We start from the raw sequence: 72089 nt of genomic DNA, 5'->3' as shown, positions 1-72089 counted from the left end.
GGGACACTATTCCTCCAACTGACACCAATGATGGGGCACTATTCCTCCCACTGATACCAATGATGGGGCACTATTCCTCCCACTGACACTAATGGTGGGGCACTATTACCTCCCACTTGATCTCTTGTATCATGCCCACAGCCTCTGAGATCTCCTGTATCATGTTTGAAACCTCTGATCATCTCTTGTCTTATGTCATGTCTGCAGTCTCTGAGGGAGTCTGGAGAGGAGTCAAGAGTGGGGTCATGGGAGAAGTCAGATGTGTGTGGACTATGGAGAGGAGACTATAGGATAAAACCAGAGCCACCAATCTGGAGCCAACTGAATGAGCCCTGCAAGGTGCACCTGAGAGGAGGTCAGTGACAGCTCCGCCAGGCCAGTAACCCCACTAATGTAAGGGGGGAGAAGAAGAGGAGCTGGAAATGCTGCGGGGGGAGGGGTGAATGGGGGTTCTAGGGGGCCACACAGGGGGCCCAGGCAGCAGAAGGAGGGTAACCTTGATAGGAGGGGCAACAGGGGCAGCATTTACTGGAACTGATACCTTGTATTTTCCCCCTATAGCAGCTGAATGCTGGCAGGAGGGAGAGGAAGAGAAGCCGGAAGTGCTGCGAGAGGTAGGGGGACCAGGGAAGGACACAGGGGTCCCAGGCAACAAAAGGAGGGGGAACCTTGATAGGAGGGGCAACAGGGGCAGCATTTAATAGAGCTGATTCCCTGTATTCTCCTCCTATATCAGCTGAAATCCGGTGGGAGGGAGAGGAAGAGAATCCGCCAGTGCTGTGAGAGGTAGAGGGACCAGGGAAGCACACAGGGGGGACCCAGGCAGGAGAAGGAGGGGGAACCATGATAGGGGGGCAGCAGGGGTGGCATTTACTGGAACTGATCCTCTGTGTCTTGCTCCTATAGCAGCTAAATGCTGGCAGGAGGGAGAGGAGGAGAAGCCGGCTTTCAGCTGCTGTAGAAGGAAAATACAGGGGATTGGTTCCAGTAAATGGCGACCCCCGCTCCTATCCAGGTTCCTGGAGGTCAGCAAAGAAACGACACAATCTACCCGTCCCGTCAGCTGCCTGCGATCGGTTGCCGACACCCGATCTAAAGCATATTGTAAGGTCAGATTGTAACGTGTGGTGAGCTTAATGGGGGAGGTCAAGTGATTGCAGTCAATACAAATGCTTGCAGGAGAATCTACAATTCTAATCTGTGTGTGTCTTACAAATAATGAAATACGGTACAGCAAACAACATTACAACCATGACCCAATATATGTGCAATGAGTATTCTAAAGTCTCATTTCAATGACTGACATATCTGCATAATATAAAGCGGATCTTCACTGCATCTGAGCACCACAAACCAAAAACCCTATTTAATTAATTTCGTATATTCAAAGCAAACTCCCCCATCCACCAATCCATCCATCCATGTCTCCATCCATCCTTCCACTCCCCCATCCATCCATCCATCCATTCATCCTTCCATCCATGTCTCCATCCATCCATCCTTCTACTCCCCCATCCATCCATGTCTCCATCCATGTCTCCATCCATGTCTCCATCCATGTCTCCATCCATCCATGTCTCCATCCATGTCTCCATCCATCCATGTCTCCATCCATGTCTCCATCCATCCATGTCTCCATCCATGTCTCCATCCATCCATGTCTCCATCCATGTCTCCATCCATCCATGTCTCCATCCATGTCTCCATCCATCCATGTCTCCATCCATCCATGTCTCCATCCATCCATGTCTCCATCCATCCATGTCTCCATCCATGTCTCCATCCATGTCTCCATCCATCCATGTCTCCATCCATGTCTCCATCCATCCATGTCTCCATCCATGTCTCCATCCATCCATGTCTCCATCCATCCATGTCTCCATCCATGTCTCCATCCATGTCTCCATCCATCCATGTCTCCATCCATCCATCCTTCCACACCTCCATCCATCCATGTCTCCATCCATCCATCCTTCCACACCTCCATCCATCCATGTCTCCATCCATCCATCCTTACACACCTCCATCCATCCATCCATCCATCCATGTCTCCATCCATCCATCCATCCATGTGTCCATCCATCCTTCCACACCCCCATCCATCCATCCATGTCTCCATCCATCCATCCATGTCTCCATCCATCCTTCCACTCCCCATCCACCAATCCATCCATCCATGTCTCCATCCATCCATCCATCCATCCATGTCTCCATCCATCCATCCATCCATCCATCCATCCTTCCACTCCCCCATCCATCCATCCATCCATCCATCCATCCATCCATCCATTCATCCTTCCATCCATGTGTCCATCCATCCTTCCACTCCCCCATCCATCCATCCATCCATTCATCCTTCCATCCATGTCTCCATCCATCCATTCATCCTTCCATCCATTCATCCATTCATCCTTCCATCCATCCATCCATTCATCCTTCCATCCATGTCTCCATCCATCCTTCCACTCCCCCATCCATCCATCCATCCATTCATCCTTCCATCCATGTCTCCATCCATCCATCCTTCCACTCCCCATCCATCCATGTCTCCATCCATCCATGTCTCCATCCATCCATCCTTCCACACCTCCATCCATCCATGTCTCCATCCATCCACACCTCCATCCATCCATGTCTCCATCCATCCATCCATCCATCCATGTGTCCATCCATCCTTCCACACCCCCATCCATCCATCCATGTCTCCATCCATCCATCCATGTCTCCATCCATCCTTCCACTCCCCATCCACCAATCCATCCATCCATGTCTCCATCCATCCATCCATCCATCCATGTCTCCATCCATCCATCCATCCATCCTTCCACTCCCCCATCCATCCATCCATTCATCCTTCCATCCATGTCTCCATCCATCCATCCATTCATCCTTCCATCCATGTCTCCATCCATCCTTCCACTCCCCCATCCATCCATGTCTCCATCCATCCATCCATCCTTCCACACCTCCATCCATTCATGTCTCCATCCATCCTTCCATCCTTCCATGTCTCCATCCATCCTTCCACTCCCCCATCCTTCCATGTCTCCATCCATCCTTCCACACCTCCATCCATCCATGTCTCCATCCATCCATCCATCCATCCATCCTTCCACTCCCCCCATCCATTCATGTCTCCATCCATCCATCCATCCATCCATCCATCCATCCATTCATCCATCCTTCCACTCCCCCATCCATTCATGTCTCCATCCATCCATCCATCCATCCATCCATCCATCCATCCATGTCTCTATCCATCCATCCTTCCACTCCCCCATCCATCCATGTCTCCATCCATCCTTCCACTCCCCCCATCCATTCATGTCTCCATCCATCCATCCATGTCTCCATCCATCCATCCATCCATCCATTCATCCATCCTTCCACTCCCCCCATCCATTCATGTCTCCATCCATCCTTCCATCCTTCCATGTCTCCATCCATCCTTCCACTCCCCCATCCTTCCATGTCTCCATCCATCCTTCCACTCCCCCATCCATTCATGTCTCCATCCATCCATCCATCCATCCATCCATCCATCCATCCATCCATGTCTCCATCCATGTCTCCATCCATCCATTCATCCATCCTTCCACTCCCCCCATCCATTCATGTCTCCATCCATCCATCCATCCTTCCATCCTTCCATGTCTCCATCCATCTATCCATGTCTCCATCCATCCATCCATCCTTCCATCCTTCCATGTCTCCATCCATCCATGTCTCCATCCATCCATCCATCCTTCCATCCTTCCATGCCTCCATCCATCCTTCCACTCCCCCATCCTTCCATGTCTCCATCCATCCTTCCACTCCCCCATCCTTCCACTCCCCCCCATCCATCCGAGTCTCAATGTTTTATTTTGTTGAAAAATCACTTTGAAAAAACAACCCCCCCCCCTACAATTTATTGCCATAGCCATCTTGAGAAAGGGCAAACGATTCATGTAGCATTTACTTCCTGGAATCCATCTGCCCTTAGCTCAGACATACAGGCAGCAAGCAGAGTGTGCTTAGCTGAGAAAACCTCTCCTGAAGACTCCTGGGGTGGATGACATCATTTTCCTAGGCAAGAAACCAGGAAGTAACTGAAGAAACGTTAGAAAAAAAAGTTTATAACAAATAAAAATGATCTACTTTCCTATCTATTTACTAATGCCAGCCGCATGAGGATTACAAATAATCAATGTTGGTCGGGAGAGTGAAGTTCCACTTCAGGAAATATGTGCCAAGGTAGCATGTGGGCTGAAAATGCAACTGGAAAATTTACCAGCATTGTGGATCTGGATCCCAGGGCACTATTCACCCCACCACAGTCCGTAATACACACACACTTTTCACAGATTTATTTGTATCATTTATCATTTTCCTTCCACTTCACAATTATGTGACACTTTGTGTTGGTTTATCACATAAAATCCCAATAAAATACATTTACGTTTTTGGTTGTAACATGACAACATGTGGAAAATTTAAAGGGGTATGAATACTTTTTCAAGGCACTGTATAAAGGCGGGGTCTGTCGGATGGTGGAGATGAAGTGGGAGTGATTTGGACACGCCCATCTGGAATGTGGGCATATGCAATACAGGCTGTGGCGGGGTGAATAGTGCCCTGGGACCCAGATCCATAATGTCACAGTTACATTTTTGGTTGTAACGTGATAAAATGTGGAAAATTTCAAGGGGTGTGAATACTTTTTCAACGTAATGTATATATGTGATTCTACTTTTCTTGGGCAGGGGGTGCGCGCGCACCGCCAGCGCACCGGTTACACTGTGATTAGACACAGTGGGCGCCAGCCAATCGCTGACTACCGGCACCCGCTGATCGGCGAGGAGGATGATAGGACCGAGCTCTCTGTATGTAAACAATGCAGAGCTCCGTCCTGTCAGCGGGGATGTGCCGGTTTTGTTTCCCTGAAAAGATCACATCCTTTAGTAAAAGCAGTACACTGTGTACACAAAAACACTAGCTAGACTCACATTTAGCCCTTTGATCGCCCATGATGGCTCCTTCCCTGCCAGTGTCATTAGTACAGTGACAGTGCATATTTTTAGCACTGATAAATTAAATGATGTGTTGCGCTATTATTAACCTTCCAGTCAGACTAACAACCAGTGCACAATGTAATAAATAGATCAATCCGTGGTACATAAAAAATAAAAAATTGCTACAAGGTAAAACACACCTCACTAGGTCCACTCACATAAGCCTAGGAAGTTTCAGCCTGGATGAAAAAGCAATCAGCCGCTTGGGGAGCGGTGGGTCTCTCACCGCTTCCAATGATACTGTTACCAGCCTCAATGCTTGACATCACTGACTCCTCCTCCCTGAAAAAGTCACGTGTCGGGTGACGCAACGCGTAGGAGGAGTCAGTGACGTCAAGCATTGAGGCTGGTAACAGTATCGTTGCAAGCGGCTTGATCTATTTATTATATTGTGCACTGGTTGTTAGTCTGACTGGAAGGTTAATAATAGCGCAACACATCATTTAATTTATTTGTCACTTTATAGTGGTGTCTGAACACTTTTTAGCTTGCAGCTTTTATTATTTGGGTTTCTCCCAGTCACTAATTAGAATCCTATTTTTTGTCAATAATTTAGTTTTCACTCCATATTAGCGCTTTAGTATATTTTTGTATTTTGCATATTTTTTTAGCACTGATCACTGTATTAGTGTCTCTGGTTCCCACGAAGTGTCAAAAGAGTCAGTTTGGTGTCTGATTTGTCCATTGCAATATCGCAGTCCCGCTATAAGTCGCAGATCGCCGTCATTACTAGTATTAAAAAAAAAAATAAAAATTCCAGTATATATCCCATAGTTTGTAGATGCTATAACTTTTGCGCAAACCAATCAATATTCATGTATTGGGAATTTTTTTTCTTTACCAAAAACATGTAGCAGCATTGATATTGGCCCAAATGTATTATTTTTATTTTATTTTTATTTTTTTATTGAATATGTTTTGTAGCAGAAAGTAAAAAAATATTGGTTTATTTTTCAAAATTTTTGGTCTTTTTTCATTTATAGCGCAAAAAAAAAAAAAAAAAACAGTGGTGATCAAAAAGCACCAAAAGAATACCCTATTTTTTTGGGGGGAAAAAAATGATTTGGGTACAGCGTTGCATGATGACCGTGCGGTTTACCAGTTAAAATAACGCAGTGCCAAAAAGCAAAAAATAAAATAAAAAATGGCCTGGTCTTGAAGGGGGGTAAATTTTCAGGAGGTGAAGTGGATATACTTGCCATGAAGTCAGGCTGTGTTATTTTAACTGTTAAACTGCACGGTCGTGCAACGCTGTACCCGAATAAAAAAAAATTCCCCCAAAAAATAGGGCTTTCTTTTGGTGGTTTTTGATCACCGCTGGGTTTTTTAAAACTTTTTTTTTTTTTGCGCTATAAATGAAAAAAAAAAGACCAAACATTTTCAAAAAAAAAACCCCAATATTTTTTACTTTCAGCTACAAAACATATCCAATGAAATTTAAAAAATCAAAAATCAATTTTCATAAATTCGGGCCAATATTTATGCTGCTACATATTTTTGGTAACATAAAAAAATCCCAATAATTTTTACTTTCTGCTACAAAACATATCCAATGAAATTTAAAAAAGAAAAATACATTTTCATAAATTTGGGCCAATATTTATGCTGCTACATACTTTTGGTAAAAAAAAAAAAAAAATCCCAATAAGCGTATGACCTACAATAAGTATACAGCTCAGGAGTTGTGCCTTCACTGGCTGCATGCTTGTTCTGTGTCTGGGGACTTGGTGTGCTGTAGCTGGGGGGGACAGTCGGGGGTATTTATAGAAGGGGTCGGCGGTGGCGGGCTGCATAGATCTCAGTGCAGCGTTTCCTTCTAATCGCTCCGAGTATTTCCCTGATTTAATCAGCAACAATGAGAAATCCGCTCCGTGATGCTTTCAAGGAGAAGAATTGTTTGGAAATGTGTCCTCGATGTATTTATTGAGTGTTTTCCCGGAGCGCTCAGTGAGTTCACAACGTGTTCCTACCAATGTAGACAGAAAAACAAACAGGATTAAAGGAGGACTCCGGGCTCACGCCAACACTGCCTACCAACAACTTACGGCCTGCACAAGGGGGCTTAAAAGGGACCTTCATGCAGACAGTCAGTAACACACAGCTAACCATGGGGTGCTCAACCTGCGGCCCTCCAGCTGTTGCGGAACTACAAGTCCCATCACGCCCCTGCCTTTGGGAGTCATATTTGTAACTGTCAGCCTTGCAATGCTTCGTGGGACTTGTAGTTCCGCAACAGCTGGAGGGCCCGCAGGTTGAGCACACCTCCCAACTTTGGAACTTGAGCACGAGGGGACACTCATGGCCTGTACACGCGATCCGAAAAAAAAAAAAGGACAAAAAAATACCGCTTTCGGCGCGATCGTATGATAATCGGATTGTCAGTACAGAGCTTTTTCGAGAGCCGATCATGACAATTCATCTGATATTATTCGACCGGACAAGCACGAAAAAATTTCCGATACCGGATCATACCATTTTTCGTTTAGTCAGTACAGTTGTCACCCGAAAATACAATACAAACACATTACATTACAGATAGTCTACTGACTGGAATGGTACCAGCTGATTGGAGAAAAGCCAATGTAGCTCCAATATTTAAAAAGGGCCCAAAATACATCCCTGGGATTTACAGACCAGTTAGCCTAACATCAATAGTATGTAAACTCTTGGAGGGGATGATAAGGGACTATATACAAGATTTTAGTAATAAGAACGATATCATTAGCAGAAATCAGCATGGATTCATGAAGAATCGTTCTTGCCAAACCAATCTATTAACCTTCTATGAGGAGGTGAGTTGCCATCTAGATAAAGGAAGGCCCGTAGACGTGGTGTATCTGCATTTTGCAAAAGCATTTGACACAGTTCCCCATAAACGTTTACTGTACAAATAAGGTCCGTTGGCATGGACCATAGGGTGAGTACATGGATTGAAAACTGGCTACAAGGGCGAGTTCAGAGGGTGGTGATAAATGGGGAGTACTCAGAATGGTCAGGGGTGGGTAGTGGGGTTCCCCAGGGTTCTGTCCTGGGACCAATCCTATTTAATTTGTTTATAAACGATCTGGAGGATGGGATAAACAGTTCAATCTCTGTATTTGCAGACGATACTAAGCTAAGCAGGGCAATAACTTCTCCGCAGGACGTGGAAACCTTGCAAGAAGATCTGAACAAATGAATGGGGGAGGGGCGACTACATGGCAAATGAGGTTCAATGTAGAAAAATGTAAAATAATGCATTTGGGTGGCAAAAATATGAATGCAATCTATACACTGGGGGGAGAACCTCTGGGGGAATCTAGGATGGAAAAGGACCTGGGGGTCCTAGTAGATGATAGGCTCAGCAATGGCATGCAATGCCAAGCTGCTGCTAACAAAGCAAACAGAATATTGGCATTAAAAAGGGGATCAACTCCAGAGATAAAACGATAATTCTCCCGCTCTACAAGACTCTGGTCCGGCCGCACCTGGAGTATGCTGTCCAGTTCTGGGCACCAGTCCTCAGGAAGGATGTACTGGAAATGGAGCGAGTACAAAGAAGGGCAACAAAGCTAATAAAGGGTCTGGAGGATCTTAGTTATGAGGAAAGGTTGTGAGCTCTGAACTTATTCTCTCTGGAGAAGAGACGCTTGAGAGGGGATATGATTTCAATTTACAAATACCGGACTGGTGACCCCACAATAGGGAGAAAACTTTTTTGTGAAAGGGAGTTTAACAAGACTTGTGGCCACTCATTAAAATGCAATAGCACTCTGCAAGGACAGTTGTTCCGGGGGTTAGTAAATGAGGTAAAGCTTCAGTTTGCAAACAATACCCAATCACATGCAAGGAAAATAAAAAAAAACAGCAGTTTTGCTTGCACATGATTGGATGATGGAAGTCGGCAGAGCTTCTGCTCATTTATTAAGCTCTGGAGCAACTGCTCTTACAGAGTGCGGCTGCACTTTGCAAAGTGCGCAGTCTATTTGCCTTTAGTAAATAAACCCCCAGTGTCCTTATATAAATCAAACTGTCTGACAGTGGCGGCCCGTCCATTAGGGGCGGCCAGGCACCGCCCCCTCGTTCCACGCCACCCTTCCATGGCCGCGGTGGCCACCCCCTATTCATGCGCCCGGTCCCCGCTGTTGTAACACTGATCCTCAATCTGGCCAATCAGAAACAGGTCTGAGACCCGTTCTCCGATTAGCCGAAAAGAGAAGACTCCCAATTGGCCGCCGAAGAGGAGGGAGAAAACGGAAGCCGCCGATGCCCGTGTCGAGCAGAGGAAGGAAAAGCCATCGCCGCCGCCACTGAGCAAGGGAAGCCGCTGGTGAAGCGCTGCATAGATGAGGTAAATGCACCAGACCCGCCCGCTGACCGACGATGGGGGAAGGGGGTTTACAGTTTGTTGCCCCCCCCCTCCTGAAAAAAATTACCACTGGCCACCACTGCTGTCTGATGTGCAATAAAGTGCAAAGTGCACAGATTATTCACGCAGCGTCCTTATATAAATTAAATCAATGAAGAAAACAGCGTGTCAGTCCATTTTGTGAATATTGAAAACAGTTGAAATGAAACGGTCTCTCCACACTCATCCATCTCTGTGTATATACTCAAAATCCTCGTGCTCCCTCCACCGGTTGTGCCCTCACCTTATAGGCTATATAAATGTGCCTTTGGGAATAATCAATCCTCTGGGGTGCTCCTTCTGATATTCCTCCTTCTTATAAACTGATAAAACAGTTTAGCAATCAGCAATCAGATCTTGCAATAGTGCTTTACCGATTTAAAATGTATTCAAAATCATCATACATCAAATACAAACTCACATTTAAAATGACTAAAACAGGCCTTTGTGTATATGCCAACGGTGCTAGGACGAATGCATCACCTCTCAACCAGCTCTGCAGCCCCGGCCGTCAGTGCTCCCTCCATCCGTTACACACTGAGTATCCCTTCCTGGTTCCACGTTCGTCATCCTCTCAGGCCCCCCCTACTAGTTTCGTCACTCCTCGTGACTTCCTCAGGCTGTTTCCAGCCCATGATAAGACAATAGTGAATATAGAGAGTCTAATTATTGAGCTGGCATCTTCTGCCCAATGAAGGGCTTCTAAGGTCAACTTGGATTGTGGTAGAGCTAAATGAACATAAAATTAAAGCACCACTCTGATATCCAGTCCAAATACAAATTTATTCCAATGACAGATTGTTTGCATACTCGAGGCATTTCAGGAGATGTAACTCTGCCCCCTTCATCAGAGCCTGATGAACCAGAGCCAAAACCAGAACAAAGATTCCATTTAGGTGGACTCCATGACAGTTGATGTCACATTGGAATGAATTCGTATTTGGACGTGGCTATCATGACATGGTTCTATATACACTATATTGTCAAAAATTTTGTGACACCTGCCTTTACACACACATGAACTTTAATGGCATCCCAGTCTTCGTCTGTAGGGTTCAATATTGAGTTGCTCCACCCTTTGCAGCTATAGCAACTCTTCTGGGAAGGCCGTCCACAAGGTTTAGGAGGGTGTCTATGGGAATGTTTGACCATTCTTCCAGAAGCGCATTTGTGAAGTCAGGCACTGATGTTGGACGAGAAGACCTGTCTCGTAGTTTCCACTCTAATTTATCCCAAAGGTGTTCTATCGAGGTCAGGACTCTGTGCAGCCCAGTCAAGTTGCTCCACCCCAAACTCGCTCATCCATGTCTTTTTGGACCTTGCTTTTTGCACTGGTCCATATAATTTGGTGGAGGGGGGATTATGGTGTGGGGGGAGGGGGGATTGTGGTGTGGGGTTGTTTTTCGGGGGTTGGGCTTGGCCTCTTAGTTCCAGTGAAGGGAACTCTTAAGGCGTCAGCATACCAAGACATTTTGGACAATTTCATGTTCCTAACTTTGTGGGAACAGTTTGGGGACGGCCCCTTCCTGTTCCAACATGACTGCCCACCAGTGCACAAAGCAAGGTCCATAAAGACATGGATGAGAGAGTTTGGGGTGGAGGAACTTGACTGGCCTGCACAGACTCCTGACATCAGCCCGATAGAACACCTTTGGGATGAATTAGAGCGGAGACCGCGAGCCAGGCCTTCTCGTCCAACATCAGTGCCGGACCTCACAAATGCTCTTCTGGAAGAATGGTCAAACATCCCCATAGACACCCTCCTAAACCTTGTGGACAGCCTTCCCAGAAGAAGTGAAGCTGTTATGGCTGCAAAGGGCGGAGCCAACTCAATATTGAACCCTCCGGACTAAGACTGGGATGTCATTAAAGTTCATGTGCGTGTAAATGCAGGTGTCCCAATACTTTTGGCAATATCGTGTATTTTTATGTAATCTCTGATGTCCCACAATATTGTTATTTTCTTAAAGGCATGTCAGCAGCAAACATAGAAATTGCAGATCTGCACAAGAGGTAATTGAGATCAAAATCGCAACCCCAACTAAATTGTACTCCATCTCTTTTCAGAATGTCACCAATCCATATCATTTTATTGTCTGTTTGTATGAAAGTCTTAAAGGACACACAAAATTGTTCAGATGTAACCATGTGCTCAGAGCTGACATCGGTGACGCCGGCACCGGAGAATCTCACCGCGTGACACGTCCGTAAAAAACTGGGAACGCTCACAAAGCTCCGGAATACGGGATTCTGAGACTGAGACCGGCGGGTCTATTTATGATTCAAGAGCTGAGATTTCATCAGAGATTACTGGAGGGTGGAGGATGATTTATAAATATTAATAAAGATGCCGGCGGGGGGGGGAGAAGGGACGGGACTGACTGGTTGGTTAGACCCAATAGCGCCAATTCACAAAAACCGCAGGTGTTTTTTTACACGTCTTCAGTTTTTTTTTTTTTTTTGTCTCATTTTCATCTTCTCATCCAAAAGGCTCAGTTGAGAAATATAAATATTGGATTAGTGTAAAATTGAAGCTTTCCATGTGAAATGAAGACATAAGATAGTCATGAACCCAATCACAGAATTCTCCTGCAGCGTTTTAACACGTTACGGTTATTTCAAAAGTTTTCAACATTTTGGAATCTGCAGCTTTCATCAGAATAATCCTTGGCGATCCCACCGTGAAGATCCTTGTTTAGGGACTTCCTGTAATAGGGTGACAACGCTTTGTCCCTGTCTCCCAATTGTGACCCTGTGTTGTCACCCTTCGCATGGAGACTACAACGGGCCTTTTTAAAGTGACATTAAAGTTTTTTTGAAATAATAAACTTGTTATTCGTACCTCCTCTATGTAGTTGGTTTTGCACAGAGCAGCCCCGATCCTCCTCTTCTCGGGTTCCATGCCGGTGCTCCTGGCCCCTCCCTCCTGTTTAGCCCCCCAAAGCTCACTCCTGAGCCTTTGCTCTGTGTGTCTATTCACAACACGATGCACGGCTCGGCCCCTGCTCTCCACTCATTGGCTCACTGGCTGTGATTAACAGTACCGGGAGCCAATGGCTACCGCTGCTGTCTTAGCCAATGGGGAAGAAGAGACCCGGGAGAGCCAAGGCTCTCATGCACATTGCTGGGTCAAGATGGGGCTCAGGTAAGTATTGGGGGAAGGTAAAAAAACTAGAGCCTTAAAAATCACTTGAACACATATTACATGGGCATGGCCCATTGTTGTCATTATCAGAGAAATGCCATGCAGTGACTGCTGGAGTGCAAGAACATGAGGGGACATACGACATAAAGTGGGTTCAGCAAAAATAAGGATTTAAAAAAAAAAGTAACTGTTTATGATACACAGCGCTTTAGCAATGCTGGAAGGGGAAGCAGGGGGAGCTGCTGAGTCACTGTTGGGAGAGAAAAGCATTGGGAGGTGAGGTGTTGAGAGGGAGAAGCAAAGGAAGCTGAGCTGCTGAATCACTGCTGGGAGTGGAAGCAGGGGGAGCTGGGCTGCTGAGTCGCTGCTGGGAGTAGAAGCAGGGGGAGCTGAGCTGATGAATCATTGTTAGGAGGGGGAAGCATAAAATGCTAAGCTGAACAGTCACTGATGGGATAGAGAAGCAAGATGAGCTGAGATGCGAGCTGAGAAAGCAGGACAGCTGGGCTCCAGAGTCACTGTTGAGAGAAGAAAGCAGGAGAACTGGGCTCCTTAGTCACTGTTGAGAGAGGAAAGCAGGAGAGCTGGGCTCCAGAGTCACTGTTGAGAGAAGAAAGCAGGAGAGCTGGGCTCCAGAGTCACAGCGGAGAGAAGAAAGCAGGAGAGCAGGGCTCCAGAGTCACCGCTGAGAGAAGAAAGCAGGAGAGCAGGGCTCCAGAGTCACTGTTGAGAGAAGAAAGCAGGAGAACTGGGCTCCTTAGTCACTGTTGAAAGAAGAAAGCAGGAGAGCTGGGCTCCAGAGTCACTGTTGAGAGAAGAAAGCAGGAGAGCTGGGCTCCAGAGTCACTGTTGAGAGAAGAAAGCAGGAGAGCTGGGCTCCAGAGTCACCGCTGAGAGAAGAAAGCAGGAGAGCAGGGCTCCAGAGTCACTGTTGAGAGAAGAAAGGAGGAGAGCTGGGCTCCAGAGTCACCGCTGAGAGAAGAAAGCAGGAGAGCAGGGCTCCAGAGTCACTGTTGAAAGAAGAAAGGAGGAGAGCTGGGTTTCAGAGTCACCGCTGAGAGAAGAAAGCAGGAGAGCAGGGCTCCAGAGTCACTGCTGAGAGAAGAAAGCAGGAGAACTGGGCTCCTTAGTCACTGCTGAGAGAAGAAAGCAGGAGAGCTGGGCTCCAGAGTCACTGTTGAGAGAAGAAAGCAGGAGAGCTGGGCTCCAGAGTCACTGTTGAGAGAAGAAAGCAGGAGAGCTGGGCTCCAGAGTCACCGCTGAGAGAAGAAAGCAGGAGAGCAGGGCTCCAGAGTCACTGTTGGGAGAATAAAACAGGAGAGCTGGGCTCCTTAGTCACTGTTGAGAGAAGAAAGCAGGAGAGCTGGGCTCCAGAGTCACCGCTGAGAGAAGAAAGCAGGAGAGCTGAGCTCCAGAGTCACCGCTGAGAAAAGAAAGCAGGAGAGCTGGGCTCCAGAGTCACCGCTGAGAGAAGAAAGCAGGAGAGCAGGGCTCCAGAGTCACTGTTGAGAGAAGAAAGCAGGAGAACTTGGCTCCTTAGTCACTGTTGAAGGAAAAAAGCAGGAGAGCTGGGCTCCAGAGTCACTGTTGAGAGAAGAAAGCAGGAGAGCTGGGCTCCAGAGTCACCGCTGAGAGAAGAAAGCAGAAGAGCAGGGCTCCAGAGTCACTGTTGGGAGAATAAAGCAGGAGAGCTGGGCTTCAGAGTCACCGCTGAGAGAAGAAAGCAGGAGAGCAGGGCTCCAGAGTCACTGTTGGGAGAATAAAGCAGGAGAGCTGGGCCCCAGAGTCACTGCTGAGAGAAGAAAGCAGGAGAGCAGGGCTCCTGAGTTACCGCTGAGAGAAGGAAGCAGGAGAGCAGGGCTCCAGAGTCACCGCTGAGAGAAGGAAGCAGGAGAGCTGGGCTCCAGAGTCACCGCTGAGAGAAGAAAGCAGGAGAGCAGGGCTCCAGAGTCACTGTTGGGAGAATAAAGCAGGAGAGCAGGGCTCCTTAGTCACTGTTGAGAGAAGAAAGCAGGAGAGCTGGGCTCCAGAGTCACTGTTGAGAGAAGAAAGCAGGAGAGCAGGGCTCCTTAGTCACTGTTGAGAGAAGAAAGCAGGAGAGCTGGGTTCCAGAGTCACTGTTGAGAAAGAAAGCAGGAGAGCAGGGCTCCAGAGTCACTGTTGAGAGAAGAAAGCAGGAGAGCTGGGCTCCAGAGTCACTGTTGAGAGAAGAAAGCAGGAGAGCTGGGTTCCAGAGTCACTGTTGAGAGAAGAAAGCAGGAGAGCAGGGCTCCAGAGTCACCGCTGAGAGAAGAAAGCAGGAGAGCTGGGCTCCAGAGTCACTGTTGAGAGAAGAAAGCAGGAGAGCTGGGCTCCTGAGTCACTGTTGAGAGAAGAAAGCAGGAGAGCTGGGCTCCAGAGTCACTGTTGAGAGAAGAAAGCAGGAGAGCAGAGCTCCAGAGTCACTGTTGAGAGAAGAAAGCAGGAGAGCTGGGCTCCAGAGTCACTGTTGAGAGAAGAAAGCAGGAGAGCTGAGCTCCAGAGTCACTGTTGAGAGAAGGAAGCAGAAGAGCTGGGCTGCTAAGTCACAGCACAGCAGTGGGGAACTGAGCCGTTGAGATGCTTTTGGGAAGAGGAGAAGGGGGAGCTGCTGAAATGCTACTGGGAAGGGGTGCTGTGCTGCTGAAAAACCATCAAGAACCAAAATCAGTTCATCTGCTATGAACTTTATGAACTTTGAGATTAATTTGCCCCACAGTGCCTGCAGCTACAGAGGTCAATTAAAGTGGAGTTCCACCCACTTTTACAACTCTTCAGCATCCCTCACTAAACTGCGCACTGTAAACTAATTGGATATTTTTACATTTTTTTTCTCAGCACCTACTGTATATCTGCTGTATTCATTTTTTACTTCCTCCTCCCTGGCCATGGCCCATCGCATCATTTCCTGTTCGCAATGCCTTCTGGGAAGGGGCGGCAACGTCCTCTGACACTGCCATTGCTATGGAAACCTGACCTGAAACCTATTACACTGCTTGTGCTGCACTGAGCATGTGCGAGATCTGCAAGGATGAGATCCAGGAAGAAATACAGTCTGGCTTCAGATGCCCACACTTAAGATGGCCACGGCCTGCTGTAAGTTTATAAAATAACAAACTACTGCTAAAAACTAACAAAACAGACCTTAATTTACAGACTAACTTTATTAGAACACATTAAGCTTGTGTATTATAGTGGTATTTTTATTTAAAAAGTATAATTTCGGCCAGAACACCACTTTAAGGCTGTTTTTTTTTTGTAATTCTTTATTAAGACATTGTGCATTTACTAAAAGTTTGCCCCAGTACTACAATACACAACAAATGTGAACAGGAACTCCGCAAAAGAACAAGAGGAGCTTGCAAGAGCACAACCAAGCAGTGAAATTTACCTTCTCCCTATGTAAAACATTAAAAAGGCGGCCCCGGGCACTCTTATTTCTCCTTGCGCCCAGAGCCAGATTTAGACCTTGGGGGGGCCCCGGGGGGAACTTCAGGTTTGGGGAGGGGCCCTTATACACAAAGCTGGTTTACAATCTCAATGACAGTCACACATTTTTAACCACTTGCCCACTGCACACTTATACCCCCTTCCTGCCCAGGCCAACTTTCAGCTTTCAGCGCTGTCGCACAATGATGGGCTGATGGGCACTGATGGTCACTCATGAGACAACACTGATGGGCACTGATAAGCGGCACTGATGAAGAGGCACCGATGAGGTGGCACTGATGGTCACTCATGAGGCAACACTGATGGGCACTGATAAGCGGCACTGAGGAAGAGGCACTGTTGAGGTGGAGCTGATGGTCACTGATGAGACAGCACTGATGGTCACTGATGAGGCAGCACTGATGGGAACTGATATTCAGCACTAATGGGCACTGATTTGCTGCACTGATGGACACTGATAATCAGGGCACTGATGATCATTGTCCTGATTATCAGTGTAAATGCCCCTGCCAACACAGGAAAGCCAGTTATCGCTTTCCTTTCCTCAGACACTGACAGCGCTGGTAACCAGCATTTGTTCACATTTGATCAGCTGTGATTGGACACAGCTGATCACATGGTAAAGAGCCAATGTCATTGGCTCTTCATCTCGATCGGTGATGGGCTGTGTCCAAGGGACACAGCACACCTCCCAACTTTTTGTGATGGGAATGAGGGACACCTACTAGTAAAAGCATGTAGGCATAGGACACGCCCCCCTGCCACACCCCCTTAAAGGAGAATTAAAAAAAAGATTAGTTAAACCCACAAGGGCTTTTTTTTACCACTACTATTTTTTTTATATTGGCTTTTCAAATTTACAAATGCAGAAATTTAGATTTTGGATGAAAGGTTTAGCACTGGGGAAACACTTTTTGAAAGATTAAAAAGTGCATTTTATATACAACTATATAGATCAGAGCAAAATGAGGGACAAATGAGGAGGAAAGAGGGACAGAGGGACTTTGCTCCAAATCAGGGACAATCCCTCCAAATCAGGGACAGTTGGGAGCTATGGACAAAGTGCACCACGATCGCCGCGCTGCACGCCCCCGCAGCCGCACATGCACGGCAAGAATGGGGGGGGGGCTGTCATATGACGTCCTTCCAGAACAAGAGCACCCCCAGCCGTCATTTTACTATACAGCGGGCGGGAAATAAAATGCATGACACAACGTCACTCTGAGGTCACACGTGCCCCCCCCACACACGCACACACACATGCACACACACAGTCATATCGCTCTATGTGTGCTTTGCTTGAGCCGCCACCATTTATTGTTGAAAAACAATACAACATTCCAGTCCAGAGTTTTACAGATCATGGTCAGCAAAATAATACTTCCCAAGATACATTTAATAAAAGAAAGTACATTTTTTTTAATTATATGTTTTATATTTTATTATTGTTTATTTTGTTTCATTTTTTATATCATTTATTTATACTGTTTTATATAATTCTTGTATAGGAGGGGGGGACCCCTTCTGGCAATTGCCACTTTTCCCCACTTAATCCAGCCCCCCGCTTGTGCCTGTTCATTCTGTAAAACAATGACAAGATTAATTATCTCCGCCGATTGGAGGCTTTGTTTCTGTTTGTGACGTACGGAGGGCTATATTGTGTCCCATCAAGACATTAAAAAAAAAAAAAAGAAAACAAATGGGATGCTGATGCTGTTGCCGGGCAACGGTGTACGAGGGTCTGCATCTCTCTCCCGCGCGCGCGCGCTCTCATTCCACGTGCGTCTCTCACTATAAATCAGCGGAGAGTTGTCATTTCACTCCAGTTCTGAGCAGAGGCAGAGAATGTAAGTCCGAGCTCTGCCGGGGGTGGGGGGAAGCATGTTCTCCGATAGACACCAGCCAACGAGCACCGACCAAGCTCCGACCTTCCTGGAGGATAGGTGATCGATCTGGTTCTTTGGCGTCGCGGCAGTGAAGCGGAAGTCTGCCTATTTCTACCGCCATGACGGCTTTCTTTTGACTTTTTGAAAATCTTTTTCTAAGAGGAAGAAGGATTATACGGCGTACCGGTTGTGATCCAACGTTTCTTGATTTTTTTACCTTTTTTTGGGGTCTTCGTTGATGGCGCTGGGCGAGGGTATGCTGGACGAGATGCTAAACCTTTCCTGGGAATACGTGAACGGCAGCTTTTTGGGGAATGCGAGCAGAATCAACGAATCTCTGGTGAACCGAACTGAGACCGGGCCGCCGCCGTTCCTCACCGACGCCTGGCTGGTGCCCCTCTTCTTCGCCTTGATCATGTTGGTGGGGCTGATTGGGAACTCTCTGGTCATCTATGTCATCTCGAAGCACAGGCAGATGCGCACGGCGACCAACTTTTACATCGGTGAGTATCTGGAAGGGCTTTGGGCATAAATGTTTTATTAAAGGATGAGTCCACCCGAAAGTGACGTTTTATTTATTTATTTATTTTAGGTACTTCTATAGCGCCATCAATTTATGCAGTGCTTTACATATATATTGCACATTTACATCAGTCCCTGCCCTCAAGGAGCTTACAATCTAGGGTCCCATACACATATTAGGGCCAATTTAGACAGGAGCCAATTGACCTACCAGCATGTCTTTGGAGTGTCAGAGGAAACCGGAGTACCCGGAGGAAACCCACACAGGCGCAGGGAGAACATGCAAACTTTAGGCAGGTTGTACCGTGGTTGTTTTTGCTACATGTGGAGCCTGGTGGGCTAAACCACCCCCTGGTTTCATTTAAGTCTTGGTGGCTCCAGCAGTGAGATCTCCCTCCCAAAGTATATTCCTCTGCTCCTCTTATAATGGGCACAGCGGGTGTACAAACCCAGGAACTTAGCGCAAGGATGGTGGAACTCCTCATAATGGGCACAGCGGGTGTACAGACCTGGGAACTCAGCACAGGGATGGTGGGAACCCCTCATAATGGGCACTGTAGGTGTACAGACCCGGGAATACAGCACAGGGATGGTGGGAACCCCTCATAATGGGCACATCAGGTGCACAGACCTGGGAACTCAGCCCAAGAATGATGGGAACCCCTCATAATGGGCACAGCGGGTGTACAGACCCGGGAACTCAGCACAGGGATGGTGGGAACCCCTCATAATGGGCACAGCAGGTGTACAGACCCGGGAACTCAGCACAGGGATGGTGGGAACCCCTCATAATGGGCACAGTGGGTGTACAGACCCAGGAACTCAGCACAGGGATGGTGGGAACCCCTCATAATGGGCACAGCGGGTGTACAGACCCGGGAACTCAGCACAGGGATGGTGGGAACCCCTCATAATGGGCACAGCGGGTGTACAGACCCGGGAACTCGGCAAAGGGATGGTGGGAACCCCTCATAATGGGCACAGCGGGTGTACAGACCCGGGAACTCAGCACAGGGATGGTGGGAACCCCTCATAATGGGCACAGCGGGTGTACAGACCCGGGAACTCAGCACAAGGATGATGGGAACCCCTCATAATGGGCACATCAGGTGTACAGACCTGGGAACTCAGCCCAAGAATGATGGGAACCCCTCATAATGGGCACAGCGGGTGTACAGACCCGGGAACTCAGCACAGGGATGGTGGGAACCCCTCATAATGGGCACAGCAGGTGTACAGACCTGGGAACTCAGCACAGGGATGGTGGGAACCCCTCATAATGGGCACAGCGGGTGTACAGACCCAGGAACTCAGCACAAGGATGATGGGAACCCCTCATAATGGGCACAGCGGGTGTACAGACCTGGGAACTCAGCACAGGGATAGTGGGAGCTCCTCATAATGGGCACAGCGGGTGTGCAGATCTGGGAACTCAACAGTATCTTTTCAAAGAGATTGTTGGAGGGTTTAAGCCTCTAGCATCATCCAAACAGTGAACTATCAGTTTTGCATAGAGTGGCCCTTTAAGGCACCCACACAAAGGTTCAAAAAGATCTCTAATGCTTATCCCTTTGTTGTTAGATGTGACAAGCTCATTATTGTATCATTGTACTGAGAAATTACAATGACAGGCGTTATTAAACTTAATGTGAAAATGCCAATTTCCTGGCTGTGTCTGACGTCCAGCACTGTGGGCAGTTGATCCAAAGCAAATGCGCAGATAAGGAAAGTCAGAGGAAAGTTGAAGCTCCTGAACTCGTTATGCATTTCTGAAGTCAACTACTTAACATTTAAAACTACTGGATCACCATGACAGCCAGGAAATTAGCATTTTTAGAAAAAAAAGGGCAGCCAAGATATTACTTCATTAGAGGTTTCCTATCAATCCATGGATGAGCAGACAGCTGCAGATAATGATTGCTGTGTGAAGCTCCGCGCTACAATTATCAGCAACGTAATTTTTCTTCAAAGTATTTGGACAGAAAATGATTTTAAGGGATGTTACTGTTTTGCCCGATTGATGGGATGTACCATACAATTCCGATTAGCAGAGCTCTGACCTGGTGAGGGCGCCGTAAGCCAATTCAGAGAAGAATGTATCTCAAATAACATTTGCATGGTAAATACTTGTCGGTGACAACTCAGCTTGTGCATCTTGTGTGTCCCTGGGGTATACAGAGCACTGAATACTATAAGGATGTGAAAAGTGCAGTAACCCATAGCAACCAGATACAGGCATCTCTTGCTGATCTAGATGCAGTTAATTTCCCCTTGTCTGGTTGCTACAGGTTACTGCACATTGTGCTGTCATTGCCCATTGTTCTGATTTGTAAGATGCAACTGCAGGTGACCCCCTTCCATTCAGCCTTACTCAGTGCTTTGTCTCTGCTGTGTGTATCCAATTCATACATTTCCATTCTGTTGGTAATAACAGTACATTGTTCTTTTGGTTCCCTAATCCTTAACCCAATACATAATGAACAAATGTTGCTTAATATGAACCCTAAGATGTAGCCTAACACAAGCACCTAAAGCCCCAGCTTAACCTGAGATCCAAACCCCTAATCGTCCTTCTAACTATAACTTTATACCCTTAACCCTGACTCTAACCATACCCTAAACCCCTATCCCTGACCCCAACCATACCCTAAACCCTATCCCTGACCCCAACCATACCCTAAACCCCTATCCCTGTCCCTAACCATACCCTAAATCCCTATCCCTGACCCCAACCATACCCTAAACCCCTATCCTTGTCCCTAACCGCACCCTAAACCCCTATCCCTGACCCCAACCATAACCTAAACCACCTATCCATGACCCCAATCTCATCCTAAACCCCTGACCCTGACCCCAACCATACCCTAAACCCCTATCCCTGACGCCAACCATACCCTAAACCCCCGACCCTGACCCCAACCATACCCTAAACCCCTATCCCTGACCCCAACCATACCCTAAACCATTATCCCTGACCCCAACCATACCCTAAACCCCTATCCCTCTCCCTAGCCATACCCTAAACCTCTGACCCTAACCATACCCTAAACCCCTATCCCTGTCCCTAACCATACCCTAAATCCCTATCCCTGACCCCAACCATACCCTAAACCCCTATCCCTGACCCCAACCATAACCTAAACCACCTATCCATGACCCCAATCTCACCCTAAACCCCTGACCCTGACCCCAACCATACCCTAAACCCCTATCCCTGACCCCAACCATACCCTAGACCATTATCCCTGACCCCAACCATACCCTAAACCCCTATCCCTCTCCCTAACCATACCCTAAACCTCTGACCCTAACCATACCCTAAACCCCTATCCCTGTCCCTAACCATACCCTAAACCCCTGACCCTAACCATACCCTAAACCCCTATCCCTGTCCCTAACCATACTTTAAACCCCTGACCCTAACCATACCCTAAACTCCTAACACTGGCCCTAAACACAACCTTAAAACCCTGACCCTAACCATACCATAAACCCACATCCCTGACCCCAACCATACCCTAAACCCTATCCCTGTCCCCAACAATACCCTAAACCCCTATCCCTGACCATATCCTAAACCCCTATCCCTGACCCTAACCATACCCTAAACTCCTAACACTGGCCCTAAACACAACCTTAAAACCCTGACCCTAACCATACTATAAGCCCCTATCCCTGACCCCAACTATACCCTGAACCCTATCCCTGTCCCTAACCATACCCTAAACCCCTATCCCTGACCCCAACCATACCCTAAACCACTATCCCTGACCATACCCTAAACTCATATCCCTGACCCCCATCACACCCTAAACCCCTACCCCTGTCCCTAACCCTACCCTAAACCCCTAAATCCATACCCTAAACTCCTAACACTGGCCATAAACACAACCCTAAACCCCTGACCCTAACCATATCTTAAATCCCTATCCCTGACCATACCCTAAACTCCTATCCCTGATCCTAACCATATCCCAAACACCTGACCCTAACCATACCCTAAACCCCTATCCCTGTCCCTAACCATACCCTAAACCCCTGACCCTAACCATACCCTAAACCCCTATCCCTGACCCCAACTATACCCTAAACCCCTATCCCTGACCCCAACTATACCTTAAACCCCTATCCCTGTCCCTAATCATACCCTAAACCCCTGACCCTAACCATACCCTAAACTCCTATACCTTACCCCAACCATACCCTAAACCCCTATCCCTGTCCCTAACCATATCCCAAACCCCTAACCCTAACCATTCTCTAAACCCCTATCCCTAAACATACCCTAAACCCCTATCCCTGTCCCTAACCCTAAACCCCTATCCCTGACTATAAGTGAAAAAAGAATGCACTGATGATTTCTTCATCTAGTTAGGGTGTAGCTGCTATAATTACATTTTATCTCAACACATTTTGGCGCGGAATCTTTTTATATTTTTATCCCTGACCATACCCTAAACTCCTATTCCTGTCCCTAACAATACCCTAAACACCTAAATCCTAACCATACCCTAAACTCCTAGCACTGGCCCTAAACACAACCCTAAATCCCATCTATAGATGAAATAATCTACCATGGTGACCCTCTTGCATATGCTGGGGGGGGGGGGTCCCCCGCAGCAGGGGGAATCCGCACCGCACAGGGTAATTAGGGTGCGCCCAGGCACATCCGGCACACCCTGTGCGCAAGCCTATGACAATAGAGACTTTGGACTTCTAAGGATTTTCCATTTGATGCTCTCTTTGACTTACTACATTTCTGAACTTGGGTGAATGTTCTCTTCTAGGGGAGGGAGTGGAGAACGGGGGTGGGGTGGGGTGGGGGGTCTGCCGAATACAGGAAGTAATTGGCCTCAAGCAAGTGGAACCCGAAATTACTAAAAATAAGACTGAGATCAGATTCAGTTCAGGACATCTGTTTGAATGTAACGCCGCCTGAATTTTTCGTGATCATCTCTCGGGGGTGACATTTTGTCAGCTTTAGAACATTCCGCTGCCCTGTATTTGAAATTTAGCAAAATACAGTGCCAAGCGGAGTACCAAAAAATCCAAATGTCACAGCGAACAAATCTCAGCCGGGGGTTGTCTGGGCTCAGAGCGCCTCTCGGAGATGCGGAATGGTGGCTGTGCTTTGAAGGACGAGTATTCGGGTCTAATGGATGTCAACTGTCATTCCCCCACAGCTACGAACAACAGTTGGGATCGGTTTGGATACGGAGACACGCTAAGTGAATTTGCTTTCATTCCGGGGTGCAGGAGACACTATTAGAACACTAAGTACTGTGAGATGCAGTCAAGCAAAAACAAACAAAGTATACCGCTAACAAGCGGCGGCGGCGGCGGGTCGATGGACTCAGAAGGGGACTCTACAGAAAACAGGTTTATATCATTTAATTGTAGCGATATAATTCTTGCTCTGCGACGTAAATAACAAAACAACCAACATCAACAATCGGTAGAAATGCCCCACCATGACCTGTCAGATCCATTAAGCAGATTCATCGCAAAAAATTTCCACTTATCTGGAATGCAGGAAATATTATTTATAGATCAACAGCACCATAAATACATGTCCTAACGCGTTTCACACAGGCTGCCGCGCTTTATCAAAGAGGATAAAGGCCAAATTATGGAGCATGATTCAGCATGGTTAGAGAATTGGTCAAGGCAGCGGAAATTGCACTTCAATGCTTCTAAATGTAAAATATCGCACTTAGTGAAAGAGAATCTTCTCACAGAGTACAATGTTGGGGGGGGGGGGCAATGCTCATCAACTACAGAAGAATTAAATCTGGGGTGCTCATATCAGAGGATTGTTGCAAAATAAGCAGTGTGGCCAGGCAGAAGCATCACTAGAGGGCAGTGCCAGAACAAGGTCACCTAGCGCCCAGGGCAATCATGCCAAACTGCACCGCAAACCAAGATCCCCCCCCACACAGATATGTGTCAGCAAAAATCCCCCCACACCCCAACAAAAAAATTGGGCAATTATCTGTATGATTACCCCTAAGTATAAATTACCCCTCCTCCCAGTACAAATCAGCCCCCCCCCGCTAAAATCCCCTCTCGCCGCACAAATCTCTGCCCCCTCCATACCCCCAGCACAAATGCCCTCCCTCGAAAAAAAAAAAAAGTCACCCCTTTTAGCACATATCCACCATCCTTTTAATTTTCCCCTCCGAGTACATATACTCTTCTCCCTACTCCAAATCCCATCCTACCACAAACACCCCCCCCCCAATCATCCCTACCAGCACAAATATCCCCCCTCATAGCACAAACACCTCCAAGTCATCTCTAACCCCCTCCCCCCCCAAAAAAAATTCCTTCTAGCACAAATATCCTCCCCCTCTCTACCATATCACTTCTAGCACAAACCGCCAAAATCAGCTCTCCTAGCAAAAATCCTCTTCACCCATCCCCCTCCCAACACAAATACCACTGAATCACCCCCCCCCCCCAATTTCCCCTCCCAGAACAATTCTTACCCCTCCTCCCAACTCCTAAAACAAATACCTTCCCCCCTCAATCTCCTTGCGGTGTCCCCACCTCACCTGCCGCTCCTCCTGCCCACCCCTTGTCCCGGAACCTGCTAGAGGGGTCACCAGCAGGAGGAAGGAGGTCCTGATTCCTCTATATAGATCTTTATATCACTAGAGGGGTCACCAGCAGGAGGAAGGAGGTCCTGATTCCTCTATATAGATCTTTATATCACTAGAGGGGTCACGAGCAGGAGGAAGGAGGTCCTGATTCCTCTATATAGAGCTTTATATCACTAGAGGGGTCACCAGCAGGAGGAAGGAGGTCCTGATTCCTCTATATAGATCTTTATATCACTAGAGGGGTCACGAGCAGGAGGAAGGAGGTCCTGATTCCTCTATATAGATCTTTATATCACTAGAGGGGTCACCAGCAGGAGGAAGGAGGTCCTGATTCCTCTATATAGATCTTTATAGCACTAGAGGGATCACCAGCAGGAGGAAGGAGGTCCTGATTCCTCTATATAGATCTTTATATCACTAGAGGGGTCACCAGCAGGAAGAAGGAGGTCCTGATTCCTCTATATAGATCTTTATATCACTAGAGGGGTCACCAGCAGGAGGAAGGAGGTCCTGATTCCTCTATATAGATCTTTATATCACTAGAGGGATCACCGGCAGGAGGAAGGAGGTCCTCATTCCTCTATATAGATCTTTATATCACTAGAGGGGTCACCGGCAGGAGGAAGGAGTTCCTCATTCCTCTATATAGATCTTTATATCACTAGAGGGGTCACGGGCAGGAGGAAGGGGGTCCTGATTCCTCTATATAGATCTTTATATCACTAGAGGGATCACCAGGAGAAGGAAGGAGGTCCTGATCCCTCTATATAGATCTTTATATCACTAGAGGGATCACCAGGAGAAGGAAGGAGGTCCTGATCCCCCTATATAGATCTTTATATCACTAGAGGGGTCACCAGTGGGATGAAGGAGGTCCTGATTCCTCTATATAGATCTTTATATCACTAGAGGGATCACCAGCAGGAGGAAGGAGGTCCTGATCCCTCTATATAGATCTTTATATCACTAGAGGGATCACCGGCAGGAGGAAGGAGGTCCTGATTCCTCTATATAGATCTTTATATCACTAGAGGGATCACCGGCAGGAGGAAGGAGGTCCTCATTCCTCTATATAGATCTTTATATCACTAGAGGGGTCACCAGCAGGAGGAAGGAGGTCCTGATTCCTCTATATAGATCTTTATATCACTAGAGGGATCACCAGCAGGAGGAAGGAGGTCCTGATCCCTCTATATAGATCTTTATATCACTAGAGGGATCACCAGGAGAAGGAAGGAGGTCCTGATCCCTCTATATAGATCTTTATATCACTAGAGGGGTCACCAGTGGGATGAAGGAGGTCCTGATTCCTCTATATAGATCTTTTATATCAATAGATGGATCACCGGCAGGAGGAAGGAGGTCCTGATTCCTCTATATAGATCTTTATATCACTAGAGGGGTCACCAGCAGGAGGAAGGAGGTCCTGATTCCTCTATATAGATCTTTATATCACTAGAGGGATCACCAGCAGGAGGAAGGAGGTCCTGATTCCTCTATATAGAGCTTTATATCACTAGAGGGGTCACCAGTGGGATGAAGGAGGTCCTGATTCCTCTATATAGATCTTTATATCACTAGAGGGATCACCAGGAGAAGGAAGGAGGTCCTGATCCCTCTATATAGATCTTTATATCACTAGAGGGGTCACCAGTGGGATGAAGGAGGTCCTGATTCCTCTATATAGATCTTTTATATCAATAGATGGATCACCGGCAGGAGGAAGGAGGTCCTGATTCCTCTATATAGATCTTTATATCACTAGAGGGGTCACCAGCAGGAGGAAGGAGGTCCTGATTCCTCTATATAGATCTTTATATCACTAGAGGGATCACCAGCAGGAGGAAGGAGGTCCTGATCCCTCTATATAGATCTTTATATCACTAGAGGGATCACCAGGAGAAGGAAGGAGGTCCTGATCCCTCTATATAGATCTTTATATCACTAGAGGGATCACCAGTGGGATGAAGGAGGTCCTGATTCCTCTATATAGATCTTTTATATCAATAGATGGATCACCGGCAGGAGGAAGGAGGTCCTGATTCCTCTATATAGATCTTTATATCACTAGAGGGGTCACCAGCAGGAGGAAGGAGGTCCTGATTCCTCTATATAGATCTTTATATCACTAGAGGGATCACCAGCAGGAGGAAGGAGGTCCTGATTCCTCTATATAGAGCTTTATATCACTAGAGGGGTCACCAGTGGGATGAAGGAGGTCCTGATTCCTCTATATATATGTATTTGGCAGTAACATTTGTAGGACATATAATGTTGGGCATGGCAAATAATCAGATCTATAAACATAAAGCGAGGGTACAGTTATCTACCCCAAACCTAATACCCGATATCCCCCCTAATATCTTAAAGCCGTATTAAACCCATTACAAAAAATTTCAAATATTGCAGCTTAGCAATTATAAGATGTGGTGGCCTCATTAGTTTCCTTTTCTTTGGCTTATCCCCTTCTGTTTTCACCCGGTGATCTGCCCAGCAACACACCTCCTGTATTAGAGTGACCCCACTCCGGATGAAGGAGCACAGGGGGCACCTTTGGACAGCAGCATTGTCAGTCTGGGAGGAGGGGAGTGTTAGATGGACTAGCAGATTTAAAAACACTAACAAATTGAAGTCAGACTCCAGTTCACACATTATAAGCAGTTACACAAGCAGTTTTTTTTGTTCCCCTTTTGGGATAAAGGTAAATAAAAGCAGATCATTGTAAGCACCCCCTGTCAGTAGTAAATGGTTTGTCTAATCTCTGTAACTGATGCATCTGCTGGAGAGCTTATTCTTTTGAAAAACAACAGACTTATTGGCTGGATCACCAGAGGAAAATAGAAGAAAGAAAGACTAAAAAAGAAAACTAACACAGTCACCACATCTTAGATTTGGTAATCTGCACTATAATAAATATTTGCTTTATGATTTTTATATGTTTTCTTAGCCCCACCCCTAATCTTCAACCTAACCTTCTCAGCAATGGCTGTCAACCTAACTCTCCATTAGCCATGATAATAAAACTGACGCTCCCTATTTACTCGGTGTAACGGCATCTTTTATATTTCACCAAATATTTGGGTATTATATTGTGTTTTTTTGTGCATTAGAATTCATTGAAGTGTATTTTTTCCCAAAATATTGCGTTTGAAAAAACGCTGCGCAATTACCGTGTGACATAAAAAAATTGGAACACCCACCATTTTATTTTATAGGACCTCTGCTAAAAAAAATATATATAATGTTTGGGGGTTCTAAGTCATTTTCAAGCACAAAAAAGGCAGATTTTTTTGCTAGAAAGTGACTTATAAACCCAAAAACTTTATGTTTTTTTTTTTTTTTTTTTTAGCAGAGACCCTGAGGAATAAAATGGTGATTGTTGCAATTTTTTTATGCCACACGGTATTTGCGCAGCGGTTTTGCAAACGCAATCTTTTTTTTGAGAAGATACACTTTAATGAATGAATAAAAAAAATATTTTGTTTGTATAATGTGAAAGTTGATGTTACGCAGAGTAAATAGATTTCTAACATGTCAACCCTTTAAAATTGCGCACGCTCGTGGAATGGCAACATAGGTGTCGCTTTAAATGCCTTTACAGGTTACCAGTTTAGAGTTTTTAGAGGAGGTCTAGAGCTAGGATTATTGCTCTCGCTCTAACATTCGCGGCGACACCTCACATGTGTGGTGCGTATCCCATTTACATATGAGTGCGCGATTTAGGTATGCATTTGCTTCTGCGCGCGAGCACGGGGGGATGGGGGCGCTTTCAATTTTTGGGTTTTTTTTTAATTTATTTTATTTTTTATTTTTACACTGTCAATTTATTTTTTATTTTTATTTTATCACTTCTATTGCTATTACAAGGAATGTAAAACATCCCTATAAAATAAGGATGACAGGTCCTCTTTATGGAGTGATCGAAAAGACCCCAAATCTCTTCTTTACCTTTAACCACTTCTATACCGGGCACTTTCCCCCCTTCCTGCCCAGACCACTTCTCAGCTTTCAGTGCTTTCGCTTTTTACATGACAATTGCGCGATCATACAACACTGTACCCAAACAAAATGTTTATCACTTTGTTCCCACAAATAGAGCTTTCTTTTGGTGGTATTTGATCACCTCTGCGGTTTTTAATTTTTGCTAAACAAATAAAAAAAGACCTAAAATTAAAAAAAAAAAAAAAAATGTTTTTCTTCGTTTCTGTTATAAAATTTTGTAAATAAGTACGTTTTCTCCTTCACTGACGGGCACTGATGAGGTGGCACTGATGGGCACTAATATGCAGCACTGATGGGCACTGATAGGCGGCACTCAGGGGCGGCACTGATACACACCACCCAACATTTTGAGATGGGAATGAGGGACACCTACTAGCAAATGCATGTAGGCATAGGACACGCCCCCTGTCGCACCCCCTTAAAGGAGAATTAACCCCAAAAAAAAGGTTAATTAAATCCACAAGGGCTTTTTTTAACCAGTACTATTCCTTTATATTTCCTTTTAAAATGTACAAATGCAGCAATTTAGAATTTGGATGAAAGGTTAAACACTGGGAAACACTTTTTGAAAGATAAAAAGTGCATTTTATATACAACTATATAGATCAGACCAAAATGAGGGACAAATGAGGAGGAATGAGGACAGGGGGACATTGCTCTGAATCAGGGACAGTCCCTTGAAATCAGGGAAAGTTGGGAGGTATGCTGATATGCAGCACTAATGGGGATTAATAGGCAGAACTCATAGGTGGCACTGATAGGCACTGATAAGCGACACTGCTGGGCACTGAAAGGCTGCACTGATGGGTACTTATAGGTGGCACTGATGGGCACTGATAGGCAGCACTGATAGGTGGCACAGATAGGTGGCACTGATGGACACTGATAGATGGCACTGATGGGCGTCACTGATAAGGAGGCACTGGCAGGCATTAGTGATGGGCACTGATTGGCATCATTTGTGGGCACAGATTGGCATCCCTGGTGGCCATGGGTGGCATACCTGGTGGTCATCAGTGGTGGGCATCCCTGGTGGTCCTGGTGGCATCCCTGGTGGTCCTATGTGGGCATCTTCGGGGGGGGGGGCTGCGCTGATAATCAATCAGAACCACCGCCCAGCCGTCATTTTGCTATAGGCCGGGTGGGAAGGGGTTAAAAACAAAAGATAAAAAAAAAGGACTTAATTAATCTTCTGCTTAAAAAAAATGATTTACTTCCAGCCAGGACCGAAAGTAAAGTCATGACTAGGGATGAGCTTCGTGTTCGAGTCGAACCCATGTTCGACTCGAACATCGGCTGTTCGATCGTTCGCCGAATTGCGAACGTTATGGGCCGTTCGCGCTAAATTCGTGTGGCGCGTCATGGCCCATAATTCACTGCGGCAACGCAGTGCATTGCTGGCTGATGATTGGCCAAGCATGCACTATTACCCGCATGCTTGGCCAATCACAGCGCCGTCAGTAGAGAGAGCTGTAATTGGCCAAAGCCAGGGTGGCTTTGGCCAATTATGGCTCAGGGGATTTAGTACACACCCCACACTATATAAAGCCGCCTGTACGGCGGCCCTGTGTAGTGTGTGTTCCGGTGTGCTGAGAGATAGAGAGAGAGAGAGACAGTGTCATTTGATTTGAGTTAGATAGATTAGGCAGAACAGTCAGTCAGTTAGCTGCACTTACAGTGTATTGTGTATATATATGCATCCCAGGTGTTGCATATATATATATATATATATATACACTGTATTCAGTTTAGCTAGATCCGTTCCTGTTATCTTCTATCTAGACTATTTACATTTAATGCAGTGCGTCCTGCTCACAGTGTTCAGCTAGATCCGTTCCTGCTATTTACATTTAGTGCAGTGCGTCCTGCTCACAGTGTTCAGCTAGATCCGTTCCTGTTATCTTCTAGACTATTTACATTTAGTGCAGTGCGTCCTGCTCACAGTGTTCAGCTAGATCCGTTCCTGTTATCTTCTAGACTATTTACATTTAGTGCAGTGCGTCCTGCTCACAGTGTTCAGCTAGATCCGTTCCTGTTATCTTCTAGACTATTTACATTTAGTACAGTGCGTCCTGCTCACAGTGTTCAGCTAGATCCGTTCCTGTTAAATTCCTACTGACAGGCAGGCTTGTCTGGTTACAGTATATAAAGCTACCTGAAGAAAATTACAGGTGTTCTATTTGATCCTATTAGTACCACGGTCAGGCAGCTAGACTATTTACATTTAGTACAGTGCGTCCTGCTCACAGTGTACAGCTAGATCCGTTCCTGTTATCTTCCTACTGACAGGCAGGCTTGTCTGGTTACAGTATATAAAGCTACTTGAAGAAAATTACAGGTGTTCTATCCCAGCTTAGTGCAGCTACAGGCCATTAGTATGTCTGGAAGGCCAAGAAGGAGAGGCAGACAGTCACAAGCCAATAAGAGAGGGAAAGCAGGCTCTGTGTCTAGTGCTGGTCGTGGAGACGGTGCATCCTCATCAGCACGTGGCCATGGGACACGCTTGGCCTTTTTTTCGGCAGCTGGCCGTGTTGAGCCGCAACATGCGGAAGACTTGGTCGAGTGGATGACCAAGCCGTCCTCATCCTCCTCATCCTCTCTCACCCATGCCCAGGGTGCTTTGTCTGGCAAAGCAGCGGCCTCTTCCCTCAGCTCAATGTCATCAGTGACTCCTTCCCTAGCTCCACCATGTCCTCATGAGGATTCCCTCGAACTGTTTGACCACAGTGTTGGGTACATGCTCCAGGAGGATGCCCAGCGTTTGGAAGGCTCTGATGACGATACTGAGCTCGATGAAGGCAGTAACATGAGCACGGACAGAGGGGGTGCCCAAGAAGGACAGCAATCTGGCAGTCATGCTCCCCCTGCTGCAGCATACTGCCAGGTTTGCTCCAGTGATGAGGAGGGAGGGGATGATGAGGTCACTGACTCAACGTGGGTGCCTGATAGGAGAGAGGAGGAGGAGGAGGAGGAGGAGGAGGAGGAGGCGGCGGCACATCACCAACGAGGCAGGATGCCCTCCAGGGGCCAGCCTAAGGGCAGCACATTGACTGCATCACACCCCAAAGCTCCACATGTGCAGGGCGCTGCAGTCTCTGCGCGTTATTCAAAAAGTTCTTTGGTGTGGGCCTTTTTTGAGACGAGTGCATCAGATCGCACCGCTGCTATTTGCAACATATGTCTCAAGCGTATCTCGCGTGGCCAAAACATCTCCCGCTTGGGTACCACATGCTTGACCAGACATATGTTGACCTGCCATGCAGTTCGTTGGCAAGCGTATCTAAAAGACCCACACCAAAGAACAAAGAGGATCTCTCCTTGCTCCTCATCAGCTGAGATTTCCAACCCCACTAGACCTTCAGTCCTCTCTGAGACCTGCAGTGAGAGGAATGAAGGTGTAGAATTAGGTGTGTCACAGCCAAGTACTTGTGGGCAATCTGCTTTTGGTACACCGACGTCAGATTGTACCAGGCAAATTTCCCTGCCCCAGCTGCTGCACCGCCGAAAGAAGTTTGCTCCCAGCCATCCACATGCCCAGCGGTTGAATGCTAGCTTGGCAAAATTGCTAGCACTTCAACTGCTGCCTTTTCAGTTGGTAAACTCTGCCCCCTTCCGTGAGTTTGTGGAATGTGCGGTTCCTCAGTGGCAGGTACCCAAACGCCACTTTTTCTCACGGAAGGCGATTCCGGCTCTCTACCGGCATGTGGAAGGCAATGTCCATGCCTCGCTGGACAGGGCGGTCAGCGGTAAGGTGCATATTACCGCTGACTCATGGTCCAGCAGGCATGGACAGGGACGTTACCTAAGTTTCACGGCGCATTGGGTGACTCTGCTGGCAGCTGGGAAGGATGCAGGACAAGGTGCAGTAGTGTTGGAGGTTGTTCCGCCACCACGCCTCCAAAATGCTGATTGTGACACACCTCTCTCCTCCACCCCCTCCTCTTCTTCTTCCTCCATGGCCTCTTCCTCGGAACCAGCGGTGCTCCGTAGGCGTTCAAGGGGCTACGCAAGTACGCAGGCCAAAAGATGCCATGCGGTGCTTGAGCTGGTGTGCTTGGGGGACAGGAGCCACACTGGGGCAGAGGTTTTGTCAGCTCTGCAGGGGCAGGTTCAGAGGTGGTTGACGCCACGCCAACTTAAGGCAGGAATGGTGGTTTGCGACAATGGCACCAACCTCCTCTCTGCCCTCCGACAGGGACAAATGACCCATGTGCCCTGTTTGGCTCACGTCCTTAACTTGGTGGTGCAGCGGTTCTTGGGCAGGTACCCGGGCTTACAGGATGTCCTGAGGCAGGCCAGGAAAGTCTGTGTGCATTTCCGCCGGTCATATAATGCCAGTGCTCGGCTGACGGACCTCCAAAAGGAGTTTAACCTGCCCAAGAACCGCCTAATCTGTGACATGCCCACCAGGTGGAACTCAACGTTGGCCATGCTGCAGCGGCTGCACACGCAGCAGAGGGCCATCAATGAGTACCTGTGCGACTATGGCACCAGGACAGGGTCAGGGGAGCTTGGTTTTTTTTCCCCACGCCAGTGGGCCATGATCAGGGATGCATGCACTGTCCTGTCACCATTCGAGGAGGCCACGAGGATGGTGAGCAGTGACAGTGCATGCATCAGTGACACTGTCCCCCTTGTCCACCTGTTGGAGCACACGCTGCGTGGAATAATGGACAGGGCACTTGAGGCAGAACAGAGGCAGGAAGAGGAGGACTTCCTTAGCTCTCAAGGCCCCCTTTATCCAGACAGTGTTCCTGCGTGCCCGCCGATCACACAGGAAGAGGACGAGGAGGAAGAGGAGGAGGAGGAAGATTGTGTCAGTATGGAGGTGGAGCCTGGCACTCAGCATCAGCAGCAGTCTTTAAGGGATCAGTCCCAAGAAACACATGGACTTGTACGTGGCTGGGAGGAGGTGGCTGCGGACCATGTCGTTCTTAGTGACCCAGAGGACTCCAGACCGAATGCCTCAGCAAACCTACGCTGCATGGCCTCCCTGATCCTGCAAAGCCTGCGTAAGGATCCTCGTATTCGTGGTATCAAGGAGAAGGACCAATACTGGCTGGCAACCCTCCTTGATCCACGTTACAAGGGTAAGGTTGCGGACCTTATCTTGCCATCGCAGAGGGAGCAGAGGATGAAACATCTTCAGGAGGCCTTGCAGAAAGGTCTGTGCAACGCGTTCCCAGAGACTGGGAGGTTACAAACTCCTGTTTCTGGACAACGTGTTGCTGAGGCTTCGGTCAGTCAAAGAAGGAGCGGTGGAGAAGGTGGCCGTCTGACCGATGCGTTCAGACAATTTTTTGGTCCGCAGCCCCAAGGTATGATCGGTTCCAGCAACCATCGCCAGCGTCTGTTTTACATGGTGCAGGAATACCTAGGGGCAAGATCAGACTTGGACACCTTTCCCACCGAAAATCCTCTGGGTTACTGGGTCTTGAGGATGGATCACTGGCCAGAGCTTGCACAGTATGCAATTGAGCTACTGGCCTGTCCTGCATCCAGCGTTCTTTCGGAACGCACATTCAGTGCTGCTGGAGGCGTGGTAACCGATCACAGGGTGCGTCTGTCCACCGACTCGGTCGATCGGCTGACCTTCATAAAAATGAATGAGTCTTGGATCACCACCAGCTACCAAGCACCTGATGCTGATGTAACCGAATAATTTTTTTTGAAATCTCAGATCCCTTCAAAGACTGCCTATGCTGATGCTGAGTGACTATCCCTGAGTAATTATCCTCTTCCTCCTCAATCATCACGCTGATAGCTTGTAAGAACATTTTTGGTTCTGGGCGCCACCACCAGTGCCTAAGGCACAATTTTTCAGCCCCTGTTTAACAGGGGCGTGTAATTACAATTTTTGATGTAATACTTTGCAGCAGGGCTCGTTCCTGCATTCCAACTAGAGTGTCTGTGAGGGGTTGCAGTGTTGTGGCACCAGCACCAGTGCCTAAGGCCCAATTTTTCTGCCCCTGTCTAACAGGGGCGTGTAATTAAAATTTTTGATGCAATACTTTGCAGCAGGGCTCGTTCCTGCGTTCCAACTAGAGTGTCTGTGAGGGGTTGCAGTGTTGTGGCACCAGCACCAGTGCCTAAGGCCTAATTTTTCAGCTCCTGTTCAACAGGGGCATGTAATTACAATTCTTGATCTAATATTTCACAGCAGGGCCCTGTGAGGGCTTACAGTGTTGTGGCCACAGCAACACCTAAGGCCCAAATTTCTGCTGAGTATATAGGGCAGGACCCTACTTTCAAACATCTAACTTACAAACGACTCCTACTTGCAAACGGAAGGAGACAACAGGAAGTGAGATGAAATCTACCCCTAGGAAGGGAAATTCTCTCCTGTAAGAGTTAATATGGGAAAACAATTTCTCCTTTCCACTGATGCTTTCCAATCCTTGTTCCACAAAAAAACCCAAATTTTCAAAAAACATTTTTCATTGGGACAAAAAAGTGAGGTGAAATCTTCTGAAGAGGAGGAAAGACAGCAAAACAAATGTCACAGGGGTGATAACCCTTCCCTATGTTTTCCAAAAAGCTTAGAAAAGATTTTTTGGCTGGAGCTAAACACGTTAAAAATGTTCAAAATTACAAACAGATTCTACTTAACAACAAACCTACAGTCCCTGTCTTGTTTGCACCGCCTGTATACTGCTGTTCAGAGTATATAGGGCCTGGTGGCCCCACACCTTTCCTTATTTTAATTTGGGTGCGGGGTTCCCCTTAATATCCATACAAGACCCAAAGGGCCTGGTAATGGACTGGGGGGTACCCATGCCGTTTGTCTCACTGATTTTCATCCATATTGCCATGACCCGACATGACATTAAACCCGCAAGCAGTTTTAAATGAGATTTTTTCCTTTAAAAATGACATTTGGTGCAGGGACTGTTCTAAACATGGGAAACACACGTCACTTTACAGGCATACTATAGACACCCCCCAGGTACGATATTTAAAGGAATATTTCACTTTTTTTTTTTTTACTTTAAGCATCATTAAAATCACTGCTCCCGAAAAAACGGCCGTTTTTAAAAGTTTTTTTTGCATTGATACATGTCCCCTGGGGTAGGACCCGGGTCCCCAAACCCTTTTTAGGACAATACCATGCAAATTAGCCTTTAAAATGAGCACTTTTGATTTCGAACGTTCGAGTCCCATAGACGTCAATGGGGTTCTAACGTTCGTGCGAACTTTCGGTCCGTTCGCGGGTTCTGGTGCGAACCGAACCGGGGGGTGTTCGGCTCATCCCTAGTCATGACGTTGCTTTGGTCCTCCAAGGCCATAGAGGCGATCAAAGAGTATCTACTCTTTGATCGCCTATGGAAGCAGCCAGGCACACCATCTTATCATTTTTTGGGCGAACCGGCAGAAATGATAAGCTCGAGAAAGCAGGGGGAGGAACGTTCCCTTTCCGCCACTTTGGAAAGTGTTCCAGCAGCTCACGAGCGACTCGGTCCACTTTCATGAGAAAACCAGCCGCCGGCTGAAAAAAGCGATACCGGGGGATTATGGCTGATATCTTCATCCATAGTCCCGGTAAACCACTTGCAAACCGCAACGTATAAATACGTATTGCGGTCAGCAAGTGAAAAATTCCAGCCAAAATTGGTTGGTAATGTTTACCAGTAAACTCTGTGACTGCGCTAAAGTGAGAAAGTGGTCTCAGGTCACCCCAATGTGAGTTCTGTGTAATCTACTGCAGGCAGATTTTAGGGGGCTTCTTACAGGGTTGCTGGCAGTGTATTTCCTGAATAGACATGTGCAATTCGTTTCGTTCCAAATTCGTTTTTTAATGAGTTTCGACAAATTAGTTAATTTGGAAATATCCGAATTAACGAAAACCCGTTTAACAAATTTTTCCGAAAATATGAAAATTCGAAAATCCGAAAATTCACAAATCTGAAATAATGACTAACTAATAATAACCTAACTATTAGTAACTATTAAATGATAGGTATTGGAATTTCCTTTCTAATTTGGCTGTTAGTGAATGTAACGAATACGAATTTATCCGAAGTTACGAATTATCCGAAATAACGAATGCCGCATCTAAATGAATGGAATGTAAAGAATTAATAATAAATAACAATAATAATAATAATAAAAACTTTTTATTAGTATTTATTATTAATTAATTCTGTTCCATTCGTTCAGATGCGGCATTCATTATTTCAGATCATCCGTAACTTTGGATAAATTCGTATTCGTTACATTCACTAACAGCCAAATTTGAAAGGAAATTCCAATACCCATCATTTAATAGTTAGTTATTATTAGTTAGATAGTTATTCTTTCGAATTTTCAGGATTTTCTTTCTTATTTTTCGTATTTTGGAATATACAAATTTTTGAATTTACGAATTGCGATCCGAAAAACGAAAAAAAACCCCGCCAAACGAATAAAACTAAAACAAACAAATTTTTCGTCAGTGCGCATGTCTATTCCTGAAGGCTGTGCTTTGTAACTTACTCTATCACTGCTTTGTTCACCACCAATCAGAATCAAACTGTCAAGGCAGGTTCAGTCTGATTGGTGGCTTCAAGGTACCTTTCTGTATGTAAGACACACAAGGGACCTTTCTGTATGTGAGACACACAAGGGGCCTTTCTGTATGTGAGACACACAAGGGGCCTTTCTGTATGTGAGACACACAGGGGACCTTTCTGTATGTGAGACACACAAGGAACCTTTCTGTATGTGAGACACACAAGGAACCTTTCTGTATGTGAGACACACAAGGAACCTTTCTGTATGTGAGACACACAAGGGACCTTTCTGTATGTGAGACACACAAGGAACCTTTCTGTATGTGAGACACACAAGGAACCTTTCTGTATGTGAGACACACAAGGGACCTTTCTGTATGTGAGACACACAAGGGACCTTTCTGTATGTGAGGCACACAAGGGACCTTTCTGTATGTGAGACACACAAGGGACCTTTCTGTATGTGAGACACACAAGAGACCTTTCTGTATGTGAGACACACAAGAAACCTTTCTGTATGTAAGACACACAAGGGACCCTTCTGTATGTGAGACACACAAGGAACCTTTCTGTATGTGAGACACAAAAGGGACTTTTCTGTATGTGAGACACACAAGGGACCTTTCTGTATGTGAGACACACAAGGGACCTTTCTGTATGTGAGACACACAAGGGACCTTTCTGTATGTGAGACACAAAAGGGACCTTTCTGTATGTGAGACACACAGGGGATCTGTGTTGGGTGTGTTTGGGAATATCTCTGCTGCAGGGGTTCTCAGGTCACTGGAGGAACTGGTACACTACAGCGATGCCTAGATGGAAAAATGACGCCCCATGATACCTGTGTGCATCTCAATGTGGGTAGGTGCGACGTGGTGCTGCAGCAGAAAAATACACTGAGTCCGGTTGCAATTAATAAAACTTCAGGAAGGCACCCCTGGTTCGCTCACAGTAATGTGCAAACTTGTAGACTGAAGCAGGTTCTGAAGCAGCAACAGTATCTTTATCCAAGGGCGGAATGTGGCCTGGCCAATCTGAGCCCAATGGGGAGGATTCCAATGAACCTTTTTCCTACTGCTATTCACTCTCCCTGACAGATGGGTAAACTGTCTCTACATTATCCACTCACAAGAAAGCATGCTAGAGTGGATAGCGTAGAGACAATTCACCCATCTGTCAGTGAGAGTGAATAGCAGCAGGAAAAAGGTTCATTGGAATCCTCCCCATTGGGCTCAGACTGGCCAGGCCACATTCCGCCCTTGGAGAATGACGCTGTTCTTCCTGCATCAGAACCGGCTCCAATCTACACATTACTGTGAGTGTAACCAGGGGTGTCCTCCTGAAGTTTTATTAACTGCAACTGGACTCAGTGTATTTTCTGCTGCTGCACCACGTTGCACCTACCCAGGTACTTAATTAGGCTCTGCTGACCCAAGATGCCCACCAGGTTCACCCGGATGCAGCATAGCCGACTTCTTCTCCAGCTGCAGTACCACTCGGGAAGAGCGCAACCTACAGTGGAGAACAGGGACTGCACCTGCCTACACTCACGTTTAATTTTGGAGAGATCCTTTAACATCAGCACAGGGCAATGAGTATTTCAGAGCAGAGCGGCCAAGACCCCAAGTATCTCGCAGCCGTCATCTGTCCAGCTGTCACCAGATTCAGAGCCCTCTGCACGTCGCTAATGAACATGCATGCAAAGCTGAATAAAAATCATGTCTTGACCGGTGCGGCAACACAGCGCCTGATGTGTCTTCAGCGCCGCTGTTTTTTGAACCTTTCCACCCGTGAAATTGCATCGCTACCTCTGCACGGATGGAAGGCAGAATAATGGCTTTTAGGACGTTAGAGATCTGTTTACCCCCCCCCCCCCCGAACCATTTGCATGATTGTGCACATTTTTGCGCAAGAGCAGTTCACGAGATTCGACGTACATCCCCCAGGGGGGCCCTGGGATTGTTTGTATGTCGTGCGTTGTGAATATGGGGACAATTATGGGCATTACATGCAAATTGCTCCATCTGCTTCTTGGGAGCACAGTGACAGCGAGGAGGCTGAGAATGTCTCCCATTAAGACATCATTTCCCTTTGATGCTCCGGAGCGCCCTGATATAAGTGGTGGAAATGTCGGTGGGTTGTCAGGGCTATTGGAGAAGAGCGGCACGTCTTGTGGAAGGATGGTGATGTCATCGATGGCGCACAGCGTGATAACGACTTTGTTTATAAAGCAGCTCCAGTTGCTTTTTGGATACAGCTGGTCTGATTTAGGTCCATTCATGTCACAGCGGGTGTGGTGCAGGAAATTTAACTGGGAACGTCACTTTTGGAAGGGCCGCTTGCCAAACGTGCCAATTAATGGGACCAGGGTGCAACCACTTACCAAACGTGCCAATTTATGGGACCAGGGTGCAACCGGTTGCCAAATGTGCCAATTATTGTGAATAGGACACAGCCACTTACCAATTAATGGGGCCAGGTCGGGTCGCAACCTCTTGCCAAGTGTGTCAGTTAATGGGACCAGGGTGCAACTGCTTGCCAAATGTGCCAATTAATGGGACCAGGACGCAACCTCTTGCCAAGTGTGTCAATTAATGGGACCAGGGTGCAACTGCTTGCCAAATGTGCCAATTAATGGGACCAGGGTGCAACTGCTTGCCAAATGTGCCAATTAATGGGACCAGGGTGCAACAGCTTGCCAAATGTGCCAATTAATGGGACCAGGGTGCAACAGCTTGCAAAACGTGCCAACTATTGAGACTGGGGTGCAACCACTTGCCAGACATGTCAGGTAATGGGACCAGGGTGCAACCATTTGCCAAATGTGCCAATTATTGGGAATAGGACACAGCCACTTGCCAATTAATGGGACCAGGACACAACCTCTTGCCAAGTGTGTCAATTAATGGGACCAGGGTGCAACAGCTTGCCAAATGTGACAATTAATGGGACCAGGGTGCAACTGCTTACCAAATGTGCCAATTTATGGGACCAGGGTGCAACAGCTTGCAAAACGTGCCAACTATTGAGACTAGGGTGCAACCACTTGCTAAACATGTCAGTTAATGGGACCAGGGTGCAACCATTTGCCAAACATGCCAATTTATTAGACCAGGGTACAACCGCTTGCCAAATGTGCCAATTATTGGGAATAGGACACAGCCACTTGCCAAAGGCATCAATTAATGGGGAAAGGGAGCAACCATTTGCCAAATGTGCCAATTAATGGGACCAAGGTGCAAGCACTTTCAAAATGTGCCAATTAATGGGAATGGTACGCAACCACTTGCAAAACCTGTCAATTAATGGGACCAGGGCGTAACCACTTGCCAAATGTGCCAAATAATGGGAATGAGATGCAACTGCTTGCCAAACATGCCAATTTATGGGACCAGGGTGCAACTGCTTGCCAAATGTGCCAATTATTGGGAATGGGATACAACCACTTGCCAAATGAGGCAATTAATGGGACCAGGATGCCACCATTTGCCAAATGTGCCAATTTATGAGGCCAGGGTGCAACTGCTTGCCAAATGTGCCAATTATTGGGACTAGGGTGGAACAGCTTGCCAAACATGGCAATGTCATGCTATCCTATAGCAGGCTAACAAGCTCGCTATATGATGGCATGGGCAGGTGAGAGGTCAAATAATTCCAGAGATTCAGTTAAGTTTCAGTTCAGATAAGTTCAGAGATTCCCTCCATCTTAGATTGTAAGCTCTAAGGAGCAGGGCCCTCTGATTTCACTGGTACCAAATTGTATTGTAACTGTACTGTCTTCCCTCATATTGTAAAGCACTCAGTAAACTATTGGTGCTATATAAAGTCTGTATAATAATAATAAAATTTATATTTAGGTGACAGGTCCTCTTCATGGAGACTTGGGGTGGGGGGGGGGGGGTCTATTTGACCCCCAATGTCTCCCCTGCCTTCCAATGCAGCTATTCCAGCACAGATTATTCTGCATCCTCAGCTACACCAGCCCAGGATTGACAGTTGTGACCGGAGAAGTGACACAATACATACCCCCCCGGGGTCACTAGTCGCCCCCTATACACACGATCAGGCGGCTCTACAGCCATCCGGATCACTTTGATCGCAAAGCCTTTTGACATCCTTTGCAGCCACTGCCAAGCTCATAGCTGTAGCTGAGGTTGTGGGTTCAAATTTTGGGGGTTTATCCACAACATTTATCAATTGCACACAATGCAACTTTCATCCTCGGGGGGACCTACACTTTCCAGAAAGGGGGTCATTTTGGGGGGGGGGGGGGGGGGATTCACATTGTCCTGACATTTGGATATGTTTTTTTAAGGGCCAATTCACACCACGATTCCCGTGTGTTCCTGCGTGGTGCGTTTTGATATCCCGTTCATTTGAATGGGTTACAAATCGCACCAGACCACGCAAAAAAATTTTAAAAAAGTAGTGCTTGCAATGCGTTCCCCTGGGTGCGGGAAATGCTCGCGGAAGGCGCCTTTCCCACACCACCTTCCGGGGTGTACTGCGGTACCGATGCGATTTGGTGGCCGCAAACGATCTGCGTTAGGGGAGCCATTAACAATACCTTGGCATCCGCATGCAGATCGCAAGGGCGGGACGTTCACCTGGGTGCGAGAAAAACGTGCGCAGAACAAGTCTTTCCCGCACCGTGTTCTGGTGTGTACTGAGCTACCGTGCGATTGCTGCAGATGCACTGCATTTCCAATCTGAATTTGGGGTGCTGTTAACAATATATTGGCACCCGCATGCAGACCGCCAAGAGCCGGATAAAAGCAAGCCTCGTCTGGCCCCCAGGCCGCAGTTTACAGACCCCTGCTATATAGCATGGTGATTGGGATAGAACTCTAAACAGAATCCAGCGAAGGATGGACCCGGGAACACTCTGATTGTGATGCTGCACTGCCCCCTGGTGACCTGTAATGGTACAGCAGCAATGTTCTGGCCTGAAAGTTTTTTTTTTTTAATTTTGGATAGAGTGGTGAGGGATTAGAACCCCTGCCAGTTTTTATTGCTGTCTGTGTCCCTGTAAGGGAGATTCACCCTCTCTATTTTTCCTGTTCACTAAGTTTTGGGTTGTCACCAGAACAGGAATAGAGGGGAAAACGTACAACGGGGACACTAGATCAAAGGTTTCCCTCACTTTGGATGGATTTCCTCTAACTTCCTGTTTTGGCTATGGGACAGAAAGTGAAGGCAAATCTCCCCAACGGGGACACTGGTTCTGGTGACTACCAGAGATTCCCTTACTTTGGAGGGATTTCCACTCACTTCCTGTTTTGGCTATGGGGCAGGAAGTGAAGGCAAATCTGTCAAATGGGATGCAAAAAACCCCCAAAAACCTGACCGGGGTCATAACCCTCCAATAGTTGTACTTGGATTCTCCTTTATGAAGAAATGTAATCAGAACCATGTCCACCATTGTAATCCTCTGTGTCTGTGTCTGCAGCTAACTTGGCTTCCACCGACATCATGTTCTTAGTGTGCTGCGTCCCGTTCACCGCCACCCTCTACCCACTGCCCAGCTGGGTGTTCGGAGACTTCATGTGCAAGTTTGTGGCCTATTTACAGCAGGTAGGTACGGTGGAGGAGGGGGGAAGGGGGGGTGTGCTGCCAAGGGGCTCATTTAAAGGGTTTGCAATCCCAGCATTGATATTTCAGTTTAGGGTGGAGACTCCCTGGATAAGCCATGTGATGGCTCCTCAAGACCTCCTGGGAATTTCAGTGGTCAAAGCTCAAATCTATGGTGTTGCCACCCACCGTTTTGTGTTTCGGCTCATAATGGGCACAGCGGGTGTACAGACCTGGAAACTCAGCACAGGGATGGTGGGAACCCCTCATAATGGGCACAGCGGGTGTACAGACCCGGGAACTCAGCACAGGGATGGTGGGAACCCCTCATAATGGGCACAGCGGGTGTACAGACCCGGGAACTCAGTACAGGGATGGTGGGAACCCCTCATAATGGGCACAGAAGATAAGATTATATTGTTAAAGTAATTTGTAAAGCTACACTTTTTAAATTTAAATAAAAAAACATGTAATAGATACCCCTCTGCTGGGGCCCCCCACTGGCACTCCATGCTCCTCCTTTTCTCGGAGTGCCCCCATAGCAAGTCGCTTGCCATGGGGCCAGTTGTGCTGGTGTGCTCCTGAGCCAAGCTGTGCTTGTCCATAGATACACACACACAGCACGGCTTGGCCCCGCCTCCCACTCCCTCCTCTAGGCTCAGTGGCTCCTATGGTTCTCAGTATAGCCCATGAATGCAGGAAGAGAGAGCAGAGCGGGGCTGCCGGCGGGGACAGCGCTGGAGTGAGAGTGGTGTCAGGTAAGTGTTTAGGGAGAGGTGGAGGGGAAAGACAGACAGTCAAAGGATTCTTATCTCAATGCATAGAATAGAATAATAATAATAGAATAGAATGGAATAGAATAATGTATAGAATAGAATAATTGTAATAGAATAGAATGATAATAATAGAAGAGAATAATGCATAGAATTCATAGAATAGAATAATAATAATAGAATAGAATAATGCATAGAATAGAATACTAATAATAGAATAGAATGTATTAGAATAATGCATAGAATGCATAGAATAGAATAATAATAGAATAGAAAAGAATAATAATAATAGAATAGAATGTATTAGAATAATGCATAGAATGCATAGAATAGAATAATAATAATAATAATAGAATAGAATAATAATAGAATAGAATGGAATAGAATAATGGATGGAATGCATGGAATAGAATAATAATAATAGAATAGAATTAAATAGATTAATGCATAGAATGCATAGAATAGAATAATAATAATAGAATAATAATAATAGCATAGAATAATAATAGAATAGAATAATGCATAGAATAGAATAATAATAATAGAATAATAATAATAGAATAGAATAATGCATAGAATAGAATAATAATAATAATACAATAGAATGGAATAGAATAATGGATAGAATGCATAGAATAGAATAATAATAATAGAATAATAATAATAGAATAGAATAATAATAGAATAGAATAATGCATAGAATAGAATAATAATAATAATACAATAGAATGGAATAGAATAATGGATAGAATGCATAGAATAGAATAATAATAATAGAATAGAATGGAATAGAATAATGCAAAGAATGCACTAAGTTGAAAATAAACCTTTCGCCTTTAGAACCACTTTAAGTGCAGCAAATAAGTCACTGGACTGGCGCCCAAGGGTGTCTTTTTTAATGATAATAGGTGGGGCGTTGTTGAAGAATGATACTGTTGCTGTATATTGGGACATGTCGGGGGATAATTCATGGTGACAGGTCCACTTTAATGGTTACTTTTGTTTCATTGCTGAAATATTTATTATTGTTACAAATCTCTAAGAATCAGAAGGAAGTGAGAGTCGGAGATGTTCTCTGATGACGGACGTCTCTGATCCTCCATACATTGTATATAATATAAAATGAATCTTCTGTTTCTCTGGCTGCAGGTGACAGTCCAGGCGACGTGTATCACGCTGACGGCGATGAGCGCCGATCGATGTTACGCCACATTATATCCACTGAGATCTCTGCGGCATCGCACCCCGAAGGTGGCCATGATTGTCAGCATCTGCATCTGGATAGGTACAAACTGTTCCTCCAATCGTATGTGCCTGTGACCCGCAGGGGACACCGCAGGGGACACCCAATGTCACACAATGTGGGGGAGGGGCACCGGGGTCAATAGAGGGGAGCTAATCCAGCCTGACAAATATACACTATATGACCAAAAGTATTGGGACACCTGCCTTTACACACACATGAAATTTAATGGCATCCCAGTCTAATGCCCCGTTACACACGATTGGACTTTCCGCCAACAAAACCGTGGATTTGTTTCCGAAGGATGTTGGCTCTAACTTGTCTTGCATACACACGGTCACACAAATGTTGGCCAACGATTACAAACGTGGGAACACGGTGACATACAAGACGTACGACGAGCTGAGAAAAAGGAAGTTCAATAGCCAGTGCGGCTCCTTCTGCTTGATTCCGAGCATGCGTGGAACTTTTGTGCGACGGACTTGTGTACACACGATCGGATAATCCGACAACAAAGTCAAGTTGGTGTAAAAATTTGAGACCCTGCTCTCAAACATTTGTTGGTAGAAAGTCCGACAGGAAATGTTCGATGGAGCATACACACGGTTGGACTTTTCAACAACTAGCTCACGTCGAACATTTCCATGTTTTTTTTTTTGGCGGAACCCGATCTTGTGTACATGTCATTAGGAAAAATTAGGTGACATTTTGTTCAACTTTCAGCAATGTTTTATAAATAGATTCCAAAGTGTTGGAAATAGAGGAGAACGGAACAGGAAAAGGATGTTCTGTAGAAGTTCTGTAAAGGTCTGCAGATGTTCTGTAGACGTTCTGTAGAGGTTCTGCAGATGTTCTGTAGAAGTTCTTTAGAAGTTCAATAGAAGTTCTATAGATGTTCTGTAGATGTTCTGTAGAAGTTCTATAAATGTTCTGTAGAAGTTCTATAGATGTTCTGTAGACGTTCTATAGATGTTCTCTATAAGTTCTGTAGACGTCCTGTAGAAGTTCTGTAGAGGTTCTGTAGAAGTTCTATAGATGTTTTGTAGATGTTCTGTAGAAGTTTTGTTGATTTTTAGTAGAAGTTATGTAGAAGTTTTATAGATGTTCTGTAGAAGTTATGTAGAGGTTCTGTAGAAGTTCTATAGATGTTTTGTAGATGTTCTGTAGAAGTTCTATAAATGTTTTGTAGATGTCCTGTAGAATTTCTATAGATGTTCTTTAGAAGTTCTATAGATGTTCTTTATAAATTTTGTAGACGTTCTGTAGATGTTTTATGGAAGTTCTGTAGATGTTCTGTAGACGTTCTATACATGTTCTCTATAAGTTCTGTAGACGTCCTGTAGAAGTTCTATAGATGTTCTCTAGAAGTTCTGTAGATGTTCTGTAGATGTTCTGTAGAAGTTCTGTAGAGGTTCTGTAGAAGTTCTATAGATGTTTTGTAGATGTTCTGTAGAAGTTCTATAGATGTTTTGTAGATGTTCTGTAGATGTTTTATAGATGTTCTGTAGATGTTCTGTAGATGTTTTGTAGATGTTCTGTAGAAGTTCTATAGATGTTCTGTAGAAGTTATGTAGAGGTTATGTAGAAGTTCTATAGATGTTCTTTAGAAGTTCTATAGATGTTCTCTATAAATTTTGTAGACGTTCTGTAGATGTTTTATGGAAGTTCTGTAGATGTTCTGTAGACGTTCTATACATGTTCTCTATAAGTTCTGTAGACGTCCTGTAGAAGTTCTATAGATGTTCTCTAGAAGTTCTGTAGATGTTCTGTAGAAGTTCTGTAGAGGTTCTGTAGAAGTTCTATAGATGTTTTGTAGATTTTCTGTAGAAGTTCTATAGATGTTTTGTAGATGTTCTGTAGATGTTTTATAGATGTTCTGTAGATGTTCTGTAGATGTTTTGTAGATGTTCTGTAGAAGTTCTATAGATGTTCTGTAGAAGTTATGTAGAGGTTATGTAGAAGTTCTATAGATGTTTTGTAGATGTTCTGTAGAAGTTCTATAGATGTTCTGTAGAAGTTCTATAGATGTCCTTTATGCCGCGTACACACGACTGGACTTTACGGCAGACTTTGTCCGGCGAACTTTTCGACGGACTTTACGATGGACTTTCCGAATGAATGGACTTGCCTACATACGATCAAAGTCTGACGGATTCGTATGTGATGACATACGACCAGACTAAAACAAGGAAGTTCATAGCCAGTAGCCAATAGCTGCCCTAGCGTCGGTTTTTGTCCGTCGGACTAGCATACAGACGAGCGGACTTTTCGACCGGACTCGAGTCCGTCGAAAAGATTTGAAACATGTTTCATTTCTAGGTCCGTCGATCTTTTGGGGAAAAAAGTCCACTGGAGCCCACACACGATCCAATTGTCCGACGGACTCCGGTCCGCAGGACCAAGTATGCCGTAAAGTTCGGTCGTGTGTACGCGGCATTAGAAGTTCTATAGATGTTCTCTATAAATTTTGTAGACGTTCTGTAGATGTTTTATGGAAGTTCTGTAGATGTTCTGTAGACGTTCTGTAGCAGTCCTATAGGTGTTCTGTAGAAGTTATATAGATGTTTTGTAGATGTTCTGTAGAAGTTCTATAGATGTTCTATAGAAGTTTTGTAGAAGTTTTGTAGAAGTTCTATAGATTTCTGTAGAGGTTCTGTAGAAGTTCTATAGATGTTCAGTAGCTGTTCTGTAGGTGTTCTGAGAAAGTTCTTATAGATGTTCTGTATAAGTTCTATAGAAGTTTTGTAGAAGTTCTAAAGATTTCTCTAGAGGTTCTGTAGAAGTTCTATAGCATCATCAAATGAATGAACATGAAAATAAGCAAGCTCCAGGAGGCAGTGGAGGACAGAAAAGCCTGGCGCGATATGGTCCATGAGGTCACAAAGAGTCGGATATGACTAAATGACTGAACAACAACAAATTATGCTGCGTACACACGGTCGGACTTTCCGTCGGGAAATGTTCGATGTGGGCTTGTTGTCGGAAAGTCTGAACGTGTGTAGGCTCCATAGAACATTTGTTGTCGGAATTTCCGGCCACAAATGTTTGAGAGCAGATTTTCAAATTTTCCGCCAGCTTCACTTGTTGTCGTAAAGTCTGATTGTGTGCACAAGTCCGTCGCACAAAAGCTCATGCATGCTCGGAATCAAGCAGAAGAGCCGCACTGGCTATTGAACTTCATTTTTCTCGGCTCGTTGTACGTCTTGTACATCACCGCGTTCTCACGTATGGAATTTCCGACAACATTTGTGTGACCGTGTGTATGCAAGACAAGTTTGAGCCGACATCCTTCGGAAAAAAATCCACGGTTTTGTTGTCGAAAATTCCAATCGTGTGTACGCGGCATATAAGTTCTATAGATGTTCTGTAGAAGTTCTATAGATGATCCATAAAAATGTTGTAGATGTTCTGTAGAAATTCTGTAAAAGTTATGTAGATGTTCTGTAGAAGTTCTATAGATGTTCTCTATAAATTTTGTAAACATTCTGTAGATGTTCTATAGAAGTTCTGTAGATGTTCTGTAGACTTCTTTAGAAATTCTGTATAAGTTCTATAGGTGTTCTGTAGAAGTTCTATAGATATTTTGTAGATGTTCTGTAGAAGTTCTATAGATGTTCTGTAGAAGTTCTATAGATGTTCTGTAGAAGTTCTGTAGAAGTTTTGTAGAGGTTCTGTAAGAGAAAATTCCAATGCCACGTACACACGGTCGGAGCTCCGGTGAGCTTGTTGTCGAAAAGTCCGACTGTGTGTATGCTCCATCGAACATTTGCTGTCGGAATTTCCGCCCACAAATGTTTGAGAGCAGGTTCTCAAATTTTCCGCCAACTTCACTTTGTTGTCAGACGAGCGTGTGTACACAAGTCCTCGCACCAAAGTTCACACATGCTCGGACTCAAGCAGAAGGAGCTGCACTGGCTATTGAACTTCCTTTTTATAGTCCCGTCATACGTCTTGTAGATCACCGCGTTCTCACATTCGGAATTTTGGGCCAACATTTGTGTGACCATGTGTATGCAAGACAAGTTTGAGCCAACATCCTTCGGAAAAAAATCCACGATTTTGTTGGCGGAAAGTCCGATCGTCTGTACGCGGCATTATACATGTTCTGTATAAGTTCTATAGAAGTTTTGTAGAAGTTCTAAAGATTTATCTACAGGTTCTGTTGAAGTTCTATAGATGTTCTGTATAAGTTCTAGATGGATAGATAGCATCATGGTATCAATGAACATGAAAATAAGCAAGCTCCGGGAGGCAGTGGAGGACAGAAAAGCCTGGTGCGCTATGGTCCATGAGGTCACAAAGAGTCGGATATGACTAAACGACTGAACAACTACAAATAAGTTCTATAGATGTTGTGTAGAAGTTATTATAGATGTTATGTTGTCATTCTGTATACGTTTTGTAGATGTTCTATAGAAGTTTTATAGATGTTCTGTAGATGTTCTGTAGAAGTTCTGTAAAAGTTTTGTAGATGTTCTGTAGATGTTCTATTGAAATTCTATATAAGGTAGTAGATGTTCTGTAGAAGTTCTCTAGATGTTCTCTAGAAATTCTGTAGATGTTCTGTAGAAGTTCAATAGATGTTCTGTAGAAATTAAGTAGATGTTCTTTAGAAGTTCCATAAAAGTTTTGTAGATGTTCTCTAGAAGTTCTGTAGACATCCTGTAGAAGTTCTATAGATGTTCTCTCTCTCTGTTTAAAGTCTCATCCCGATGTCTGATCTTCACACACAGGCTCCCTCTTGCTCTCCACGCCCATCATCCCCTACCAGAAGATCCAGAAAGGTTACTGGTACGGCCCCCGCACCTACTGCATAGAGCAGTTCCCCACAGACACCATGAAGAAGGCTTGTATCCTCTACCAGTTCCTGGCCGTCTACCTGCTTCCTCTACTCACCATCTGCCTCTGCTACTCCCTGATGCTGAAGAGAGTGGGCCGACCCGTTGTGGAGCCCATGGACAATAATTACCAGGTATGACATCATTAGCCCACCCAGTGTCATCCTTGTCCCGCTCAGACAACACCTATTCATGGTTTGGCAGCATATTTTGGAACCTTGCCCCAAAATATTTTTCCCCCTCTAAATTGTCTATACCACTGAAGTTTGAAAATGAAAGCCACACTGAGCCTTCCATTTTTTTCAGCTCAACAGAAGGTGTTCTTCAAAATCAGCCACAGCCTGAGTAGAAAAATCTGTCCCTTGCCAGTATGCTGCAGAGAAGGACCCTTTGTGTGGAAGCAGCAGTCTCTCTGCAAAGGTCCAAGACCCCTCCTGATGAGTCAGGCCTAGAACTCTGCTATAAGTAAACCTTCTGTTCCTTGATTGGAGAGCTCTAGCTCTGACTTATGCCGCGTACACACGATCGCACATTCCAACAACAAAATCCATGTTTTTTTTTCCTACGGATGTTGGCTCAAACTTGTCTTGCATACACACGGTCACACAAATGTTGTCAGAAATTCCGAACGTCAAGAATGCGGTGAGGTACGACGAGCCGCGAAAACTGAAGTTCAATAGCCAGTGCGGCTCTTCTGCTTGATTCCAAGCATGCGTGGAACTTTGTGCGTCGGAATTGTGTACACACGCTCGGAATTTACGAGAACGCATTTTGTTGCCGGAAAATCTGAGATCCAGATCTCAAATTTTGTTTGTCAGAAATTCCGATGGAAAATGTCCGATGGAGCCTACACACGGTCGGAATTTCTCCCATCGAACATTTGTTGTCGGAAATTCCGACCGTGTGTACGCGGCATTAGTGTGTGTGTGTGTGTGTGTGTGCACATTGCACACCTTTTGTTTTGATACACCTGCAATATATTTAGCTGAAGGTTCAGTTAGGCTCTAAAGGGAAAGTACGGGTGATTTGTATATATTTTTATATATCACTGCCATGATGAAAACGAAAATAACTGTTGAAGTTGATCACTTGTGTGTGTTAATTCAAGCTTGAGCTATTGAGCTCTGTGAACCACTGTTTTTTTTTTCAACAAAAGCAAAGAGACAAAGGACCAGTTTACTGTTCTTCAGGCTTTTGGAGGGCTGGAATGTGGCCAGCGGGAGTAGAAAATGCCCCAGTGTCAGTGGGGTAAACATTACCGGTGGTCAGTAGGAGGAGGAATAGTGTTCCATCATTGGTGTCAGTGGGAGGAATAGTGCCCCATCATTGGTGTCAGTGGGAGGAATAGTGCCCCATCACTGGTATCAGTGGGATGGATAGTGCCCCATCATTGGTGTCAGTGGGAGGAATAGTGCCCCATCATTGGTATCAGTGGGAGGAATAGTGCCCCATCATTGATATCAGTGGGAGGAATAGTGTCCCATCATTGTTGTCAGTGGGAGGAATAGTGCCCCATCATTGGTGTCAGTGGGAGGAATAGTGTCCCATCATTGGTGTCAGTGGGATGAATAGTGCTCCATCATTGGTGTCAGTGGGAGGAATAGTGCCCCATCATTGGTGTCAGTGGGAGGAATAGTGCCCCATCATTGGTATCAGTGGGAGGAATAGTGTTCCATCATTGGTATCAGTGGGAGGAATGGTGTCCCATCATTGGTATTAGTGGGAGGAATGGTGACCCTATTGTTGGTGTCAGTGGGACAAATAACGGCTTATATCAGTAGGAGGAATAGCGCCCGAAGGGCCAGATAAAGGCAAGTGAATAGCTGCACTAGGCCTGTGGGCCACACTTTAGAGACCACTGCCCTAGGACATGCCTTCAGAATACCTCCCCCCTCTTCTCTTTGACATAAAATAGGTAAAAGGTGTTCTTTCATTCAAGTCAAGTCTACAGAGTGCAAAGTTCATAGGACGGTCCTGGATTTCTGGCAGGATCATTGGGTATTTTTTTTTTATCAAACAGATATAACAAAACACTTTCAATAGACAGCAGACGAAAAGGGAGCAGCTAAGAAAATATCATTAGTTGGCTGTAAGTCCCTGGTGCCCAACTTGTGGCCCCTCAGTACCTATGGTGCAGCCATCGGATAGGAACATTGATATGTAGAGGGATAGTTATGTCAGAGACCTCTAACATTCTCATGTAATATATCCCCATTCTCTTACATTCCCCTCTTACATATCTCTGCAACTACACCTGTAACATCTCCAATCTCTAACATTCTCCTCCATTATGTCTCCAGCCTCCAACTACACCTTTAGCACGTCACCAATCCCTGACCATCACCAGCATTAAGTTATCAATCTCTGATAGTCCATTAGAACACTATATACTGAATATATGTGTGCCCCCCCCAGGAATTTCAGGTGCCACAGTTGAGCCCACCTATATCTGGTTGACCACCACAGTTCCTTCCTTCCTTCCAAATGCTGAATGTCCTTTCCTTCCTCACCAGGTGCAGCTCCTGTCGGAGAGGACCATCGCCATGAGGAGTAAAATCTCGAAGATGGTGATCGTCATCGTCCTGCTCTTCACCATCTGCTGGGGCCCCATCCAGCTCTTCAGCCTGTTCCAGGGCTTCTACCCGGGGTTCCAGGCCAACTACGCCACCTACAAAATCAAAACCTGGGCCAACTGCATGTCCTACGCCAACTCCTCCATCAACCCCATCGTCTACGGCTTCATGGGCGCCAGTTTCCGCAAGTCCTTCAAGAAGGCCTTTCCGTTCATGTTCCGGAATAAAGTCCGGGACGGCAGCATCACCTCCGGAACGGTGAACAACGAGATGAAGTTTGTAGCCATGGAGTCCACAAACAACGAACTCAAGTGATGGTGGAGGGTGATGGATCTTCCGCTGCATGGACTGGGGGGTGGGGGACTTATGGTGGCACCTTGATGGACACGGAACAGAAGCCGAGCGTAGCCTGAATATTAGGACTGCAGATTCCTTATAAAACATAATTTTCCCGTTGTTATCGGGGAAGGCGATTCGCTGCCACAGACCCCATACTCAAGCAGCGATTCCAAATGCCGCAGATCTCCCGGAGGGATTTAATCAGGAATTTTATCAGCCGAATGTTTTTTTTACTTGAAGAATCGTCTTGTGTCTTGTCTGTAACAAATCTCTATTTTGTATTTATACCATCCGCTCAATAAATGGGATTGTTGAAATATCGAAACGCGTCAGTGAACTACTACCTTGGGATGGATCTTCAGGGCTTCATTTATGTAAGAATACGCTTTGTGTCCTTCGTGACTTCCAGGAAAACGGAGATAATGTATCCGATGAGCCCCGGTTCACACTAGAAGGTGGGCCAGGAATCCCCTAGCGCATTCAAAACTAACTGCCCTCGCGATCTGCAGCGGTGCGTCAGTGCAATCTTATCTACACCCCCAAATGCACGTCTCAAAGGCAAGGGGTTTGCCTGCACCGGATTTCACGGTACAAAAATGCAATGCGATCTGGTTGCAGTGCTTTTGCAAAAGTAGTGCATTTACACTGTTTCCCTGAAAATAAGACCTAGCGTGATTGTCGGTGATAGCTGCAATATAAGCCCTACCCACCAAATAAGCCCTAGTTAAAGTCCTTGTAGGTCTTATTTTCAGGGTAGGGCTTATTTTTGGGGAAACAGGGTAGGGCTTATTTGGGGGGTAGGGCTTATATTGCAGCCATCACCGACAATCAAGCTAGGTCTTATTTTCGGGGAAACAGGGTAGTACTTTGGTGTGCTGCAGTGCGATTTGAGCCCATTCGAAATGGGTGAGACCCGCTCTCAGGTCTTGTGAGCTCCAGCATGTGTCCCTCCTCCAAATCGCTCCTAATTCCACTGACGCTCGGTAAGCTTGGTCATTCACTACATTGTCAAAAGTATTGAGACGCCTGCCTTTACATGAACTTTAATGGCATCCCAGTCTTATGCTCCGTAGGGTTCAATATTGAGTTGGCTCCGCCCTTTGCAGCTATAACAGCTTCAGCTCTTCTGGGAAGGCCGTCCACAAGGTTTAGGAGGGTGTCTATGGGAATGTTTGACCATTCTTCCAGAAGAGCATTTGTGAGGTCTGGCACTGATGTTGGATGAGAAGGCCTGGCTATCAATCTCCACACTAATTCATCACAATCGGGTTGAGGTCAGGACTCTCTGTAGGCCAGTCAAGTTCCTCCACCCCAAACATGTCTTTTATGGACCTTGCTTTGTGCACTGGTGGGCAGTCATGTTGGAACAGGAAGGGGCCGTCCCCAAACTGTTCCCACAAAGTTGGGACCATGAAATTGTCCAAAATGTCTTGGTATGCTGATGTCTTAAGAGTTCCCTTCACTGGAACTAAGGGGCCAAACCCAACCCCTGAAAAACAACCCCCCAACATAATCCCCCCTCCCCCGCAAACCATAATCCCCCCTCCCCCCCACACCATAATCCCTCCTCCACCAAATGATTTGGACCAGTTCACAAAGCAAGGCCCATAAAGACATGGATGAGTAAAGTACTAGTACGACTCCTCAAACTGAAAAAGTCAGTGTGCCTAATCGCACAGCTCGCTCCCTAGTTAAATGGGAAAAGCGCACATCATTGCATGACCTACGTGGCCTTTCGCTGCCTCGTACACACGATCAGATTTTCGGATGACCGTTCGTCCGTTTTTTTTTTTTGTTTTTTTTTGTATGTTAGTGTGATGTGGAAAGTGAAGAGGTTACTCACCATACGGAAATTCTCGTATGTCAGAATACAACTTCACAAGTGACGTCACGTGTTGAATAGTTTTCTCTGTATTCTCTCGTTTCTGAGCATGCCTAGTCTCGCTCTTACAATTTTTTTCGGACGAAAACCGTTCTGATTAAACGAAAATCGGACGTTGAGTTTACGTACGAAAAAAATATTATAGTCGGCACCTCCAGCTTTTGTCGGACGAAAAAAAAACGGAATCGGCTGTCGAAAGCACCGTACTAACAATCCGAAAATCGGCAGATCGTTCATCTGACGAATATTTACCTCTGATTTTCGTATCGTGTGTACAGCTCCATATAACCCTGCAGAGTGACACCGCGACCTCTTAGATCTACTCTCTCTACTAACCAGCCACCTTGAGGACTTTAACCACCTTAATACTGGGCACTTTTACCCCCTTTCCTGCCCAGGCCAATTGTCAGCTTTCAGCGCTGTCACACTTCAGAATGACAATTGCACGGTCATGCTACACTGTAACCCTGTGTATTCTTGAGGTCTATGTCCCTCAAGTCGCATCAAAGTAGGACCAAAGTAGTGCAAGGACTACTTTGAAGTGACTGCAACTTGAAGTCGCACAGATATGAACGGTACTCATTGGAAATCATGGGGGTACGACTTGTCATGCGACTTTACATTCCCAAGTCGCATGAAAAGTCGCACTAGTGGAAACCGAGCCTTATGGGCACTCATAAGGTGGCACTTATGGGCACTGATGAGCACTGATAGGCGGCACTGGGTGGCACTGGTGGGCAATGATGGGTGGCAGTGGTGGGCACAGATAGGCAGCACTGGTGGGCACAGATAGACGGCATGGATAGGCGGCACTGATGGGTGGCATTGATTGGCAGCAGTGCTGGGCATTGATGGACAGTAGTGATGGGCATTGATGGGCAGCAGTGATAGCCAGCACTGACTGGCATCACTAATGGCCACTGATTGCTGGCACTTGTGGGCACTGATTGCTGGCACTGGTGGGCACTGATTGCTGGCACTGGTGGGCACTGATTGCTGGCAGTGGTGGACACTGATTGCTGGCACTGGTTGTCACTGATTGCTGGCACTTGTGGGCACTTATTGCTGGCACTGGTGGGCACTGATTGCTGGCAGTGGTGGACACTGATTGCTGGCACTGGTGGTCACTGATTGCTGGCACTTGTGGGCACTTATTGCTGGCACTGGTGGGCACTGATTGCTGGCAGTGGTGGACACTGATTGCTGGCACTGGTGGGCACTGATTGCTGGCACTGGTGGTCACTGATTGCTGGCACTGGTGGTCACTGATTGCTGGCACTTGTGGGCACTTATTGCTGGCACTTGTGGGCACTGATTGCTGGCACTTGTGGGCACTGATTGCTGGCACTGGTGGGCACTGATTGCTGGCACTGGTGGGCACTGATTGCTGGCACTTGTGGTCACTGATTGCTGGCACTGGTGGGCACTGATTGCTGGCACTGGTGGGCACTGATTGCTGGCACTGGTGGGCACTGATTGCTGGCACTTGTGGTCACTGATTGCTGGCACTGGTGGGCACTGATTGCTGGCACTTGTGGTCACTGATTGCTGGCACTGGTGGGCACTGATTGCTGGCACTTGTGGTCACTGATTGCTGGCACTGGTGGGCACTGATTGCTGGCACTTGTGGTCACTGATTGCTGGCACTGGTGGGCACTGATTGCTGGCACTGGTGGGCACTGATTGCTGGCACTGGTGGGCACTGATTGCTGGCACTTGTGGTCACTGATTGCTGGCACTGGTGGGCACTGATTGCTGGCACTTGTGGTCACTGATTGCTGGCACTGGTGGGCACTGATTGCTGGCACTTGTGGTCACTGATTGCTGGCACTGGTGGGCACTGATTGCTGGCACTTGTGGTCACTGATTGCTGGCACTGGTGGGCACTGATTGCTGGCACTGGTGGGCACTGATTGCTGGCACTGGTGGGCACTGATTGCTGGCACTGTGGGGGCTTTATTGTAATCAGGGCACTAATGATCAGTGCCCTGATTACATCCCTAGATGTCCCCTGTGAGGAGATGCCGCTGATCGGCTCTCCTCTCCTCACACTCTGTTAGTGAGAGGCGAGGAGCGCTGATTACCGGCATCTCCGTGTTTACATGTGACTAGCTAAGACGCGGCTCTTTACACAGATTGGGGTCGCGGCGTGTCCTAGCAACACAGCGCGGCCGCGATCGCCACTCTGCGCGCCCCTGCAGATGCGCGAGAACGGCCGTTCTGGGAAGCCGTCATGTGACGTCCACCCAGGTGACGGCGGGGCGGGCGGCAAGTGATTAAACAGAACACTAGCTACTGAGACCGTGCCACAATTGCACAGAAGATGAAAGCGAAGGTGAACCAGCGTTTTGCTTCATTCATCCTTGGATCCAAGGAACTGATGAAATGTTCTCTCCAGTAATTGCAGCAGCTGCTTGTGGTTTTTTTTGTTTTTTTTTTCGGTTTTTTTTTTGGCAATTCTGCTGTCTGTGAAAATCTTTGTTGATGTGGTGGATGAGAATATTCAGGATACTGAGGGGTATGAGTATGCCCGACCCGTAAGAAAATCCACATGGTGCCACTTACAAGAAGAGGATCTGTCTGACTCTGAAGATGAAGTGGAAGAAGAGGAGAATATTGAACAATCACGGGAAGTGGAAGAAGCCGGTCTTTTGGTTTCTTTCAAAATGCCGCAGAAGACCCGGGCAGAGCATCTCCCCAGAGAGGCAGCCGACCAGTCTGGTAATCCGGTGCACACAATCCATTGGGCTACGGTCTCCTCGCTGGCCTCAGTGGCCTGTTGTTCCTAATGCCGCGTACACACAGGCCGACTTTCCGGTGTCTTGCCGAGAAAGTTCCCTCGGCGGATAAGTTCCCCCCCTGTACTGCGCAGGCGCAGCGCCTGAGCAGTACGAACTACTGTCAGCCGCCGGAGATAGCCGAAGCTCAAACTCTTCAATCAGCTGTACACGGCGCCTGCGCTCTGGGTCCAGGTTCCTTCCCCACCATCCAAGTGGACCTAGAGGGGGAATCTAAAAGAGCCGAGCGAAGCGAGCCCGCGAGGGGCCCTCTTACAGGCGCCGTGTACAGCTGATTTTCAGCTATTCCGCTTCGGCTATTTCCGCCGGATCCTACTGCGCAGGCGCAGCGCCTGCGCAGTAGAGGGGGGAACTTATCTGCCGAGCGGAACTTTCTCGGCAGAACACCGGCAGACTTGGTCCAGCGGACCGGACTCCGTCGGACAATTCGATCATGTGTGGGCTCCAGCTGACTTCTTTTTTCCCCAAAAGTCCGACGGACCTAGAAATAAAACACGTTTCAAATCTTTCCGACGGACGAAAAATCCGCTCGTCTGTGTGCTAGTCCGATGGACTAAAACCGACGCTAGGGCAGCTATTGGCTACTGGCTATCAACTTCCTTATTCTAGTCCGGTGTACGTCATCACGTACGGATCCGTCGGACTTCGGTGTGATCGTGTGTAAGTCCGTTCACTCAGAAAGTCCATTGGAAGTCCGTCGAAAGTCCATCGGACCAGTCCGGTCGATAAGTCCGCTCGTGTGTACGTGGCATTAAAGTCTATTTTGTATTTTTTTTTTTTTTTTTTTTTATTTTGCGATACATCCTTGTTAAATATATTTATTGAGTTTTCAGAAAGAAAGAAAAAAGAATAAAAGAATATAATACATGGATACATATTACATATTTCCAGAAGCTTTACAGTATAATATTATACATAGAACCGTCTTACAACTGTTATTATGTTATACACATTTTAAGTATGTAATTTTGTATTTTGAAACACTTAAAAGAGCAATCCAAATAGTTTCCTGTGGTGCTGCACTGGCTTGACTTGTCCCGTCATTGGAGGTTCTCGGTGTCTGTGGGGTTCAATTAGAGGGAAAAAAAAATCAAGTTACAGTAAAACCTTGGTTTGAGAGCGTTTTGGGTGGAACTCCGCTTTAACCACTTCAGCTCCGGAAGGATTTTACCCCCCTTCCTGACCAGGCCATTTTTAGAGGTACGGCACCGCCTCTCTTTAACTGACAAATTGCGCAGTCGTTGCGACGTTGTACCCAAACGAAACTGACGTCCTTTTTTTTTTTTCCCCCCACAAATAGAGCTTTTGGTGGTATTTGATCGCCTCTGCGGTTTTTATTTTTTGCGCTGTAAAACAAAAATGACCGACAATTTTGAAAAAAAAAAAGCAATATTTTTTACATTTTGCTATAAAACATTTAAAAACACAATTAAAAAATAACAATTTATTCATCAGTTTAGGCCAACATGTATTCTGCTAAAAAAAAAAAAATCACAATAAGCGTATATTAATTGGTTTGCGCAAAAGTTATCGCGTCTACAAAATAGGGGATAGATTTTTTTATTTTTTTATTACTAGTAATGGCGGCGGCGATCTGCGATTTTTAGTGGGACTGCGACATTGCAGGAGAACAGATCGGACACCCAACTGACATTTATGACGCTTTTTTGGGAACCAGTGACATTATCACAGTGATCAGTGTTAAAAATACGCACTGTCACTGTACCAATGACACTGGCAGGGAAGGGGTTAACATCAGGGGGGGCGATCAAGGGGTTAAATGTGTTCCCCGTTTGTGTGTTCTAACTGTGTGGGGGAAGGGCTCGCTGGGACAACACACCTGCATAGCAGAAAGGCAGGATCTGTGTGATCTCCCCTGTCAGAACGAAGATCTGCCTTATTCATCCCGGTCCCTCCATAAAGAGGACCTGTCACCACCTATTACTGTCACCACCTATAACTGTCACCACCTATAACTGTCACCACCTATTACTGTTACCACCTATTACTGTCACATGTTTACATTCCTTGTGTCAGCAATAAAAGTGATCAGATTTTTTTTTTCAAAAGTGAAAATGTAAACAAAAATAAAAATAAAATAAATAAAAGAAAAGAAAAATTAAAAAAAATACAAATAAAATAAAATAAATAAGGAAAAAAAAATGTTTTAAAGCGCCCCCGTCCCCGCGAGCTCGCGCAGCAAAGAAAACGCACGCGTAAGCGGTGTTCAAACCACACGTGTGAGGTATCGCCGCGATCGTCAGAGCGAGCGTAATAATTCTAGCTCTACACCTCCTCCGTAACTCTAACCTGGTAACCGTTATTTATTTATTTTTTTTAAAGCGCCCCCCTATGGAGATTTGTAGATACCGTAGTTTGTCACCATTCCACGAGCGTGCGCAATTTCAAAGCAAGACATGTTAGGTATCTATTTACTCGGTGTAACATCGTCTTTCACATTATACAAAAAAATTGGGCTAACTTTACTGTTTAGTTTTTTTTTTTATTCATGGAAGTGTATTTTTACCTAAAAAAATGACCGCTGCGCAAATACCGTGTGACATAAAATATTGCAACGATCGCCATTTTATTCTCTAGATTCTTGGCTAAAATATATATAATGTTTGGGGGTTCTAAGTAATTTTCTAGCAAAAAATACAGATTGGAGTTGAAGTGGACAGTCACACCCCAAATACTACTCCGAGGGCCTCTTGTTGTTCTCTATATGTCTACAAAGGGGTCCCTAAGCCTAGTCTCCAGACTATGGTGACATCCGGTGGCCAAACTGTGGAACTACATGCCTGTGCCCCTACCGTACACAGCTTGTATGCACATTGTGAGAAGCTCACAGTGTGCAGTGAAACCAGATTGGGCAATTTCAGTGCAGGAGACGTAGGCGGTACAACCGTACAAGACTGAAAGGAAGGCCAGAGGGAGTACAGTGGAAGCTTGGATTACGAGCAAAATCCGTTCGCCCATCCAAAATCCATCCAGGAGAATGTTTGTAATCCAAAGCACTCGCATATCAAAGCGAGTTTCCCCATAGAAGACAATGGAAACAAAGATAATTCGTTCCACATTGACTTCTATTGCATGCAATACCGCATGTGGCCAGAGGTGGGGGGGGTGCCGGAGAGCCTCGGGGACAGCTCGTCTGAACTCAGAAACCCTCGGAAAGGCTCGGAAACACTCGAGTATTTCCGAGTGATTCCGAGTATTTCTGAATGGCTCTGAACTGTTCCTGGTGTCACCGGCGCCCCCCTGCACCTCTGGCCAAATGCGGTACTGCACACCCCTTTGGCTTGAATTCTGCTCGTTTTGCAAGACAACACTCGCAAACCGAGTCAGAATTAAAAAAAAAAAAAAGTTGCTCGTCTTTCAAAACGCTCGTTAACCGCGTTCCTCGTTAACAGAGGTTCCACCGTATTTAAGATTTGCTCACTGGAACACATGATGACACATAGGGGGAGATTTACTAAAACTGGAGCACTCAGAATCTGGTGCAGCTCTGCATGGAAGCCAATCAGCTTCTACCTTCTGCTTGTTCAATAAAGCTTTGGCAATAAAACCTGGAAGCTGGTTTTCTATGTAGAGCTGCGCCAGGTTCTGCACTCTCCAGTTTTAGTAAATAACCCCCCTTGTCATATGGCTGGATGAAAGTATCTTGCTACTGTTATAAGTCACGTCTCCCATGGAGCTCACTGACGCGTTGCGCTCACCTGACCACGCGTGGTTGGAGACGAGGCGAGCGGTCTAAGCGCGGGGGGGGGGGGCTGTAGAAGCCAATGGACCCCCCCCATACAGGAACAATAAAAGGACTTATTACAGATCTCGGCTCGCCTCCATTCAGGAAATCAAACTACAATAAATGTTATTACTCGGGACGGGAAAACATCCCCCGCCGGGAAAAGGTCGCGGCCAGAATTAGATTGTTATTGATTTCTACATGTAAGACCCCCCCAGGGGGTGCAATTATTATCCACACCCCGTGACATCATCTCATAGAAACTGAAGGCCCCTCGCTGGAGGTCACAATATAATGGAGGGTTATATATATATATATATCAGCAACCTTTTGAGACTAGCTCCGAGGAAGGGGGTGCGCCCCCCCGAAACGCGTTAGCTGTACCCCGTGTTCCGTGCATGTCCATGCATTGTTTTTATGGCCTTTTGTCAGTTGCATTTTGTGAGTACGCACTTTTATATAGAACATTTTTATTATTAAATCATCTTTGGTAATGCGCTAGGTGTGCGCGGCGCGCCTTCCATTTCTGTTTTTCTTGTAGTTACTCTATAATTCACAGATAAAATACATAGATGGGAGATGTTCTGTCTGCCACAGGGGTTGTATGTCTGTCCATCCAATCCTGAGATTTACACAGCTCCGCCATACACAGCACAGCCCGACTCCCAGGAGAGGAGACCTCATTCTTCTCTGTTGCAGTTTAGCAACACTTACAGGTTTTGTCCCTCCCCCCCAGCCTGTGATTGGACAGTGAAAGGAGAAGCGGCAGACTGACAAGCTCACCTGTTCACTCCTCCTGTCGCCATGTTCCTTGTTAGCACATGAGCACTGCTGCACAGCTGATTGGCTCCATGTGCTGCTTCTCTCTCTCCCAGTCTGAGCTCTGCTGTACAGGGGCTGTAAAATCAAATCCAGGTAATTCTGATCAACACAATGGAAATCCGATTATTTCAGATTATTATTTTAGTTGTGTCTGATCTCCGACACTAGCAATGTAATGAAGGCAATTTACCACTAGAGGGCAGCGAGGACCTTCTTCATTTTGGTTCCTTGCTGCATTATTGAAACTTTCTTCTATTTTTTGCATTTCACGGCAGGGAAGGGTTTAAAACCCTATTTTTTTTGGAGGGAGGGTTATTTGTGATTTATATTTCCAGTGTATCCCAAAGCACAGAACAATACCGCACGCGTTGCATCATTCCATATTTTAATTTTAGGACCACTTGTACCTGGATTGGTCACACATTGCATTGTGTGTGGTCACCATTAGATTAGAGATAGGAATGTTTACAAACCCCCCCCCCCCCGGCATAGAAATCTCCCCTCTTATACCATTGTCACCGGAACTGGTGTCCCCATTGGAAGTTGTGGTGACAACTGTAAAAATATGTTCTTCTCATCACTTCCTGTCCTGGTGACCCGCAGTACCAGGACAGCTTCATCCTGCGCCCGGGCCAAACTGCGTCCTCCTCCCCCACGCCTAATGCAAATCTGGCTCCTGACATCGCCACATGACCATACATAATATTCAGTGTCAGAGACTGCAGACATAGTACAGGAGATGATCAGACTGCAGACATAATACAGGAGATGTTCAGAGACTGCAGACATAATACAGGAGATGATCAGAGACTGCAGACATAATACAGGAGATGATCAGAGACTGCAGACATATTACAGGAGATGATCAGAGACTGTAGACATGATACAGGAGCTGATCAGAGACTGCAGACATAGTACAGGAGATGATCAGAGACTGCAGACATAATACAGGAGATGATCAGAGACTGCAGACATAATACAGGAGATGTTCAGAGACTGCAGACATAATACAGGAGATGATCAGAGACTGCAGACATAATACAGGAGATGATCAGAGACTGCAGACATAATACAGGAGATGATCAGAGACTGCAGACATAATACAGGAGATGTTCAGAGACTGCAGACATAATACAGGAGATGATCAGAGACTGCAGACATAATACAGGAGATGATCAGAGACTGCAGACATAGTACAGGAGATGGTCAGAGACTGTAGACATGATACAGGAGCTGATCAGAGACTGCAGACATAGTACAGGAGATGATCAGAGACTGCAGACATAATACAGGAGATGATCAGAGACTGCAGACATAATACAGGAGATGATCAGAGACTGCAGACATAGTACAGGAGACGATCAGAGACTGCAGACATAATACAGGAGATGATCAGAGACTGCAGACATAGTACAGGAGATGATCAGAGACTGCAGACATAATACAGGAGATGATCAGAGACTGCAGACATAATACAGGAGATGATCAGAGACTGCAGACATAGTACAGGAGATGATCAGAGACTGCAGACATAATACAGGAGATGATTAGAGACTGCAGACATAGTACAGGAGATGGTCAGAGACTGCAGACATAGTACAGGAGATAATCAGAGACTGCAGACATAGTACAGGAGATGATCAGAGACTGCAGACATAATACAGGAGATGATTAGAGACTGCAGACAGGATACAGGAGATGATCAGAGACTGCAGACATAGTACAGGAGATGATCAGAGACTGCAGACATAATACAGGAGACGGTCAGAGACTGCAGACATAGTACGGGAGATAATCAGAGACTGCAGACATAGTACAGGAGATAATCAGAGACTGCAGACATAATACAGGAGACGGTCAGAGACTGCAGACATAGTACAGGAGATGATCAGAGACTGCAGACATAGTACAGGAGATGATCAGAGACTGCAGACATAATACAGGAGATGATCAGAGACTGCAGACATAGTACAGGAGATGATCAGAGACTGCAGACATAATACAGGAGATGATCAGAGACTGCAGACATAGTACAGGAGATGATCAGAGACTGCAGACATAATACAGGAGATGATCAGAGACTGCAGACATAGTACAGGAGATGATCAGAGACTGCAGACATAATACAGGAGATGATCAGAGACTGCAGATATAATACAGGAGATGATCACAGACTGCAGACAGGATACAGGAGATGATCAGAGACTGCAGACATATTACAGGAGATGATCAGAGACTGCAGACATATTACAGGAGATAATCAGAGACTGCAGACATAATACAGGAGACGGTCAGAGACTGCAGACATAATACAGGAGACGGTCAGAGACTGCAGACATAGTTCAGGAGATGATCAGAGACTGCAGACATAGTACAGGAGATGATCAGAGACTGCAGACATAGTACAGGAGATGATCAGAGACTGCAGACATAGTACAGGAGATGATCAGAGACTGCAGACATAATACAGGAGATGATCAGAGACTGCAGACATAATACAGGAGATGATCAGAGACTGCAGACATAATACAGGAGATAATCAGAGACTGCAGACATAATACAGGAGAGGTTCAGAGACTGCAGACCTGCTCTAGTAGTTGTTGGAGACTGGGGATATGGTTCAGGAGACAAGGACTGAAGACATTCATTATGACTGTTGTGAATGTGCAGCTACATTTTTTTTTTTTTTTATAAATAGACCCTAAAGTTTTTTTTAAGGGTTCTATGGTCTTTAAATGGAAAGTCCCTTTTGCCTATCCTGGACCGGTTCTTGTGCCAAAAAATGGTCCCTCAATAACTCTTATTAACTCTCATTTCTTTTCATGGAAACAAGTAAAACAAACATTTTTTACAGAATACACCACTTTATTTTCACTTTTCCCATAGATTTTGGCAAAATAATGGAATTCCACCAAAATCTCCTAAATTTGGACAAAATTTCATGGAAATGTAAAATCTTAATCTCTCTCTTCTAGCTCTGCATCTGAAGGTCCTCAGAAAGCCTTATTGTATTGAGAAGATAAAGAAAGGACCATCCTGGGGTGGAATAGGATTCTCGGGTTGGCCTGTGACCTCCCTCATCGATGTATGTCATCAATCATCTTATCAAGAGACAAGGGTTTGGCTACTCTTGCTTAGAGTTGGGTGAGCTGAACTTAGAGGTCGATGCTTCCAAGCTAGTTTGTATTCCTGATGGATCAGAGAAGGCCTTAAAAAAAATTCATAATGATAGCATTACATTTTCTACCGAATGACTGGCACATTCGGAGACAAGGCCCGGGATGTAGTAAGAAATCTCCATGTTCCCAACCAACAACCGCCAATGGTAAGACGCCAACACTCGCCATCCTTAAATCGGTCACTTCCATACTCATGGCTCCACCAGAACCTGGTGCTGGCCAGGCCGTCATTTTATGGTGTTGGGCATGCCAGGGACAGCCATTATGCTACCGGGTTAATGTCTGCTGGCAGTCGATCGATGGCAATTACTAATACTTGCCACAGAGGAAAGGCAGAACCGCAACTGACAAAGTGAGTCAGCCGATGAGTCACGTATGAGACCTTACCCTTTTTGTAATAAAAGCCACTTTGTCTCCAAAGAACAAATTAAAGCGCCAGTGGTTTCCACAGCGTACCCTCGGGGCGCACGTGCTAATGCCCAGCTCTGGTAAAAGGTCAAAGCACAAGCCAAATTATAATCGATTTTCTAAACTTCTTTTAATGAAACGAAGCACGCCATGTCCGTCTATCACAAACATTCCCACATCCGATAAAAATTGCAGTTTTCATGTAGAGGGCTCAGAGGTCGGGCTCGGGGTGAGAACATTTCATAAAAGGCGTATTGGGGGGGGGTGCGGCTCCAGCTCAACATAATGCTCTAAATGGAACCCGATGGTCAGATAAATGTAATACGGCACAGCCGTCTTATCTAAAGCCTTTTTTGGAGGATGACATGAGGAAGCGGCTTCAGGTTAATCTCCAGAAGGATCTCATTTCATCTTTTATGAGCTCAACTCTTAGTGCAGGAATACGGCTGACACAGACTCGGCCAGTTCTTGTTTAGAACTGATGGGAACAATTTAAAGGAAGCTTCCAACCTTTTTCCCGAAAAATAGGGTACAATCCATTGTCACTGGAAGCTGTCTGTCAGACTTGACCGCAATAGGGTTCATCTTTGTCAAGGCTTGACTACAATTTGGTCCATCTTTTTCAAGACTTGACCGCAATAGGGTTCATCTTTGTCAAGGCTTGACTACAATGGGGTCCATCTTTGTCAAGACTTGACTACAATGGGGTCCAGTGGTGGCTGGTGCTCAAAATTTTTGGGGGGGTGCAAGACTTGACTACAATGGGGTCCATCTTTGTCAAGACTTGACTACAATAGGGTTCATCTTTGTCAAGACTTGACTACAATGGGGTCCAGTGGTGGCTGGTGCTCAAAATTTTTGGGGGGGTGCAAGACTTGACTACAATGGGTTCCATCTTTGTCAAGACTTGACTACAATGGGTCCCATCTTTGTCAAGACTTGACTACAATGGGGTCCATCTTTGTCAAGACTTGACTACAATGGGGTCCATCTTTGTCAAGACTTGACTACAATGGGTCCCATCTTTGTCAAGACTTGACTACAATGGGGTCCATCTTTGTCAAGACTTGACTACAATGGGGTCCATCTTTGTCAAGACTTGACTACAATGGGTTCCATCTTTGTCAAGACTTGACTACAATGGGGTCCATCTTTGTCAAGACTTGACTACAATGGGGTCCATCTTTGTCAAGACTTGACTACAATGAGTTCCATCTTTGTCAAGACTTGACTACAATGGGGTCCATCTTTGTCAAGACTTGACTACAATGGGGTCCATCTTTGTCAAGACTTGACTACAATGGGTTCCATCTTTGTCAAGACTTGACTACAATGGGGTCCATCTTTGTGAAGACTTGACTACAATGGGGTCCATCTTTGTCAAGACTTGACTACAATGGGTTCCATCTTTGTCAAGACTTGACTACAATGGGGTCCATCTTTGTGAAGACTTGACTACAATGGGGTCCATCTTTGTCAAGACTTGACTACAATGGGGTCCAGTGGCGGCTGGTTCTCAAAATTTTTGGGAGGGCGCAAACAAACTGAAAAATTCTGAAAAATCCCCATCAATTGCAGCCTCACTGTACCATCAATCGCAGCCACTGTGCCATCAATTACTGCCACTGTGCCATCAAACGCAGCCACTGTGGCCATCAATTACTGCCACTGTGCCATCAAACGCAGCCACTGAGCACATCAATTGCCGCCACTGTATCATCAAACACAGCCAGTGTGCCATCAAACGCAACCATTGTGCCCATCAATTGGCACCCCTGTGCCATCAATGCAGCCACTGTGCCATCAAATGCAGCCACTGTGCCCATCAAATGCAGCCACTGTGCCCATCAAATGCAGCTACTGTGCCATATAAAGCACTGCGTAAACTGTCGGCGCTATATAAATCCTGTATAATAATAATAATAAAAAATGCTCCCACTGTGCCCAATCAAATACTCCCACTGTGCCATATCAAATGCTGCCAGTGTGCCCCACGCCCGCCGTCTGCACTCACCCTGATTTGGTGGAACAGCTTCTCGATGCTCCTTGATGTCTTCTCCCGTCCTCTCTTCCCATCCTCTGCTATGATTGGACACCTGATAGGTGTCCAATCACAGCGCCTGTCGCTTCAGCCAATCAGGTGACAGGTAACAGATCCAAGCAACTGATTGGCAGTGAGGCCGTTTAGTGTTTGGAAAGCGAATATTCATTTGCTTTTCTAACACAGCTGAGTGACCTGAGTGCCCCCCGTCGATGTAATTACGGCACTCGAAAAGGGGAGGGGCACCTGTCAGCGGCGGCCATAGATAGATTCATGCAATGCATAAATCTATCTATTGGTGCTAGAGGGGGTGGCAGGAGAGAGGGGGCGGCGCCCGTGCTCCCTTATGGACGCACCGCCACTGATGGGTTCCATCTTTGTCAAAGCTTAACTAGATTAAGGTCTTTTTTCAAGACTTGATAACAATAGGGTCCAGCTTACTTACTTTTGGTCACACTACGGGCTGCTCTATAGAGGGGATATAAAAAGTCTACACACCCCGGGTGGTAAAATGTCAGGCTTCTGTGATGTAAAAAAAAATGAGACAAAGACAAATCATTTCAGAACGTTTTCCACCTTTTAATGTGACCCATAAACCGTACAACTCAGGAGAACAACAAACTGAAATCTTTTAGGTGGAGGGAAGTAAAAATAAAAAAATAAAATAATATGGTTGCATAAGTCTGCACACCCCTTACACTAATACTTTGTTGAAGCGCTATTGGTGGTTATTACAGCACTCAGTCTTTTTGGGGATGAGTCTATCAGCATGGCACATCTTGACTTGACGCTCTTCTTTGCAAAAACACTCCAAATCTGTCAGATGGCGAGGGCATCTCCTGTGCACAGCCCTCTTCACATCACCCCACAGATTTTCAATGGGATTCAGGTCTGGGCTCTGGCTGGGCCATTCCAAAACTTTAGTCTTCTTCTGGTGAAGCCATTCCTTTGTTGATTTGGATGTAGGCTTTGGGTCGTTGTCATGCTGAAAGATGAAGTTCCTCTTCATGTTCAGCTTTCTAGCAGAAGCCTGAAGGTTTTGTGCCAATATTGACTGGTATTTGGAACTGTTCATAATTCCCTCTACCTTGACTAAGGCCCCTGTTCCAGCTGAAGAAAAACAGCCCCAAAGCATGATGCTGCCACCACCATGCTTCACGGTGGGTATGGTGTTCTTTTGGTGATGTGAAGTGTTGTTTTTGCACCAAACATATCTTTTGGAATTATGGCCAAAAAGTTCAACCTTGGTTTCATCAGACCAGAACACATTTTCCCACATGCTTTTGGGAGACTTCAGATGTGTTTTTGCAAATTTAGCCGGGCTTGGATGTTTTTCTTGGTAAGAAAAGTCTTCCATCTTGCCACTCTACCCCATAGCCCAGACTTATGAAGAATACGGGAGATTGTTGTCACCACACAGCCAGGACTTGCCAGATATTCCTGCAGCTCCTTTAATGTGGCTGTGGATCTCTTGGCAGCCTCCCTGACCAGTTTTCTTCTCATCTTTTCATCAATTTTGGAGTTTGGAGAGACGTCCAGTTCTTGGTGATGTCTCTGTTGTGCCATATTTTCTCCACTTGATGATGATGGTCTTCACTGTGTTCCATGGTATATCTAATGCCTTGCACCCTTCTCCTGACTGATACCTTCCAACAATGAGATCCCTCTGATGCTTTGGAAGCTCTCTGAGGACCATGGCTTTTGCTGTAGGATGCCACTAAGAAAATGTCAGGAAAGACCTACTAGAAAAGTTGAACCTGGCCACAACCTCATTACCCTCCTTTTAAAGGGACAGCACACGCTAACTTAAAACTTATGTGGGGTACACACTGGAAGTTTTTGTTCCTTGAACCCAGTGGGCTGAACGGAAAAAAAAAAGAAAACGAGAGATTGCAGTATTAATACAAACGATGTTAGTGCAGCGATCTCCCTCGCGGTGTTGGGTTTCATGCACACTGGAGCTGATAAACTGCAGTTTATTGGAGTTTGGGTGTTTTTTTTTAAAAGCCCATAAACTCCACTCTATATTAGCCTATGTGTCCATGCACACATGGACGTTTTTTAGCTTTAATGAGCAGGCGTGGGGTGGCGTGGGGTTCCCCCCTCAGACAATACCAGGCCCTTCGCCCTTACCCATTCACTTGGGGAAAAAAAGGGTCAAAAATAAAACACACTACACAGGATTTTAAAGTAGTTTATTAGTCAGCTCCGGGGGTCTCTTCCAACTTCGGGGGTCTTTTCTTTCTTCTCCGCGCTCTCCAGCCTCTTCTCCCGGTCTCAAGTTCTTCTGCCGCTCTCCGGTTCTTCTGCCGGGCTCCTCCGCTATCTTCTGCTCTTTTGCCGCTCTTTTGCTAGCGGTGGCCCGGTCTTCTCCGACGTCTTCTTCCCTCCGGTCTTCTTCCGATGTTGACACGACGCTCTCTCCCGCTGTAATGCCGGGTGAGCGGTGACCACGCCCCATGCCAATATAAGTCGTTGGGATCCGCTCACCCGGCATTACAGCGGGAGAGAGCGTTGTGAGAGAAGACGTTGGAGAATACCGGGCCCCTGCTAGCAAGAGAGCGGCAAAAGAGCAGAGGATAGCGAAGAAGCCCGGCAGAAGAATCGGAGAGCGGAAGAAGAACCGGACACTGGGAGAAGAAGCCGTAGAGTGCGGAGAAGAAAGAAGAGACCCCCGAAGTCGGAAGAGACCCCCGGAGCTGACTAATAAACTACTTTAAAAACCTGTGTAGTGTGTTTTATTTTTGACACTTTTTTTCCCCAGGTGAATGGGTAGGGGTACAATGTACCCCATACTCATTCACATAGGGTGGGGGGCCGGGATCTGGGGGCCCCCTTATTAAAGGGGGCTCCCAGATTCCGATAAGCCTCCCGCCCGCAGACGCTGACAACCAACGGCCAGGGTTGTCGGGAAGAGACCCTTGTCCTCATCAACATGGGGACAAGGTGCGTTGGGGTGGGGGGGCGCAGCGCCCCCCCCTGCCCCGAAGCCCCTACCCCCATGTTGAGGGCATGCGGCCTGGTACGGTTCAGGAGGGGGGGGGGGGGCGCTCGCTCGTTACCACCCCCTTTCCTGACCGGCCAGGCTGCGTGCTCGGATAAGGGTTTGGTATGGATTTTGGGGGGCCCCCACGCCGTTTTTCGGCGAAGCAGGTTCCCCTTAAAATCCATCCAAGACCGAAGGGCCTGGTATTGTCTGAGGGGGGAACCCCACACCAATTTTTGTTTTCATTTTGGCGAGGGTTCCCCCTCATCCTCAGCACACAAGTCGCACCACAAGTCGGATCATGATGATCTGACTTGCAGTGCGACTTCTATTCCCGTAGGGAACCCTTGATTTTGAATAGAGGCAGAGAAACGCGGTTAAAATCTAGCGGCACTAAACGTGCATTGATGGCAATGCAAAACGCTGATAAAATCGCGTTTTTACAGCAGCGTTTTCCTGCCAGCAATCCGACCTTCAGAACGGCCGTTTATGAGCTCCAGTGTGCATGGAGCCTTATTGTGGTAGGACCCCCCCCACTGATCAGATGTTGGTTGGTCTTCCAGCATGCTCGTTCAGTAGAAGCCAGCCGTGAGATCGACTTCCGTAGAACAGACGGCTGTACACACAGGCTGAAAGTCAGACAGTTTCTGCTGAACCGACCGATTTCGGCCAACTTTCCGCGCTGCACCCTTTACTATGGGACACAAATATATGTGAGTTCTCCAATGCAGGACTCTGGGCCCCAACACAGAACTCGTTGGATGTGGAGCCCAAATAAATCTTTCTTCTTCAGCCCTGGTGTGGCATTGCTGGAAGGTTCTTGTCACCCAGAATCAGGGGACCCATATATCGGCAGTAGTAGTGGCGTGGTAGCGGTGTATTAGCGGTGTAGTAGTGGTGTACTAGCAGTGTAGGAAAAGTAGTAGTAGAGGTGTAGTCGCCATATAGTAGCAGTGTAGTAGTGGTGTAGTAGCAGTGCAGTAGAAGTGGTAGTAGTGGTGTACTAGCAGTATAGTAGTAGTAGTGGTGTAGTAGCAGTGTTGTAGAAGTAGTAGTAGTGGTGTACTAGAAGTGTAGTAGAAGTAGTAGTAGAGGTGTAGTAGGGGTGTAGTAGCAGTGTAGTAGTGGTGCACTAGCAGTGTAGTAGACGTAGTAGTAGTGGTGTACTAGCAGCACAGTAGTAGTAGTAGTGATGTAGTAGCAGTGTAGTAAATGTAGTAGTAGAGGTGTAGTAGGGGTGTAGTAGCACTGTAGTAGAAGTAATAGTAGTGGTGTACTAGAAGCATAGTAGTAGTAGTGGTGTAGAAGTAGTAGTAGTGGTGTACTAGCAGTGTAG

At 46.2% G+C, this 72089-nt stretch overlaps 1 protein-coding gene across 1 annotated transcript; it reads left to right on the top strand.

Annotated features, from left to right (window-relative positions):
* Positions 1-17569: 17569 nt before the first annotated feature.
* On the top strand, positions 17570-53217 carry LOC141102590 (G-protein coupled receptor 54-like). Its single transcript, XM_073591493.1, has 5 exons — positions 17570-18443; positions 43005-43129; positions 45049-45184; positions 49876-50114; positions 52494-53217. Exons 1-5 carry the CDS (start codon positions 18179-18181, stop codon positions 52866-52868), a joined length of 1140 nt encoding a protein of 379 aa, XP_073447594.1. The 5' UTR covers positions 17570-18178; the 3' UTR covers positions 52869-53217.
* Positions 53218-72089: the final 18872 nt, after the last annotated feature.

The sequence above is a fragment of the Aquarana catesbeiana genome, linkage group LG07 (genome assembly GCF_042186555.1).
Source record: "Aquarana catesbeiana isolate 2022-GZ linkage group LG07, ASM4218655v1, whole genome shotgun sequence".
Lineage (NCBI taxonomy): Eukaryota > Metazoa > Chordata > Amphibia > Anura > Ranidae > Aquarana > Aquarana catesbeiana.
This window is presented reverse-complemented; position numbering and strand designations above follow the sequence as displayed.

Bases quoted from the DNA above. Each gene is read 5' to 3' on its own strand.
- LOC141102590 (XM_073591493.1), top strand. From the start codon at position 18,179: ATGGCGCTGGGCGAGGGTATGCTGGACGAGATGCTAAACCTTTCCTGG. The intron at 45,185-49,875 runs GTACAAACTGTT...CTTCACACACAG, and splicing joins CAGCATCTGCATCTGGATAG to GCTCCCTCTTGCTCTCCACG. The intron at 50,115-52,493 runs GTATGACATCAT...CTTCCTCACCAG, and splicing joins CCATGGACAATAATTACCAG to GTGCAGCTCCTGTCGGAGAG.